This window comes from Geotrypetes seraphini, chromosome 3 (assembly GCF_902459505.1).
Source record: "Geotrypetes seraphini chromosome 3, aGeoSer1.1, whole genome shotgun sequence".
NCBI classification, from domain to species: Eukaryota; Metazoa; Chordata; class Amphibia; order Gymnophiona; family Dermophiidae; genus Geotrypetes; species Geotrypetes seraphini.
In genome coordinates, this window is record NC_047086.1 from 58,861,762 (window position 1) to 58,933,850 (window position 72,089).

The window sequence follows — 72,089 nt, forward strand, 5'->3', positions numbered from 1 at the left end:
TTCCCATTTCCAGGCAACTCTCCATCACTCTATTCTGCTCCTGGATCCATCTCCCTCCTTCTCCTTTTCTATCTCCTATGTATCTCTATGTCTCTCTCATCTATCTCCATGTCCAATACCTCTCTCTCTCCCTTCCTTGTGCCCTATGTAAAATCTCTCTATCCCCCTCCAAGCACCATTTCTCCCTTCCTCCTCTCCATTATGTGTAATTTCATACTCTCCACTCGCCATGCATGTCTCCCTCTCCTCCCACTGTGTCTTCATCTTTCCTGCCTCTCACCTCCCTTCCCCTCCCCCTGTGCCACCAACTTTCCTTCCTGAAGTTCCTTTCACCACTTTCCTCCCCCTATGCCACCAACATTCCTTTCTCTCCTCACCTGCACTCCAGGTTTGCTTCTTTGAGTCACAGTATCGGCAGTGACTCTCACATGCTGCCTGCCACTAACTCTCTGCCATGGAGAGACTTTCAGGTCAGCGGCAGGCAGATTATGGGAATTGCCTCTGATACCGCTACACGGTAAGATCAGGCTGCTCCTGGCCTGTCCACCAGGGCTTCCCTCTGCTGTGTCATCAGTGATGTGGAGAGGGAAGACCCCAGCGATCAGGCAAGCAGCAGCTTCTTCACCGCTGCTTTTAGATGGCCCAAAAGTTGAGATCTCACAGGGGGAGGAGAAGAGTCACAGACAGCCACCCTCTACTGCTGCTGCAGCACCCCTTAAATGTTGAAAGCCAGACAAATGAGGGCAAATAGGAAAGCTGCCCAGATGTCCCGATAGACCGCAAAAAGGAGGACATGTCCAGGGAAATCTGGACATATGGTAACCCTAGGTGTGCCTTCTTACCCCTCCCCCCCCACACACACACCTTCCTCTCTAATACAGTTGGGTTTCTTATCAGCCTCTCAATGCTGTTGAAGCTTCATGGAAAGAAAGTTAAATAGAGCAGCCAGAACACCTTTATTCCCCAAATCTTACTTGATTCCCCAGCCTGTATGGGGGTATCCTGGAGTTTTGTATGTCCTTCCTGAGATTGTTTTTGGGTATCCTGGGATTCCCTGACCATGTATGCTCTCCTTTGAAAGGGGCCTGTGTACCATCCATTAGATGGGTGAGTCCCATGGGGTCTATAGCAGGTGGGGTATCTCCAGACTTACAATTCACATCCCTCTTCAGCTGCCTCCATTTCTCTATGTCTTGATTAGTTTGGTAGACTACATTTAACTTGTAGCATATTTCCACCCATTCCTTTTGTTTGGTATTTTTTATAATGATTTCTACCACTTTGCTCGGCACCGAAGAACAGACCGGAAAGCCTCACTTTGGTGCCGGGCAAAATGGTAGAAATGATTATAAAAAATAAAATTGTGGAACACGTAGACAAACATAATTTAATGAGATGGAGTCAGCATGGGTTCAGCCGAGGGAGATCTTGCCTCACATATTTGCTTGACTTCTTTGAAGGTGTGAATAAACATGTGGATAAAAGTGAGCCAGTTGATATAGTGTATCTAGATTTTCAGAAAGCTTTTGATAAAGTTCCTCAAGAGAGGCTTCTGAGAAAATTAAAGAGTCATGGATAAGGAATTGTTGTGGATAAGGAATTGGTTATCGGATAGAAAACAGAGGGTAGAGTTAAATGGTCATTTTTCTCAATTGAGGAGAGTAAACAGTGGAGTGCCGCAGGGGTCTGTACTGGGACCGTTGCTATTTACCTTCTTTATTAATGATCTGGAAATTGGAGCAAAGAGTGAGGTGATTAAATTTGCAGATGACACTAAACTGTTCAAAGTTGTTAAAATGCATGCGGATTCCGAAAAATTACAGACGGACCTTAGGAAATTGGAAGACTGGGCGTCCAAATGGCAGATGAAATTTAATGTGGACAAATGCAAAGTGATGCACATTGGGAAGAATAACCTGAATCACAGTTATCAGATGCTAGGGTCCACCTTGGGGGTTAACGCCCAAGAAAAGGATCTGGGTATCATTGTAGACAATACGATGAAACCTTCCGCCCAATGTGCGGTGGCAGCCAAAAAAGCATACAGGATGCTGGAAATTATTAAAAAAGGGATGGTTAACAAGACTAAGAATGTCATAATGCTCCTGTATCGCTTCATGGTGCAACCTCATTTGGAGTATTGCATTCAATTCTGGTCTCCTTATCTCAAGAAAGATAAAGTGGTGCTAGAAAAGGTTCAAAGAAGAGCGACCAAGATGGTAAAGGAGATGGAACTCCTCTCATATGAGGAAAGACTAAAATGGTTAGGGCTCTTCAGCTTGGAAAAGAGCCAGCTGAGGGGAGATATGATTGAAATCTACAAAATCCTGAGTAGAGTAGAACGGATAGAAGTGGATCGATTTTTCGCTCCATCAAAAATTACAAAGACTAGGAGACACTCGATGAAGTTACAGGGAAATACTTTTAAAACCAATTGGAGGAAAAAAATTTTTCACTCAGAGAATAGTTAAGCTCTGGAACACATTGACAGAGAATGTGGTAAGAGTGGATAGTGTAGCTGGTTTTAAGAAAGGTTTGGACAAGTTCCTGGAGGAAAAGTCCATGGTCTGTTATTGAGAAAGACATGGGAAAAGCCATTGCTTGTCCTGTATTGGTAGCATGGCATATTGATACACCTTGGGTTTTGGCCAGGTACTAGTGACCTGGAATGGCCACCGTGAGAACGGGCTACTGGGCTTGATGGACCATTGGTCTGATCCAATAAGGCTATTCTTATGTTCTTATATTTTATCTCTGTTCACTGGGCATCTCTCTAATTGAGCACTTGACAATAAGGAGGAACTGCTCTGATTGTGAACACTGAGGGCCCTTTGGCCGCCGCCCCCCCCCTCATTTTATAATCATCCATTCCCAGTGATTGGCTAGTGACTATAACATATGTCATCCTTGAATGTCAGGGCATCAACACATATTTTGAAGAATGAAGGTGTTGACCTTTATATTTTTAATCCAAAAATAATAAAAATAAATCTTTAAACTATTTAAAACTGTTTTTGTCCATTTCCTTCATTGTAGCAGCAGCCATTACTGCAGTTGCTCCTCATGGAACATCCTAAACTCCCTGAGTATTTGTCCACAAATGTGGTGTAGAGCTCCCAGCCCCTGTTGCACATCTCTGCACATGCTTGTGATTTGCAGCAGGAGCTGGGCTAGGATGTCTCTTGAAGGGGGTCACCAGAAGTCATGCCAGTGATTTCTAGGGGGACTCAACTGTTGTGATCTCTTGCCTAGCTGCTAGGGATGGCTCTTCCTGTACCCCTTCTGCCCCTCCAGAGGTCCTCCTCCTCCTCAACTTCTGTCTGCTGCTTGGTGTGATTGTGTTGTAGGATGAGGAGTACCATCCAATGCCCAAGATCCAACACCTCCCAGGCCCTTTTGGCAGCAAGTTGGTCCAGGCAAGCTGAGAGTGACCTGTGTGTTTAAAAGATTTAAGTTTAGGTCAACATATCCTACATGACTTGCATAGTAACATAGTAAATTATGGCAGATAACGACCTGCATGGTCCATCAAGCCTTCCCAACAGTCACATTCATTATCAATGCAATGTTGAACCAACAATCTAGTAATTATTCATTTTACTTGCTAAATTTCCCTATAAAATGTCTTCCCCTTCCTCCGAGATTGGCAAGACCTATGTTCAGATGATATGAATGTGGTATAAAATGTGCATATTTGCTCCTGATCTATCTTGCCACATATGGACATGGACCATAGAAGTCCGTCCAGCATAAGCTACACAGTCCCATTGCTGAAGCCATGTCAAACCTAACTTCAGCCTGTCCCGATCCATCCTGCCACATACCGGACACAGACCATACCTGAGGTTGGGGGTTCAAATCCTTCACTGCTCCTTGTGACCCTGGGCAAGTCACTTAATCCCCTCATTGCCCCTGGTACGTTAGATAGAGTTTGAGCCCGCGGGACAGATAGGGAAATATGATAAAGTACCTAAATGTAAACCACTTAGGATATAAGTGGTATATAAATAAATAAATAAGTCTATCCAGCATTGGTTTCACTTCCCCACTGCTGGGACCTCGATATAAGTGCCACTTTCACACATCATAAACAGAGTGATAGTTGTTGACTTGTCGAGTTTTGTGTAGATACTATCCTCTTTCGCCTAAAAGGTGTGGGTTTGGGCGTTTGGGACTTGGGTAATTTTTTGGTCAGGAATGTGTTGTAGGGATAGACGTAGTGGCAGTCTGGGTGAGTAAATTGCTGAATGTGGAGGTAGGCAATTTTTTATTTTTTTTTAAACTCATTTTGGACGTTTTCTGTGAGAATGGACATTTCCCTGATGCCAACTTCAGCGTCTAGTGATTTAGGCCAAAGGGGACTTAGACATTTTTTTTTATTATTATGCTCCTCTAAATGTAAAATGCTGTTTAATAGACCTTTTAAAATAAGTTTCAAGGTGCCTACCAATACCTTAAAAAAGGCACTGGAATTGTGCCTACATAGCCACTTTATGGTACATAATGCCACTTTAGCTTTGGCTAATGCTGGAAGTGGCATTAGGTGCCATAAAGTGCCTATGTAGGCACGATTCACATTAAAGGTAGGTGCCAGAAACATAGGCCTTGAAAACCCTAGCTTACATTTCCGGCACCTATTTTTGCCGGAGCTACAATTCTCTAAATGGTTTCATCACGTGATTGACATGTGATCGGCACATTTAAGGTGGCCACTGACAACGGCGCCATTTAGAGAATCCAGGTCTTGGTTGCTATGTGCTTGTTTTAATATATCACTTATGTATAGTATTTTTTAAGTTGAGTTGATACAATATTTAGGGGTCGATTTATTAAGGCGCGCTAACCAATTTAGTGAACCCTAAATGCAAATGGCAAAACTGAATTAAAAAAAACCAAATAAATATACATAATAAATCACTAATGGTCCTTTTACTAAGGTGCTAAATGCTAATGCATCCATACACTATAAAGGACAAGCATTTAACGTACACTAAAATGGCTAGTGTGCCTTAGTAAAAGGAGCCCTTAGTGATGTGCAGGGGCATAATCGAAAGGAACGTCTAAGTCCGTTTCATCCAAAGTAAAAAATAGCATACGACACATTTTCAAAAAATACGTCCAAAATGTATTTTGTTTCAAAAATTGTCTAATTATACGTCTTGCCGATCTGATCATCCAAGCCGCTAAATCGTTTATCTTTATATCACATTTCCGTCCAACTTTTCACCCAAGTGAACTTCACAAAAAGGGTGCCATATTATCATCTCACCACAGCTCCCTTATAGGTCATGGTAAGCCCCCCAAACCACCTCCAGAATCCCCTAGACCCACTTATCTACCACCCCAATAGAACCTTATGGCTGCAGGAGCCACTTAAATGCCAGTACAAAAGGGTTTTGGGGGTGTATCGGGAAGTGCACATGTTTCAATATCAATGCAGTGATTACAGGGGCTTATAGGCATGGGTCCTCCTCTCCATGGGTCCCTAACCCACCCTCAAGATGGCTTAAGCCGCCTCCGTGCTGGACGACTAGGCTTTCCTATGCTAGGCGGCCAGGCGATGATGGTCTGGAGGCTGAATTTTAAAGTTATGATTAATATTTTTATGGGGGGGTGAGGGGGTCAGTGATCACTGGGGTAGTGTGTGGGGGGTCTGTTTTATGTGTTTGCAGTGCTTATCTGGTGACTTTAGGTGGGTTTTTGTGACTTAGACCATGTTTTAAATGGTCTAAGTCACAACGTCCAAGTTCCGTCGATCCTGGGCTGTATAACTTTCGGTTATACATGCTATACGACTAAGTCTAGGCTGGCCCACGTCCCGCCCAACTCCCGCCCTTGACACTCTTCCCGAAACGCCCCGTTTAGCTTTGGTCATTCAGCAGCACTATGAAGGCCTAGGTCGTTTAGAAATGCGTCCAAAACCCGTTTTTATTATCGGTACTTGGACATATTTGGGAAATGTTCGTCCAAGTGCTGACTTAGGCCGGTTTTTTGACGTTTTTCTCTTTCGATTATGAGCCCCTTATGTATATTTATTTGTTTTTATAACATTCAGTTTTCTTATATCAGTGTTTTTTTTATCTGAAACATGGTCCGTGTCAGGTCCATTTTGGTTCTACTCTGCTTATATTTCCATTAAAGTGTGCTCTTCAACTTTTTTGACTTGGTCTTTTTGCTTGTTTTGACTTTTGTGCAGAGTTTTTTCTCCTTTTGTAGTAAAGGTTTGAGATCTATAACAGGTTGCTTTTGTCATTTATTTGATGTACAGTTTTGACACAAGATGAAAGAGATGGATCATATCTTATTTATCTGTATAGCATGAGAGCCCCAAATTCATTGATGACATGACAAATATTACAAGGGAATGTAGGATTTTTAAAAAAGAATAAACCTCACAAATTAAATTTTTTTTTTTTTAAATGAAGAGGCATGAATCTTGATTTACAGAGCTATGTTCAAATCAAGAGGCTTTGTGTACTAACCTTCAGCATTTCCTTTGAGTTACTGACCTGTTTCTGGTCAAAGTGTACTAAGTATGAAATTAACTCTACTACCAACTCTCAAAAGAAACTTTACATGTAAGAGTTGTCTATTTATGATCCTAACAGGTATAGCCATTCAATTGATTATAAGTAATTGGAAAAACCATGATAGAATTAATTATACATTTTGGTGGGTGAATGTGTGTACTACATACAGATACAAATGAATTAACGCAGAATGTAGGAGTTTTAATGAGGTATTTAATAAAATTTGGAGCCCATTGACTAAATTTGTAAAAACATAATAATGTATTTTCATTATATCTCTTCTTTTCTTTGGTTTATTTATCTTTACACATCCAGGGGGGTGGGGGGTTGTAGGGAGGGGAATAAATATTGATAGTGATATTTGGGTAACTTTATTCTTTATTTGTATTGTATATTAGGATATATTATGATATTATTATATGCAGGAAAATGAAATTATTGAATGATATTTATGTTACCTGTATAGATAATAGTGGAATATGTGGAATATCTTTTGTTCTTTCATTTGTATGACACTGTTTTTGATTAAAAACCAATAAAGAATTAAAAAAAAGAAAGAAAGAAAGAAAGAAAGAAACTTTGCTATGGGAATCCATCCAAAAATATAACTACATCTCAACGAGGTATATTTATCTTTTATGAGAAAACCGATGTGCAAAGATGTCTTTGAGCACAGTTTTTACTTGATTCTGAATTAATGAGCTGCTTTTCTAGATACTGCATCATAGCAGCTCATTAATTCAGAATTCTAATAAAAATCTTTTATGTAACAGACTACACATGAAATTTTGCTTCCTGGGAATGTGATGAACTTGCACATTTTTATCATAAGCTGGACTCAGCACAGCAATTCAAGAAAAAAAATCATTTGAAACAATGCCATCTTTGTACATTTCACGTCATTTTCACGTGCTTCCCTATGTAAAGCCCTTGCTTATGAAGAAAATAATACAAAATATGAGCATCCACACATCCTTTCCCAATTTTCTTCAAAATAATCATTGTCCAAATAAAACTCAGACAACAAGCATACAGCGAACTAATCGACCACAGCTTTATTAACTTTTAACATAAACTATTGCATTCCATATCCACTCCCCATAACTGTACCATCAGAATCAGCCATATTTTCTCCAAACATTGAACAAGATATTATAAATCCAGTTAGTTGGTATTGAACTGACTGTCACTTAAAAGATTAGTGGTTGCAAAACCATGCTCTTGTCAGGCTGGCGAACTGAATGCTCTGCGCTGCTCCTGACACTCATAGAGTTCCTATGAGCGTGAGGAGGAGTGCAGGGCATTCAGCTCACAGGCCTGCACTAAAAATTGCTGTCACAGTTTTGTAAAAGGTGGGGGGGCGGGAGGGGGGGATTAAATGAATTAAAAAGAAATAAAAGCATGCCTAAATGGATCTCATTACAGTAGTGCACTATGTAACATAGTAAATGACGGCAGATAAAGACCTGAATGGTTCATCTTTTCTGTCCAGCAGTCACACACATAATTAATTCATGATTAAATTGTCTTTCTTAGACATTTCTAGGACATAGACAGTACACATCCACCCAGTACTATCCTTAGATTCCAACTGCTGGAGTTGCTGTCAAATCCCACTCCAACTTATCCAAACCATCTTGCCATTTGAGGACTACAGACCGTAAAAAATATGCCTGACACTGCCCTCACATTCCAAATTACTGGAGTTTCTATCAAAGCCCTCTCCAGTCCATCCTAAACCAAAGTGCCACATAAGGGACACAGTCTTCTAAGTACTGGCTTTACATCTTTACAGCTGAAGTTGTCATCTAAGCACACCATTCAACACATTACTTCTGGCAGCATACGAGCATAAGAGTTGCCATACTAGAACAAAGCAAAGGTCCATCAAGCCCAGTTTCCTGTTCCCTACAGTGGTCAACCCAGATCACAAGTACCTGGTAATACCCTAAGAAGAAAAACAGTTTTATACTACTTATCCTAGGAATAAGCAGTGGATTTCCCCTTCTCCATTTTAATAATGGCTTAAGGGACTTTTGTTTTAGGAAATTTTTCAAACATTTTTTTTAAACCCTGCTAAGCTTTCACCGCATTCTCTGGCAATGAATTCCAGCATTTAATTACTCATTGAGTGAATACATATTTTCTCTTGTTTGTTTTAAATTTACTGCTTAGTAGCTTCATTGCATGCTCCCTAATCCTTGTATTTTTGGAAAGAGTAAACAAGAGATTTACATTCAGTCATTCCACTCTACACAGCATTTTCAGAGAAGGAATAGCAGCCTAACAAGGGGACTTGTGTTCAGTTCCCACTTAGTAGCTTCATTGAATGCTCTGTGTGCAACTACCATTACACCATATATTTACATGTGTTTTCTACAGATGAGCCTGTCCTCATCTGATGAGATTTATGACATGTCCTTTCCAGTTTACATCCTTTTGTAGAGTACCAAGGGGAACATTTATGTGCAGGGCATATAACTTTCATTTATTGTGGCTATTTTTTCTAAGCCTGTCTCTAGAAATCAATATGTTTTGCTGCTAATGTTATGCTTTCATCTATATGGGGTAGGAGAAACCCACCAGAAAACTCTCGGAAATGAGATTTCTCATGTCTCAAATTTTCTTCCAAACTTTCATAGCACCCTGTTTCAGGTTGTCTTTTATAGACATTTTTTTATTAAAACAAATTATTTGTTCTTGATAGGGCTATAATCCAATGCCACGAGCCTTGTGTTCAAGGGATTTACCCCTTTAAGGAACACAGACCCCCCTCTTTTACTAATCGAATTAGCGCACGCTAAACACTAACGCGTCCATAGACATAAGAACATAAGAATTGCCGCTGCTGGGTCAGACCAGTAGTCCATCATGCCCAGCAGTCTGCTCCCACGGCGGCCGGTAGGTCAAAGACCAGTGCCCTGACTGAGTCTAGCCTTACCTGTGTATGTTCTGGTTCAGCAGGAACTTGTCTAACTTTGTCTTGAATTCCTGGAGGGTGTTTTCTCCTTTAACAGCCTCCAGAAAAGCGTTCCAGTTTTCCACCACTCTCTGGGTGAAGAAGAACTTCCTTACGTTTGTATGGAATCTATCCCCTTTTAACTTTAGAGAGTGCCCTCTCGTTCTCTCTACCTTGGAGAGGGTGAACAACCTGTCTTTATCTACTAAGTCTATTCCCTTCATTATCTTGAATGTTTCAATCATGTCCCCTCTCAGTCTCCTCTTTTCAAGGGAGAAGAGGTCCAGTTTCTCTAATTTCTCACTTATGGCAACTCCTCCAGCCCCTTAACCATATTAGTCGCTCTTCTCTGGACCCTTTCAAGTCGTATCCTTCTTTAAGTACGGTGACCAGTGATAGACGCAGTATTCTAGGTGGGGGCATACCATTGCCCAGTACAGCGGCATGATAACCTTTTCTGATCTGTTTGTGATCCCCTTCTTAATCATTCATAGCATTCTGTTCATCCTTTTTACCGCCGTGCACAATGCGCGGACGGCTTAGTTGACTTGTCTACCAGTACTTCCAAGTCTCTTTCCTGGGAGGTCTCTCCGAGTACTGCACCGGACATCCTGTATTTGTGTATAAGATTCTTGTTACCAACATACATCACCTTACACTTATCCATGTTAAACCTCATTTGCCATGTCGCAGTCCATTTCTCAAGTGTGTTTATGTCATGTTGCAGGTCTTCGCAATCCTTCTGTATCTTCACTACTCTGAATAACTTCGTATCGTCTGCAAATTTAATCACCTTGCTCGTCGTTCCAGTTTCCAGGTTGTTTATAAATGTTTATAAATATGTTTATAAATAGCTAAGTCCGATAACCATAGTGGCATTCTTTGACCAACTCTGATTCTAAATCTGACCATTTTTCATCTCCCTCTGCTGATACTCTAGCTTGTTTTTTTCAATGTTTATAAAAATGTTTAAAAGAACAGGCCTAAGACCAGAACCTTGAGGCACACCACTGGTAACATTCCTTTCTTCAGAGCGATCCCCATTGATCACTACCCTCTGTCGCCTTCCACTCAACCAGTTCTTGACCTAGCCCGTCACTTTGGGACCCATCCCAAGGGCACTTTATTTATTTATTTATTTATTAGATGTTTGTGTAGAACACTGTCAAAGGCTTTGCTAAAATCTAAATACACCACATCTAGTGTCAGACTTAATGGCCTGTAATACCCTACTTCTTCTTTACTTCCACTTTTGTGGAGGGGGATCACATCCACCCTTTGTAAGTCTTCCGGTACTACTCCTGACCAGTGGCGTACCAAAGGGGGAATGGGGGGGGGGAGGTCCACCCCGGGTGCAGCCTTAGGGGGGGTGCACAGCTGGCCAGGTCCCTTTACCTTCATGGTGCTTCCCCCCCCGCTCGCCTGCCCGACCGATCGACAATAGGTCCGGTCCGACAAACCTCCCTGTCCTTCTTACAGCAGCTGGAGTATTGAAGCTGCGTGTGGCTGCCATAAAGGTCATTTCTGACGCAACCGGAAGTTTCGTCAGTGACGACCTTTACGGCAGCCATATGCAACTACAACACTCGGCTGCTGTAGGAATGTAATTTAGACTCGCGGCCACAGGGCAGGGAGGTTTGTCGGACCAGGCCTGTTGTCGGTCGGGCGGGTGAGAAAGGGAGGAAAGGTGGAGTGAAGAGGAAAGACGCTTAAGGGAAATGGGTAACACAGAGGAGGGAGAAGTTTCAAGTTTCAAGTTTATTCAAAATTTGTTGAATCACTTATTTAAATTTACTAAGCGATTTACAAAAACAAGAAAAATAATACAAATACAAGGTTAGTTAAACTTTAATACAATGTTAAAAACATAAAATTGAAATTGAAATTATACAGACTAACGGACATATAAGGAAGGAAGGGTAAAATTACATATGTATAAAAAAAAAAAACCCCAAAAAGGTGTGAGGTAAAAAACATGAGGTGAGGGAAGGTAATGAGGAAAAATATAAGTTAAGGAAGGAGTAGGAAAATTGGTTTCATACGTTAAATGCGTCCTTAAAAAGGAAACTTTTTAAGCTACTTTTAAACTGCTTTAAATCTTTTTCAGTTCTAAGATACAGGGGCAGGTTATTCCACAATTGTGGGGCTATGACAGAAAAAATATCAGTAGGACGCTGAAAGCACATGGGGAAGACAGAGGGGGGAGAAGGACGCTGAAAGCACATGGGGAAGACGGGGGGAGAAGGACGCTGAAAGGAAATGGGGAAGAGAGAGTGGGGAGAAGATGCTGAAGGGAAATGGGGAAGAGAGAGTGAGGAGAAGACGCTGAAGGGAAATGGGGAAGAGAGAGTGGGGAGAAGATGCTGAAGGGAAATGGGGAAGAGAGGGTGGGGAGAAGACGCTGGCAGGGATGAAGACAGAGATTCCAGACTAGGGGGGGAGTTGAGGGAAGAAGATGGGTGCCAGACCAATTTGGAAGGGGGAGAAAGGGAGAGGCACAGTAACAGAGCAAATGGAAGACGCAGAGAGAAGAGAGACAGTGGATGGAAGGAATTGAATGAGAACATGAGGAAAGCAGAAACTAGACAACAAAGGTAGAAAAAAAATTATATTTCTTTTTCTTTTTTTTTTTTTCTTCAGGATAAAGTAGTATATTAGTTGTGTTGCTAAAAATTTATAAACAGAGAGAAGGGGGTGGGCCAAGATGGCGGCATCGACCAGACGCTGCTTCGGGAGCATTAATCGCAAAAAAAATGCCCCATAAGAGGAAAGGGAGCATCAAAGCGCCAGCTTCCTCGACGCCGATACTCCCAGCTCGTCAGCAGACAATTGAGCAGTTGTTACCTGGTATCTGCATTCAGCGATGCGATGTAATTCCGGTGGTGGGAGAGAGTAGAGAAGGCTCTAGCCCACTCGGAAATGAGATCTCACTTTCGCCTCCTTTCACCGAACCACCTCCCTGTCCGACTGACTCTTCTACTTTGGCAGTAGGAATGGAAAGTGTTGCCAAAGTTTCACATGGAGCTCTTAGGGGAGAAGCGCCCAGAGCAGATGAGCTTCTGCCGATGGTGACCAAAGTTGGGGAGTTTATTCCCTCCGGTGAGGTGACGCTAGCAGCAATTTGGGGACTGCTACAGAAGATGGACTCTGAGGCAACGAAGACTTCCACAAAGGTACAAATGTTGGCTAGTAAGATGGATGATCTAACTAAGGCACTGGTTTTTGTTACTAAAATCAATAAATATATTTGAAATAAAAAAAAATCAAATATTGAGACAAAAAATATTTTCAAGGAAGTAAAAACAGAAGTGAAATCCCTTGTGGACTTTAAAAATGCTGCAATTAAAGACTCAGTGACTTTACATCGTAAACTTGATAATATAGAAAACTTTAATCAAAGGCTGATTTTGAATTTCCCCAAAGTGCCCGGGATATTAGCCTATGATATGTTTAAGAAATACTTAGTGGAAATCTTAAAGTATTCCCCGGATAATATTCCTCCTTTGAATAAAGTTTATTATTTGAATTTTTCACCAAAAAAAACGGGATACAATGGGGTTGGAGAACAGACTCCACAATTGGATTTAAATAATATTTCAGCCATCTTAGAGGACTCTATTACAGATACGACTCAGAGAATGATACTTCTAGCTTCCTTTATTTTCCAACAGGTCATTGACTCTTTTATGAAACTTTACATTCGTGTCTCTAGAGAATTGTTCTACGGAAAAAAGATATGGGTGTTCCTGGATGTAACTAAGGTTACCCAGGAAAGGAGGAAACTTTTCCTAGCAATGTGACAGGATACTAGGGCTTTGGGGGGGTCCTTTTTGCTCGCATATCCCAGTAAATGTATTGTTAAATATGCTCAAGTTAAGTATGTCTTCTTTCAACCAGAGCAGTTAAGATCTTTTCTGGAGCTGAAGAAAATGGCTGCTGCTGTATAGGTGATTAATTGAATTTAGAATGCAGAATGTTATGTTATGGCCTTTCATGGTACCTTTTTGTAATATGATTGGTTAGCTTCTCATTTACTTGCTTAAACTCCCCCTCAACAGTTTTTTGTGGTCTAAGAAAGCATATCCGTATTGCCTCTTTATTTTTTATCATTGTAAAATGTGATAATGAACATTTGAACAATTATTCTTGCTGTATTTTCCTAAGCAAGATGTATTTTCTTGTAAAGGTATAAAACTAATAAATAATAAATTTTTTTAAAAAAATTTATAAACAAAGCCCTGCCAGCTGAACATCTCTTTCTCCAGTTCAGCAGCCAGAACTTTGATTTATAAGGAAGGAATAAGCTAAATATTGCAGTAATGAGGCTTGTATGGATGCTGCTGGGACGGTGACGGGGCGATCAATGGGATGGCAGTGAAGGGAATGGTGCAGTGATGGGGACAGAATTTTTCCCTGTGCCATTCTCTAGTGCTCATGTCAAAAGCTTCCCTCTGACTCAGCTTCCTGTTTCCGCTTTTGACTGAGCACCGTGTTGCCGATCTGAAGTTCTGTTGATGCCAGGGGTAGAAGGAGGCCCATTGCTGATCTTAAGTGTCATCGTGGGGGGGGAGGGGGTTGAAGATCTTGTTGCCAAAATCAGAAAGGTGAGGAAGGGAGAAAGATGGGTGGATTGAGAGATTGAAAGAAGGGGCAGATGGAAGTGGGGAGAAAGGGGAGAGAGAAGAGGGCAGATGATGGAAGTAGGGAGAAGGGGAAGATGATGGAAGTTGGGTGAGAGAAGAGGACAGATGATGGGGGAAAAGGATTGAGTTAGGGAAATACTGGAGGGGGCAAGGGAATGAGGTGGCGAGCTGTAGATAGACAGTAAAAATGAAACTGATGAGAGGGTAGTAAGAACATAATCTAGATGGATGCAGAAAATAAATTGAAAAGGAAAATGAGGGAAGAAAGGGATTGTAGAAGAGAAGTGTGGGAGAGGGAAGGAGAGGAGAGAGATGCCAGACCAATAGGGGTGAAAGGAGAGATGGAAGGTGAGGCATATAGTTTCTGGATTGGGCATAGAAGGAGAGAAGATGACATATAGAGAGGGGCAGAGAGACGGCAGACAGTGGATGGAAGGAAGAGAGTAAAAAGAAGATGAGGAAAGCAGAAACCAGAGTTTGTGATTATTCCATATTGGGCAAGGGTGTATCTCTGTTCTGTATATATGAAAAGAACATAGTTTTCAGTTGGCATTGACTGCAGGATCAATTGTCTATGCGGGATCTGGCTTGTTTAGTTTTAAAATGTATATGTTGGTGTTCTAGTGCTCAGTGCAGTGTTTAAGATGCTGCCTTTTCCTAGGTACACTCTTATTGTGTGATATGTGGATTGTTACTAAAAATCATATAGATGGGAAGGTTTCAAAAAATGATGGGCCTCGGGTGTCACATATGCTAGATACGCCACTGTGTACGATCGGTTTGCGACCCCTTAGCAACCAAATTCCCTCCAGTCCAATTCACTTATCCCTCTGCCGACCATCCTCGATCCGCGCATGCAAATGAGGGGAGGGACATTCAAAAATAGAGAAGGCAGTGATTCACAAACCAAAATTCTCGATCCAACTGGGCTGGCCGATCAACTCCTAAAGCAATTGCTGGGGACCAGTCGCACACCTCTCTACCGACCATCCTGCTCTATTGCCACCCTGCATTCTGCCCTGCTCTATGCTACCCCGATCTCGCTGCCTGTTCCAAGGGTCACAGAAGTCCTGGGGCAGGGGGAGAGCAGTGACTTCCAATTATGCTGCATCTAGCAGAAATCAGTATTAGCAGCCTTCCCTGCAGTGCAAGCCTGCGGGATTAAAACGGGGCGGCACGCTGCAGTACAGCCCCGCTTTAAACCCACGGGCTTACACTGCAGGGACGGAGGGAAGAGGCTGCCGCCGGCGGAGTTAGAAACAGGAGAGTCGGGCCCGAAAAAAAACCCCCTGTAAAAAAAAGACACAAAACGCATGTGCAGACCATCTGCAGGGAAAGCAGATGGTCTGCACATGTGCAGGGATCGCACACCAGCGATTTGGGCAGGCAGATGGGGGCGTTCCTCCGATCGCCCCCATCTACATATTTGTCTTTTGTGAATTCGTCGGATCTGCTCGGCTTGGGCCCGATTGGGCGGGTTAGTGAATTTGGCCCTTAGTTGTATAGTTGTGCTCTTCAGGTTGCCACAAGGAAGTTTTGGATTTCTAATGCAATTACATTGCTGATGCTTAGGACCATCGTTCTTTACGTGTTGCCTCCAGTGCCTTCTTGGGAAAACAAAGCTGTCATACCATTGTTGTTTAGGATTGTAACTGGTGCTCCATCTATGTTACCCTTGTGCTTCATTACTTTTCTGTTCTCTCTATGGATTATTTGTATCAATTACTTTTCTTGCACTAGAAAAAAGGGCTCAGCGTAGAGCATGCTGTGCCAAACCTGTGATTTCCAATGGGATAAGTAGACTATATGAATTGATCGCATGTTTTTTTTTTTTAAATAAAATAAGTGATGCTATTAATTATATTAAACAATGCAGGGCAAGATTCTGTGCAGAAGGTATGAATTTAGAATTGCTCTTTTCACTTCATGAAATGATAAGCTGAAATACTGATAAATGCTGCCTGTTGTACTCTAAGACGTTTCAATCCTAAGCGCACTGCTAATATTGTTTAATGAATCCAATTTACTTGCTGTTCATCCGTTCGTTAGTAAAATTCAAGTGTAAGGAATCTAGCTGCAGAAATGCTGTACATCTAAAGAGGCAAGCACTGCAAATTTAGTTCATTTATATTCAGCTATTAAAGTTTGTGAGTTATAAAGAGTTACTGGTTAATTTATTATAGAGTGACAGAGACTAGAAGAGGCAATGAACACAGTGAGTGATTCATCTGTGAGTTTACAATAAAAGGAACTACTTTCCATCTGCTGTTCTAAGCTGATACTGACTTAATGCATTATCAATACTGAATGCCTGAATATAAGGATCAGTCCACTGAAATGGAACATCTGTCGTGATCATTGGAGATGCTATTGATCATTGTAAACAGAGGATACATTATGCTTAGTGCTGAGCCATTCAAGATGAAAAACACTCTGGTACTCAATCACACATCACTGTGACTAGGCATATTAGCTTAATAGAAATATTAACTGCTCCATAGGGGCTTTTTCAACTCCTTTGTGCTGTTGTAGTCTAAATAATGTCATGAGTTACAGTAGAATACAGGTGACCTTGAAATGTCTTCTTAGGTAACATTTATATCTGGCATAGTCTGGTGTAAATTGAAGAACCTCTTTTTCACTTAATGATTCTTTGCTGTCTGTATTGCACTCTCTTAAAAATTAAGCCTAGGATGTGATTGACTCACTAATGAAATCGTCTTTCCCTTTCATTACTTAAGGGCCACTTGAGGACAATAAGACACAGAACTATGACTCACCTGATCCGCGCCTCCCCTTTCTCATACCTTAGCACATTCCACAGTATAAATAGTATAAGATAAATTATATTTTGGGGGAAGATATGACTGTCTTAGGATTTCTAGGCATCATGCTGTCTGACTGCACTAATTATTGCATTCCCTAGTTCCTCTAACAAGGATCTACCACATTCCAAAACTAATCAATTTAGCATATAAATGAGTACTCCTTGTCCAGTTCTTTTTACTGTTGAAGCCATTCAACTTGAATCTGATCTTCAATTTAATGAACAAAGAAATAGTCATTGAGAATCAAGGATATGCAGTTTCAGGAAAGAAAAAGAATATATGCATAAAACCCCATTTGATAGGGGGGCGCTAGAGAGCCTGAACAGCATGGAGGCTTGAGACATGAGCTCCCACCGATGGCACTAAAAAATGAACATTTACTCCCGATTCTTTTACTCCGTACTAAGTTTTTCCAGATTTAAGGATGCCTAACAACAAACTGGACAAGATAGAAGCTGCCTTCGTGGTGTCTTCCAGTGCTAAATGACCAAAGCCTGACCCGCCATCTCCAACTAAAGGAGATGTGGGCTCGACTGGTGCTGACAATATGGCCACGGTGGCTGAACAACTCCAGCATATACTGTATCTAACATGCTCACCAAAAGTAAAGATGACATAAAGGACATAAAAACAGAGATTATGAACTTGACAGCTAAAATGTCTGTGGTGGATCACAAGATGATTACATTGGAGCACAAATGTGCTGCTATTGACGAGATCACATCTAATCAACAAATTAATCTGAGAATCTCGGAGAGAGCGAGACCAGAAGGCCTTGAGCATGTGCAAATGCTCAAGGCCCAGTCCAGCCCAGCACAAAGCAAGAGGAAGGATCGCCGATGCACCGCCCAGCCCAGCACAGAAGAGGGAGGATCTTCGGGCACTGGCACCGTCATTTCCTATGCGTTGGTGCTGGTGCCCAATCGGGGTAAGGGATATCGTTTTGGTGCTCGGGGGAGCATATAAGATCGCGGGGGGGGGGGGGGGAGGGAACGACTCGAGCGGGGAAGGGAGGATGCCGGATCGCTGGGGGGGATGCCGAATCACGGGGGGTGGCACTTGTAAATCGAGTCAAACTCGCTTTCCGAGGTGTCGATTTTGCGAATGTTTTGCTCGTCTTGCAAAACACTCGCAAACCAGTGCACTCGTAAACCGAGGTTTGACTGTATATATTTATATGTACGAGTATATGAGGGGGTGCTGAAAAGTTCTCAGACCAATCAACCAACTTTCTAAATTCTGAGCGCCATTTTGCCACTGTAGCTGAAAAGAGTGTTCCCTTATTTTGTTAAGTGCCAATTGTGGAAACAAAATTCTGTGTTTTGACATTGTTTCAGATCATTCATTGAACTATATCCTCATCATTCTCTTCTTGGTTGGGCTGAGAACTTTTCAGCACCCCTCATATATATTACCAATTTCAGAAAACCGCTATTTACACTTGGAAATTCACACCATGGTTTGAGTGTGACTTTAAAAGTCCTTAAATCTTCACATATTGTACGGCATAGGTTTTTTTTTTTTTTTTAAATGCTTGTTTCAGCCTGGGCTTTGCAAACGGGATTACAGAAGTAATTTTCCCTCCTGAAGAAATTTGCAGGGCAGCCATGTGATCTTCATTTCACATGTTTGCCATGTTCTACAGAGTGGATGTTGCTGCCAGGTAGGACTCAGCCTTTGGGTCCTCCATCTTAAGTGCTGGCGCAGCAAGCCCACCCTAGCTATTTTAAGGGGGACTGCTTTTGTATGTCCCTGTTGTCTAGAATGTTTCAGCTATTGCACTGGAAAAAGAGATTATATACTTACCCTGGTAAGCTCTTTTCAAGTAGATAGGTGAGACATTCTAGACTCCATGTCTTGTCTTTCCTCTGCTTGCTTTCAGTTTTCAGTCTACTTATGCTTCTCCAAGCTGATTCTTGGTGACTGGCCAGCTGTTTGGGTTGTGAAGAATGTGTACATATGTTCAACTTGTTAGGGAGTAGTTTCTGAGCTCCTTTGAAGCCTGTGTTGGCGGTTAACGGTACTGTTTAGTTGTTTATGAGCAGAACAATAGTTTAGCCTGTGGTTACCAGTGCCTTTCTATGCTTGGTACTGACTGCTATAGGGCGCTAAGCTAATCTGTGAAGTACACTGGAAGCAGAGTGAAAAATCTGTAGTGGATTCCTTCTGTAGTCCATGCGAGTATGGGGGAATAACCCTGTTGTCTATAATATATCACCTATCTACTGGAAAAAAGCTTAAGGGTAAGTACATAATCTCTTTTTTTTAAAGACCCCCCCCCAAAAAAAAAATAAAAAAAAAAAATCTCTGATTCAAGCTGTTAGCTGGTACACACAGAAACATGTGCTGACAGGAAAACACTGCAGATGGAGCTAAAACAGTTCACAGGGAGATCTTCTTCCTCAACTTGCTGGAAAGCTGAACTTTGAATCTTCTGACTTCCCCAGCTGCCTGACTTCCACTGCCGATCACCTCCACCACCCTCGGACATACCGTGCACACCCAGCGGAGGAACACAATCTGGCTCTGATCTCAGGCGTGCCTCCATGGAACCACGCAGCCTGTGCTCAACCCACTAGCGGACAAATCTGGAGTGAGCTAGCTCCCAAGGGAACAGTCCCTGAGACCCAATCAGATGTGCAGGCTGTCCAGCGGGCTTACTGACAAGCAGGGAACCCTCCAGAAACAGACTTGTTCCCGGAGGTCTGCAATCTCCCGCAGTCGGAGCTGTCCCCGCAGGGAACCTCCGCAACATGAGGGTGAAAACTGTGAATGCAAGGACTGAAATTACACAAAATAAAACACGAGCAGAAAAGATAAGCCTGACTTATAGAAAGAAAGAATGGGAAGCTGAGGCACTGGCGCAGTGATGGGGCATCAGGGGGAGGGGTTTAAGTCTCTAAAGTTTGAGGCTTCCCACAAAGTCCTGGTGGGTAGACGGAAATAACTTACTGGTCCCAGAATAATAATAATAATAATAATCACTAATAATAAAATCCTTAGCGCGCATGCGCACTCCTACCTGCTTGTTCCGTGATCCGTAGCTCCGTGGCCGGCAGAATGTTAGAGTGCAGTGCGTGCGCGTGGACTTTCGGGGCAGTGGCCAAGCTACGGAAGTAGGGGAGGGAAGGCCTCAACCACTGATGCTTCCTGGTTGCAAGGCCTTCTCCTATGCCTCCACTCTCCCCTCTGGGTCAGAGCACTGTTGCAGCTCACAGGAGCCATTTTCTCTGTCCGCCCGGCAGCGAACCAACACCCCTTACCTCAGAATTTGAGTTTGTTGGGCAGGTCGAGGATGCTGCAATGGCGCTGGAGGCTGGTGGTGCTACCGCAGAGAGGGAGGTCGGGTTGGGGGCAGCCAAATGAAGGTGAGCGGGGTGCAGGTGGGGAACGGGGGGGAGGGGAAGAGACAGACAGACACACAGACAGTGGCCAACGAGAGAGAGAGAGAAAGACAGACAGACAGCGGCCAACGAGAGAGAGAGAAAGACAAACAGACACACAGACAGCAGCCAAGGAAAGAGAGAGAGAAAGAGACAGAAAGACAGCGGCCAAGGAGAGAGAGAGAGAGACAGAAAGACAGAAAAACACACAGACAGCGGCCAAGGAGAGAGAGAGAGAAAGACAGACAGCGGCCAACGGGAGAGAGAGAAAGAGACAGAAAGTCAGACAGACACACAGACAACAGCCAAGGAGAGCGTTTCTGTTTTCTGTGGTGTTGCATTGTATGCAGAGTCCAGCTTCTTGGTGGTTCAGTTTAACCTATGTCTACGTATTTCTATTTTATCCCCCCTTTTACAAAACCGTAGAATGTTGGGTTTGTTTGTTTTTTAATCTTTATTTAACATCAAAGAAAATACCTTTGATAAGGAAAATAACAATATCCAATTAGGAAATACTACATATAATATTAACATAAGCTGTACTATGATAATAGTCCACAATTAAGGAGAGAGAATCAAGCACTATTAAGGGTAGTTGAATTTCAAGGAAAAAGAAAACATATCAATATACTCATAAGTACAGAGCAAATCAGTTGTATATCTTACTAAACAGTCTGGAAGGTAATATCAGTAGACATCTGTGGGGCTATGGAAGCAGCTTTGCCCTCCAGGAAAAATTGTAATTGATCAGGTTCATTAAAAAACATATCTATTAGCTTGATAATTGATACAACATTTACAAGGGAAGTGCAGCTGAAAGGTAGCTCCTAAACTCAATACTGATTGACGTAACATTAGAAATTTTTTACAATGCAATTGCGTCCATTTAGAAACATCAGGAAAAACAGCTTTATTTTAGTGCCTTAAATTCAACATTCTCGGCTCTAAAGAACAGCTTCTTTGTCTTGTAAAAAAAACAAAGGTCACAAGAAGTGTAGCCCTTACAGAAATTTCAGATTATGAAGAGTCAAGGATATCTGTAATATTTAGTTCTGTTGATTGAATTTCCAAATCCCACTTTATTTCCTTGGTAATATTTAAATAGACAGAAATTAGAAACTGTTGAAAAAGTTCCTTAGGTGATTGTAACCTGGAAACCGGAAAGTAATCAGACCTCCTAAAAAAGGATACATAGAATGCGTTGTTTTTTTTTAGCACCGGCCGTGGTGGTAACAGGTCCAACACTCAGAATTCTATGAGCGTTGGAGCTGTTACCACCATGGCTAAAAAAACACACTACAGTTTTGTAAACGGTGGATGGATTAGTTTGTGATTACATATAGTATTCCAGGCGAAGGTGTCTTTCATGGTTAGTATGTTCGAAAGACATGGTTGACTGTGCAGGATTGATCTGTACTAGTCTGGCTTGTTTAGTTTTACAATGGGTATACTGATGTTGTACTGCTCACTGCAGTATGTAAGATGTTGCCTTTTCCTAGGTACACTCTTGTTGTGCAACGTGTGGATTGTTATTAAAAATCATGTTTTTCATACATATTGTGTGTGGGGGGGGGGAATCAAAAAATGATGTCACATGTGCTAGGTACTCCACTGGTAAATTGGTTTCAATTAGGAGCTTTAGCAAGCTAATAATTGAAAAATAAAAAATTAATTAAGTGATAGGAGCCTATCTCATGGCTTCTAACTCCAAAGTAGGCATATTTAAGGATGGAGAAGGACTTAGGCACTGCTATGTGTGATTCTCTAAAGGACTCAGGGCTCCTTATACTAAGGTATGTTAGGGCCTTAACGCGCGGAACAGCGCGCACTAAACTGCCGCGCGCTAAACCTTAACGCCAGCATTGAGCTGGCGCTATTCTAGAAGCGTACCGCGCGGTGTAGCACGTGGTAATTTCGTGTGTGCGCTAAAAACGCTAGCGCACCTTAGTAAAAGGAGCCCTTAGGCACCTGCAATGTAGGCCTTTAAAACCATGGCCTACATTACAGGTGCCTAAGTTTTAAATTGGGTGTTTATCTGTTAAGTTTTAAATTATGCAATGAATAAATAAATAAATAAATCCTATAATAGGCGCCTAAGCAGTGGCGTAGTAAAGGGGAGTGGACTGCCTTCTCTCTGTACCCTGCTCCTTCCCATGCCTCCCTCACCACCGCGCGCCTTCAATTCCCTACCACATACATCTAGCTCTTCACTGGCAAGCAGTAACTCCAACCTGCTGCTCACACCGGTCTCAGCGCTCCCCTCTGATGTTACTTCCAGGTCCCGCAACTAGGAAGTGATGTCAGAGGGAGAGCTGATGCTGGCGCGGGCAGCAAGTTAGAGATGCTGCTCGCACCGGGGAGCTAAACAGGTACGGGGAAGAGAAGGGGAGCACACGGGGGGAGGGGAGGGCAGAGAAGAGGTCGACGAGGGTGCCTCCTACCATCTCTATGCCACTGTGCCTAAGGGCTCCATTTACAAAGGTGCGCTAGCGTTTTTAGCGCACACACCAGATTAGCGCATGCCACCTGCTCAAGAGGAGGCGGTAGCAGCTAGCATGTGCAGCATTTTAGCGCATGCTATTCTGCGCGCTAAGGCCCTAACGCACCTTTGTAAAAGGAGCCCTAAATGTGATTGACAAGAGATAGGCACCTATCTTTTTGGTCACCATTTACAGAATTTTCCCCTAACTGCTTTCACTATAATCAGTATCAGTAAGTTAGAGAGTTTAATTACACATTGTGCAAATAAATAATTCCCCCAATTTGTTTTAAATTTACTGCTTAGTAAGCTGCAGAGCAGTCCTATACATTACAATTAGGAATGCACTGTCATTTGTAATAACTTGGGAAATGTTGAGCATATATCCAGTGTTTTATATGTCATTAATTAAAATGAGCAAAATAAAAACCAACAACATATGGGTCTTTTTACTAAGATGCAATACAAAGTGGTTTGCACTATTTTTAGCACATAGGTATCCCCATGTGCTGGGGCCACTTCTAGTGCAGCTGTAAGATGACCGCAATGTCTGTTTTCCCATTAATTGTCATGTGCTAATTTCCCAATTAGTGCATGTGAGCTCTGACCAGCACTTATTTTGTAGGTGGTAGGGTCTCTCATGCTAATCCCGCACTTATGCTCACCTATTCAAATTATAATTCCATCAACGTGAACACTCAGCTTTCATCTGCATAATTCAGGTAAAGTGCAAGTCCAAAAAATGTGAATGCCAAAAATCCGGACCACTCAAGAATCCAGACTCTTACAGGTGCATCTCTCTCTGGTTTCCTTCCACCATCCAGCATTTCTCTCTGTCTCCCTACCTCCCTCCTACTTGTTGTTGCTGCGCTCAGCTTCCTAAGTACGGCTGTTTTTACTGCATGTGTCAATCTTAGATCTACCAGTCCTACTCTTTCCCATGCAGGAAGTCCATGACATAGGGGTTTGGACTGACAAACCTAGCAGCAACTTGGATGTAGGATCATGGTCCCATACCAACGTCTTCACAGCTTAAGCTGAGGAAGCTGAGGATAACAGATAGAAGATGGGAAGTGGAAAGTGGAAAGAAGGCAGGGGAACAGAGAGAGTTGCTGGATATGGAAGGAGTCAGAGAGAGATGTTAGATGGGGAAAAAGACAAACAGGGAGAGAGAGAGAGATTGGATGGGAAGAGAGAGAGAGATGCTGGATAGGGAAAAGACTGACAGAAAGAGAGAGAGAGAGAAAATACTGGATAGGGGAGAATAAAATAGACACACTGGATGGGGATAAAAGAAGCAGAAAGAGAGACTGAATAGGGAAGAGAGATCATGAGAGAGACTGGATGGGGAAGAGACACAGGCAGACAGACATTGGATGGGGGAAGAGAGACAGATGCAGGGACGTAGCCATGGGCAGGCCTGAGCGATCCTGACCTGCCCAGTCTGGTTTCAGGCATGGCCACTCAGTTACCGCAGGTGACTGACCTAGAAGCTTTCCCTCTGATGTGTTTGCATCAGAGAGACGACCTTCAGGTCAATTGCTGGCAGCATGTAGAAACCACAGCCGGCATCCAGAAGAAATTTACACAGGCTGTGGGGGTGGGAAGGGAGGGAGAGTGTTGTATAGGCCTGGGGGGGGGGTTAGAAACAGAGTGAAGGAGACAGAGGCTGCTGTATGGACTTGGGGAAGGGAAGGAAAGAGAAAGGCTGCTGTATGGGCTGGTGGGTTGGGAAGGGAAGGGAAGGAATGGGAGAGAGATGTCCACCTGCTTTAATCTCAGGCCCGACCACTTTGGACTCAGGCTCACTCAAAATTGGCTGTATGGTTACACCACTGGACAGATGGGGTGAATTTTGAAAATATTGTCTGAAAATATGAAAAATTAAAAATTCTAGACTGGTCCAATCCCTGAGCAGTCCTCATTTTTGAACTTGTATTGCACAAGTTTTTCATACAGCCACTTTCAGGTACTGTATTATGCCTTTTATAAAATTGCTATCAATGGAATAAATGGTTTGTGCTCTTTTCTAACTTTCAAACTATGATAATTTTATAATGACCTAAAAGATCAGATAGCATGGAATTAAAAGACTTCAGATTTATAAATCTTACTTGTATAAATCTTTTAGGGGTACAATTATCAACAAGGGTGTAATCACCTGAGCGGGTTTTAGGGTTTAAGTCTGTGCACACACAGTCAGACATGATGCATTTACCTTGGCATTGTAAAAGGAGCTCGTAATATTATATACATAAAAATGTATTTATATATGTAAATTAGTAAAGAAAAAAAAAATTGAACAGGATGAAAAATAAATAAATGAAAAGTATCTAAATGGAAAAGAAGAGATATGATGGGAAAACAGTAAAAATTTTGACCCGATTAACGGGTCATTTTATTAAGAACATGGTAACATAGTAACATAGTAGATGACAGCAGATAAAGACCCGAATGGTCCATCCAGTCTGTCCAATCTGATTCAATTTAAATTTTTAAAAATTTAAATTTTTTCTTCTTAGTTATTTCTGGGCAAGAATCCAAAGCTTTTCCCGGTACTGTGCTTGGGTTCCAACTATCAAAGTCTCCATCAAATCTCACTCCAGCCCATCTACACCCTTCCAGCCATTGAAGCCCTCCACAGCCCATCCTCAACCAAAAGGCCATATACAGACACATACCATGCAAGTCTGCCCAGTACTGGCCTTAGTTCAATATTTGCTATTATTCCGCACTAAATGAAAAGGCATCCATTATATTCTATGGGCACCTTAGCATTCAGCGCGTGCTAATCTATAGCATGTGCTAAACCGGTTAGTGTTCCTTAATAAAAGGACCCCTAAAAGAATCAGGAAAATAAATCAGGAATTCAATGCAATTAATCCTGAAACAGTAGCAATTTGAAACAGCTATGAACATCTTTTGAAAGATAAAAATAAGGCTCCATTAAATCAAGCTGTGTTAGGGTTTTTTTTATCGCCGGCCACTGTGGTAAAAGTTCTGACGCTCCTAGGTGGCTTGATAAAAAGGGGCCTAAATAATCAAGGGAGCAAAGGTTTATTGTATTTTTTAAAATCTTTATAGATAGAGACAACTTTTCTGATCTATATGAAACTTCAAAACAAGCCCAACTTCTAAAAAAAAAAAAAAAAAAAAATTGTTCCTGAGAGCAGAATTAGTTGCAAAGCTCATAAAAGAAATGACAGTATATTTAAAATTATGTAAGTCTGAAAGAGAATTCAGATGGTGATTGAGCAAAGAAACTGCTGTGCAATGATATATTACAAGACAATTGTGTGCCTTTCTAATTTGTTACTAGCTAACTGAAGATAATAAATATGGCACTGCTTTCAAGAAAAAAAATGCTGCTCAGCACAAATGCCTCTTTTTCCCCCCACAGTCTGTTACTTCGCAATGAAATTTTACAGGTCGATCTCTCCTGAGGTAATATGATAAAAGAACATGCTGATACTGAAGGTCTTCGTTTCCCTGTAACTGCTAAAAAGTCCTTTCTGTGCTGCCAACCAGCTAAGTCTCCCTACAGTGGGTTTCTATAGTACTGTTCCCAGAAAGTTCTTCTCTGGTTTAAGCTGAACCCTATGCTGGTAGGCCTCACCTTCTCTGGAGCCTTGTCTCCATAACAGCTGAACCTTTTTTAACACCTGCCTCTGCTTCCTATCACTATATTCTGTTAAAATTGTAGCCTGCGAGAACTGAGAACAATTTCAGAATTTATGGATTGGACTTCACTTTGCTGATTGAAGAGCATGAAATCCAATTTTTGACTCCTGAAAGTGTTTGTCATTTTACAGTTTGGGGTTTTAAAAGTGTTTGGGTTTTATAGTTTTAACAGTTTGTTTTTACAAACTGTAAAAATAGTAGGGAAAAGAGGGACTGGGACTGTAAAAATAGTAGGGAAAAGGGTTCCTGATAATCCTACTGCCACTTGAATGACTGCAGGGGGGCTGATTCCAAGGCAGAAGAAGGAACAGCATCATTGATCACCTTGACGGAACACGGGCTGTTGAGGACCAGTCAGCACGATTTTAGCAAAGGCAGATTGTGTTTGACGAACTTGCTACAGTTCTTTGAGGGAGTAAACAGACAGATAGACAAGGGCGATCCGGTCGACATTATATATCTGGATTTTCAGAAGGCATTCAACAAGGTTCCGCATGAACGAATACTTCGGAAAATTACAAGCCATGGAATCGAGGGTGAAATACTCACGTGGATTAAAAACTGGCAGAAGCATAAGAAACAGAGAGTGGTGGTAAATGGACAATACTTGGACTGGAAGAACGTCACCAGTGGGGTGCTGCAGGGCTCAGTGCTTGAACCCGTGCTCTTCAACATCTTTATAAATGATTTGGACATAGGTACGACTAGCAAGGTGATTAAATTTGCGGATTATACAAAGTTATTCAGAATAGTAAAGATGCAGGGGGATTGCAAAGATCTGCAACGTGACATAATCAGGCTCGAGGAATGGGCATCGACATGGCAGATGAGGTTCAATGTGGATAAATGTAAAGTGATGCATATCGGTCACAAAAATCTCATGCACGAATACAGGTTGTGTGGGGCGGTACTTGGAGAGACCTCCCAGGAAAGGGACTTGGGAGTTCTGATCGACAAGTCGATGAAGCTGTCCATGCAATGTACGGCGGTGGCAAAAAGGGCAAACAGAATGCTAGGAATGATAAAGAAGGGGATCACGAACAGATCAGAGATGGTTATCATGCTGCTGTACTAGGCCATGGCCTATCAAAAAACCCGTGCCCCCCCACACCAGCATGCGGAAACCAACAAATGACAGGAGGGATGTGCACTCCCTCCTGCCACCTGATGCTCCCTCCCCCCACTGCACTGAAAAATATGGCAAGAGGGATGCCCATTCTCTCCTGTCATAGGCGCCTCCTCCTCCCTGCCTGCCCACCGGCCAAACACTCCCACTCTGAACACCCCCGTGCCAAAATGGCAATGGGGAAGCCCACTCCCTCCTGCCACTGCAATGCCCAGTACCCTCCCCTCATACCTTTGTCGTTGGGAGCAGAAAGAATTGCAAACACCTCCTGCTTCTCTACCTGGCCTGCTACACCACTGGGCCTTAGGCCCCTCCCTGGTGTATCATGTGATGCACAGGGAGGGACCTAAGGAAGCTCCTAATTGGATTAGACACCTCAGGCCCCTCCCAAGGGAGTAGTATGAGGTGTATGAGCCAATCAGGGCCTTAGACACCTCCGCATGCATCACATGATGCACCAAGGAGGAGCCTAAGGTCCAGTGGCATAGCAGCAGGCCGAGTGAAGGAGCAGGAACAGGAGGTATTTGGGGTTCTTCCTTTTCCCAATGACAAAGGTATGAGGGGAGGGAAGTGGGCATTACAGTGGCAGGGGGGGATTGGGCATCCCTCTTGCTAGTTCAGTGTGGGAGGGTTCGGCGCGGGGGGTGTTTGACCAGCGTATGGGGGAGAAGGAGGAGGAGCCGATGGTGCTGATGACAGTAAGGAGTGGGCATTTCTCCTGCCATATTTTTTCAGTGCGGTAGGGGAATCATCGGGTGGAAGGAGGGAGTGTGCATCCCTCTTGCCGTTTTTTGGGGTTTGGGGGGGGTGGATCGGGGGTGCTAGCGCAGGGGGAGGGATTTTTTAATGGGACAAATGGTGCATGTTTAATTTGCGCAGAACATCTGTCCCATTAAAAAAAAAAATAAGCAGAAGCCCTGACAGCAGTGATAGGAGGCTGCTTCTCCTGTACTATAGAAACATAGAAACATAGAAAGATGACGGCAGAAAAGGGCTATAGCCCATCAAGTCTGCCCACTCTACTGACCCACCCCATTAAGTCTGAGTACTAATGACCTAGTTCCTTAACTTGACCCTCGTAAGGATCCTACTAGGGCATCCCATTTATTCTTAAAGTCAATAACGCTGGTGGCCTTGATCACCTGCTCTGGAAGCTTGTTCCAGCGATCTACAACCCTTTCTGTGAAGAAATACTTCCTTATGTCACTATCGAATTTCCCTCCTCTGAGTTTGAATGGATGCCCCCTTGTGACCGAGGGTCCCCTGAGAAAGAAGATGTCTTCTTCCACCTCGACACGTCCCGTGATGTATTTAAATGTCTCAATCATGTCCCCCCTCTCCCTGCGCTCCTCTACTGTCAGGGCTCTGCACCGACTCAATCACTGAGCGACTGAGTCAGTGAGTTTGCATGGAAATGATTTGCTCCATGCAAATCGTTTGCATGCAATAGTGAATCAATCACTGTTTAAAAATCGGCCCAATAATCGGCCAACAGCAACTGAGTTGCTATCTTTAGTGAATCTGGGCCTGCCACTGTAGTAGCAACTCCAATGCTCATAGAATTCCTATGAGCGTCAGAGTTGTTTCCGCCACAGCCGGCGCTAAAAACCAAGCTATGGTTTTATAAAGGGAGGATAATGTTGAAATGTTTTCTTTTCTCTTCAATTAATTGAAAACTTCATTAGCAGCAGGGATATTTTGCATATTTAGTCAGTCTTTAAAAGTGAAAAGCAAGCAGTATGTAATAATCATCCCTGTATGATTACTTTCATTGCACATGCTATAATAGTCATTTCATCCTCTATAACAAAACCCTAAGCGCGCATGCGCACTTAGGGTTTTGTGATAGCTTCCTCCATGCTGTTTCCCTCTGTGCCAAATTCCATTTTGGAACACAGAGGCAGGGAACATGCCGGCGACTATCCCCTCCTGCCCTCACTCACCAACTGCTGCCGATGACACTGCTCCTCTTCAAAGCAGCCTGCTAAGGATCGCGGCCGGCTGTAGGGAACCTTGCAGGCTGCTTTGCACCTCGGTAGCACATTCCCTCTGAAGTACGCGATCACATCAGAGGGAACGTGCTACCAAGGTGCAGAGCAGCCTGCAAGGTTCGCTACAGCCAGCTGCGATCCTCAGCAGGCTGCTTTGAAGAGGAGCATCAGTGGTTCAAAGACACCAGGAAACTGGCTGCAGGGGGAGCAGGGAAGAGGGACAGGGGGAGCAGGTAAGGAGTGCTGCTGGACAGGGGGAGCAGGGAAGAGGGACAGGGGAGCAGGTAAAGAATGATGCTGGACAGGGGGAGCAGGGAAGAGGTGCTGCTGGATAGGGGGAGCAGGGAAGAGGGACAGGGGGGAGCAGGCAAGGGGTGTTGGTGGACAGTTGAGGAAAGAGAGAGACAGAAAGAAAGAAAGACAGACAGACACAGTCAGACAGAAAGCGGCCAAGGAGAGAGAGAGAAAGAAAGAAAGAAAGACAGACATGCACATCTATTCTAACACCCATTAATGTAATGGGCTTAAAGACTAGTTTGAAATAAATAATTAAAAAGATGTTTGAAATGTAGGCATCCTATGAATTAACTGAGGTAAATTTACGGCCCCTTTTATCAAGCTGAGCTAAAGGTTTTTAGTGCAAGCCTGCGTGGTAAATGCTCCGATGCTCACAGAATTCCTAAGAGTGTCAGAGCACTTACTTCGCCGGCCCGTTCTAAAAATCTCTAGCGCAGCTTGATAAAGGGGGGGGAGGGGTTTAATTAACTATGGAATATAACATTAGCTTGAATAATAACGAACCAATTAGGAATTCCAAAAGCAGCAATTTGTTTTACTATTACTGTCTGAAAAACACTATTCAGTTGATCTTAGAAGACATGCATTCATGAGTTTTCAACTGTAACTTCATGGAAGTATAAAAAGACCTTTGGTATTAACAATATAATGCAATTATAAATCTGTATCGTACACTGTAGCACTGAAAATATGTTATTATCATGTCTTGTAAAGAAAAGTTGGATAAAAATGGTATTGTTCGTTTAAATACAGAGAGTGTAAGGATAGAAAAAAATGAGCAAACTTGAAATAACAATAAAAAGGACTGCCAACAATTGAGCAACTATAGAAAATGAAATAAAACACAATTTTAACAGTGTTCTCTACTTGGTATAGCCTCCCTGGAGATTGTCAAATTACTAGGATATTCCACAAATACTATAATGTGAAGTGCTTTGGAATTTGGATTTGAGATTTTGCTCATGCCTTTCCTAGAAATTAAAGGCAGCCTATATTCACATACAGGAGGTATTTTATTTTTCCTGTTTCTAAATGGTTTACAATCTAAGGTTTGTGCCCAAAGCAATAGAGTTAAGTGATCTATCCAAAATCACAACATTGAAAGATAGGATTGTGATATACTTGATAATATGTCATTACTGAGGAATATAGGAAGTGTTTTTCTCCGATTTGCATTAATTTTATGACTCATTTCACATACTCATATATAGTACAGTATATGTGAATGGAGTGAGTTCTTCCTTTGGTGCAATGGTTAGAGCTATAGCCTCAGCACCCTGAGGTTGTGGGCTCCAATCCCATGCTGATCTTTGTGACCCTGAGCAAGTGACTACCCCCTCTTTTACTAAGGTGCGCTAATGGATTAGCACGTGCTAATCAAATTAGCGAGAACTAAATGCTAATGCGTCCATAGATTAACATGCACGCGTTAGTGTTTAGCGCACGCTAATCGGTTAGCGCACCTTAGTAAAAGAGGGCCTTAATCTCCCATTGTCCCAGGTACATTAGATAGAGTATGAGACTACCAGGACAGATAGGGAAAAGTGCTTGAGTACCTGTATGTAAACCATTTAGGCTATAATTGATATATATATATATATATATATATATATATAAATAAAATAATAATAACATGAAGATGTCTTTTGGTTTAGTCCATTATTAGTCTTCTTACCAAAGAACTTCCTTCATTGCCAGCCCCTCCAAAAATTATTTCCTAATTCTAACAAGGTTTCTTCTTCTTAAGTGCCATTGACTTGTGCTTGAGTCCCAACAACTTGATGAATTACAGATCTAAAAAGAAATTGTTTTTTTGTTAGTCCGGTAAGGTCCTCCAGCATCATCCCCAAAGTTGTTTTCAATGTGTCCAGCCATCTGATTGCAAGTTGCCCTCTTTGCCTGGTTCTTTTGCTCTTTCCAACCATGAAGTCCTTCTCCAATGATCTTTCTCTTCTCACAGTATGACCAAAATAAGACAGTCATAACCATCTTTTGGGCTTCTAGCGACATAGCTGGTTTGATCTCTTCCACAATCAATTTGTTACTACTTCTTGTGGCCCATGAAACACATAAAATTCTTCTCTACCACCAAAGCTCAAATGAGTCAAACTTTCTGTCTTGTTTCATAGTGTCCAGTTTTCACATCCATAATTGACCACTGAGAAAATAAGTCTGATCTTCATTTAGAGTGTTATTTCCTTGCCTTTGAATATTTTGTCAAGAGTCTTCATTGAAGAGTGATTAAGTGCTATTCTGTGGTATATTTATTCTCTTCTAATTGCATCTTTGTTTACAAAAGAGCCCAGGAGATTGAATTTCTTTACAACTTCTATTCTATCGCCTTCAAGCTCAAAATCTACATCATTTTCCGTGTTTATGTTCTTCATCTTGATTATGTTCAGTTCTAATCCCATGTTATGACTTTTGACTTTGAATTTCTCAGTAGATACATCATATCTTATTTGTTGCTGGTAATGAATGTTGTATCATCCACATAGCGCAGGCTGTTTATATTTCAGCCATCAACATTGAAACCGATGTTCTCTTCTTCCAAATTTGATTTTCTGAAGATGGCTTCACCACAAAGATTGTACAGATAAGGTGACAAGATGCATTCTTGCCTGACACCACGTTTTATTGGAAACCAATCAGTGTTGACATATTCTGTTCTAACTGCAGCTTCTTGATTTTCATACAGGTTCTTTATCAGCTTAGTTATGTGTTTGGGTATTCCCATTTGGGCTATAGTTTTCTATAGCGTGATCCACACAGTCAAAAGATTTGTTGTAGTTGATGAAGTAAAGGTATAAGGGCTTTTGGTATTCTTTGCTCTTCTCCAATATCCATCTAATGGTGGCAATAATGTCTCTTATTCCTTGACTTGAACTTTGGGTTGTTCTTGCTCATTATATGATTGTAGCCTTTGTTGCATTATTTTCAGCAATATTTTGCTGGTGTGTAGAATTCATGCAATTGTTCTGTAGTTGTTACAATCCTTAGCATCACCTTTCTTTGGTATATATATGAGCAGCAATCTCCAATCAGTTGACCATGTTTTCTCCTTCCAAATCTGTTGGCCATGATAGCACCTTCTGAGCCTTTGATTAATTCAATTGAAATACCATCAATACCAGGTGACTTGTTTTTCAATACAGCTTTAATTGCTGCTATGACTTCTTTTAAAATATCTGGTTCTTCTTTGGTATCAGTTTCCATTTCAATTTCCCCAATGTTATCCTTATTGCCTTTTGTATATAAATTTTCTGTATATTTTTCCATCTATTTTTAATGCTTTCTAGATCATTCAATATCATTCCATTGTTATCTTTATGCAACCCCAATCGAGGCTGGAATTTCTGCTGCAATCTTTTAACCTCCTGATATGCTAATCTGTTACATGTTCTGTTTTAATTTCCTTTAAAAAAAGATTTTCTATGATTATTCCTAATTCATCCCCTTTCCAAGTTTATTAAAATCTTACTATTGTGCCCCATTGGCAATCTTTCTGGGTGGCTTATAATCTAAAATTCCAAACAAGTCACATATACATAGGGACACTCTAGGGCAGGGGTGCCCACACTTTTTGGGCTTGCGAGCTACTTTTAAAATGACCAAGTCAAAATTATCTACCAACAATAAAATTTTAAAAAACACAAAGCACACTGTACGCAGAGAAAATGTTAATTATCATTTATATTCTGGGTTTTTTTTCAAAGAGATCAAGGCAGATGACTTTATGCAATGTCACTTCAGTAACAACCATACAAAAATAGACAAATATACACCCTCCCTTTTTACTAAACCGCAATAACGGTTTTTAGCGCAGGGAGCTCCGCTGAATGCCCTGAGCTGCTCTCAATGCTCATAGGCTCCCTGCGCTAAAAAACGCTATTGTGGTTTAGTAAAAGGGGGCCATAGTGCAAAATATAGACTGCAGATTTAAATTCTCAAAATGGCCACATTTTGATCACTAAATTGAAAATAAAATCATTTTTTCTACCTTTGTTGTCTGGACATTATTCAAATCTTGTTGGTCTCAGGCTCTGGTTGTCTTCTGATAACTCACTTGCCAGGGTCTCCTGCCCAATTGTTGTTTTCTTCTTTCACCATGCTAACCATCCATCTTCCATCTCTGTCCAACCCTTCTGTTTCCCTTCCCTCCCCCCAAGTCTGGCATTTGTCACTTGGCAGCCGTTACCACTGCTTTATAAAAGGTTTTTTTTTGTTAGAAACAGTTTCAGGATTTACATAACATGTCAGGAAAGCATATCCCTTCTTGACTTTATTAAATTAAGTCGGGGCCAATCTTTATCAGTAGAGCTTAGGATTCGGTGTCACATTCCATTTTTATCAGCATATATTTTAAAAGGGATGGTAGTGGTTAATCTGAGTATGATAAACCCACCACCATCACCACCGATATAAAAACAAACAAACAAAAAAAAAAACCCTGTATTTTCTATGGACTGACTCTCAATATTTACAACCTCAGAATACAACTCTAGTCCTCCAAAGTAAGAACCAAGGGCTAGATTCATTAAACGGACCTACTGATCCGATCCGGGTTCCGGGGGGCTGATTCACGACGCGTCCTCATGCAAATGAGAGTGATCAGAATCACGCCCCCAACCGACTTTAGGGATTGCTGAATAGCGATCCCGACGCATGCGCAGACCATCTGTAGATGGTCTACGCATACGTACAGAGCACGAACCTTTTTTAAAAAAAAAACCCAACTTTTTTTTACTTCTCTTTTAATTCGCAAGCTCGTGGTTTTAACCTGATTTAAACCTGCAGGTTAAAACCACAGGCTCGCAGTATGGGGAAGGGCAGGAGAGTCAGGGTGGCGAGAGGAGGAGATTCGGGGCGGCAGGAGAGATTTGGGGTGAGAGCGGGGTGGCGAGTCGGGGAGGAAGGAGAGATTTGGGGAGAGAGCAGGGCAGCAAGAGAAGGCGATTTGGGTCAAGAGCAGGGCGGCGAGAGGAGAGTCGGCGCAGGAGAGCAGGAGAATTCAGGCAGAGAGCAGGAGATGCAGTCGGAAAGCAGTGAGCGACTAGTCCCTAGCAGTCGCTTCTTTTGTTGATTGGCCAGCCCAGTCGGTGTTCCAGATTTGTTTAGTGAATCGCTGCCTGCCTACATTTGAATGCCGTTCCCCTCATTTGCATGCGCGGGTCGGAGGATGACGATGACAGAGGTTAGTGAATCGGGTCGGAGGAAAATTGGGTCGCAAAGGGGTCACTAAGTGGTCGGGACTTGATCGGTGGCCTTAATGAATCTAGCCCCAAGTCAGATTCTGAATCACAGCCAAGACAATCCTCTAATCTGTCAATAATGATATTAGTTAGACAGAGATGCCAAAATGTCTCTGCTGGCCAGGAAGGAGCTTGACAGATTCATACTATGGTTGATAAAGAACAAGCCTGACAGATATTTACTTACCACGTCAGAAAAAGTGCCTCATACCATCAGTTAGACAGAAGTGCTTCAGTATCTCCAGCAGTCTGAAATGAATGTGCTCAGGTAGTGACTGATTAGACATTTTACTTTAGCTCAGACACTTCATATGTACTGCAAACAACTGGCACAACGATCACATGTTGCTGGTAAACAAAGTGAACATGACAAATCTATTTGTTATCCCTTAATATATTGATGCGTAGGTAAATTTTTCCCAGTTTCTTGCAGAATTCAACAACATATTTTGGATGCCCTTAAAAATAATCCAAAAATTTCAGTAGATAAACCATATATTCCAGAAAGATACCTTCTTATTGTCCTTCCTGATCCTTGATATTACTAACAAAAACAAAAACAAAAAAAAAGAGAAAATGGTATGCATATTATGACCGGGCGAAGGACCAGCAGGCGCTCAGGCCTAGGGTCCCAGCACAGGTAAACTGACCGAACGTTAGTCTGGAGATTAATGGAGACTTTAGCACAACCAGAAAAATACAAAAAAATAAGTCCAACTCTCTGCTTTGCAATGGAAGAGAGTTTATTGTGCTGAAAGCCAGATTTTAGTTCAAATAGTTCATTCAATAGAGCAGTGTTTTTCAACCTTTTTTGGGCAAAGGCACACTTGTTTCATGAAAAAAATCACGAAGCACACCACCATTAGAAAATGTTAAAAAATTTAACTCTGTGCCTATATTGACTATATATAAAATAATTCTCTTGAATAGGAATCAAATAAACACAAAGAAAGTATTTTATAATTACTTTATTATGAAATATTAAGTAAACAGAATAGTGAAAAATTATAAAATACTTTATTCAGTGCGAAACCTGGGCCTGTTTGGCTGAACCCAAAGCTGATATTCTGGCTGGAATCGAAGAAAGACACACACGTAGCTCTTCGTCAACAGCCGTTCCCTTCACCGCCCCGTCACCATCACCGCCATCCCTTTCACCGCCCCGTCACCGCCACTGCCATCCCATTCACTGCCCCGTCCCCACTGCATCCATATAAGCCTTAGTACTGTAATATTTAGCTTATTCCTTTCTTATAAATCAAAGTTCCTGCTGCTGAACTAGAGAAAGAGATGTTCAGCTGCCAGGCCTTTGTTTATAAATTTTTATCAACACAACTAATATACTATTTTATCCTAAAGCAAAAAATAAATAAATAAATATAATTTTTTTTTCTACCTTTGTTGTCTGGTTTCTGCTTTCCACATCTTCTCATTCAATTCCTTCCATCCACTGTGTGTCTTCTCTCTACGTCTTCCATTTGCTGTTACTGTGCCTCTCCCTTCACCCCCCCCAATTGGTCTAGCACCCATCTTCTTCCCTCCGCTCCCCCATAGTCTGGCATCTGTCTTCTTCCCACTCTGTCTTCCACATTTCCCTTCGGGGTCTGTTCCTCTCCACCCTCCTTCAATGTCTGTCCTATTCCTTTCCACCACCACCCTTCCCTCCCTCCTTTACCATCTGTTCCTTTCTACTACCCTTTAGCTCCTCTTACGTGGCTTATCTATCTACCTTCCTCCCTCTTATTTTCATGGCACGTTACAATGTAATTTTGCAAGCCACTGGAGCCTGCGAGCTCGGTCCCTGTCCCATCCCCACAAACCATCTCGCTTCTGTGCTCCTATTTTCTCCATTTCTAATATCTCCCCTATGTATCTGTCATTGCCCCCCCCCCCTGTGTCCATATACCATCCCCATGGCATGTCCCCTTTATGTCTCTGTCCCTATGCCCCATGCACATAATTTCCCCTCTTTCTGTTACCTCCCTGTGTCCAGATTTCCCCTATCTTCCTCTTCCATACCAGTGTGTCTCTTCTTTTCAACCCCATCTAGCTTTTTTCCCTCTTTCTTCCCCCCCCCCCCCCCTGCTTCTAGCATCTGGCTCACCTGCCTGTCCTTCCCTTTCTTTCCTGCTGTGGGTTTTTCTTTCCGTCTTCATCCCCTTGGCCCAGAATCCTTTTCCCTTTCACTCCAGTCGGGAGTCCCTTCCAATTTGAGCCGGGAACAGGAGCGATCGCACGGTCCCCGCAGCCACCACTCGCCTGCCCAATCGATCCTACTGTTTAGCCAGCTCTCTCCCTTCGCCTCACCTTAGTTTGTAGGTTTTGTTTTTCGGCGACATGCACGCTTTCCCAAAGAGCCGCGCACGCGCGGCTGCTCAGTGTTCAATCTTCTACTCTGCTGCAGCTTCCTGTTTCTGGTTGCGTCAGAGCAGAAGATCGAAACTGAACAGCAGCGGGGACCGGGGGAGTCTCATGGGAGCGCGTGCGGGACCCGGCCTGAGGCCTAATCAGTGTCTGCACCGTACGGCACACCAGGCAACATCTCGCGGCACACTAGTGTGCCGCGGAACAGCGGTTGAAAAACACTGCAATAGAGCTTCGCTTTAAGTGCTTTGACTTTTCTTGATGCCTTAAACCCCCCTCCTCCATTTCTTGTATACCATGCTTCTGAATTATTTCCATTCAGCAAAAATATGCCCTTCTTATTAACCAAAAGGTTTCCAAGCACTCAGTTGTTCATAACATTCCAAAATCATCCCTCAGGGCTCTAATAAGGCACAGGATTTACATGGTCCTCCTGTCCTTTGGCCTTCACTTCTCCCTGACCCCCTATTTCTATAGAGGGCTTGTAATCCTAGGCAAAAACCCAGAGTTGGCCCAAACACAGGACCTTGCAAACTCCTGCCAGTGATGAGTATTACTTTTCTAAAGCCTTCACCACTTTATCACTGCCAACAACTGGTTAACATCTGAATTGCTTCCTTTGAGCTTTTGAGACACTGCTCAAAGGAGCGGGGTTCTTCCTCCCATAATTGTTCTGATGTCTTGAACCCACCCAACCCCTTTCAGATTATACAATACATTTGTTATTAGCTTACTACACCAGAATGTCCTTAGCTGCCCGTCCTGGGAACATCTTCTTCCAAACTCAACTCTTTCCACCAGACTGTGTCTGGGAGGGAATGCATGGATGGGAGAACATCGCAGGGGAGGAGACATAGGCATCCTGGGACTGTCGGCCAAGTCTCTTCCCTGAAGAAGCCCTTTCTGGATACGTCAATCGCTCCTCCTAAACTTACTTGCTCCACTTCATCACTGATGCTGACCCATTCTGCTTCTATTCCTTTCTCTCCTCTCCTCTACCTTCCAAAGTATTTAGATCAATGCTGTCTTTTTAAAATGTTTATTTTATTTTTATTTTTCCTCTAACTCTACTTTTCACTTCTCTATTACCCTCCAGGTACTTTAGTTAGATTGTGAGCCTTCGGGACAGTAAGGGAATTTTCCAAGTACCTTTCTTATTTCTAATCTTAATGTATATTTTCTGTAAACCGCTTAGAACCTAACGGATGTAGCGGTATATAAGAAATGAATTACATTACATTACATTACTGCAGTAAGGGACTTATCAGCTGTTGTATTGAAGAGTCCTCCATTCTTTATCTCTGGCACTGGCCCCACATGGCTTGGATGGAAGCTGTTTCTCCTTTGAGTTCCTGCTTTGCTCTGGCCCCCTTTGCACCGCACTGCAGGGTTAATTAAGGCAAGAGCCAGGTGGCTGCTGGCTTCTAATTGGTGCTGCTTTCAACAGTGTGTCAGCTTGGCTGCCTTTAGCTCTTTGCCTAACGCTTACTCTAGGTTTTAATTCAGAACTGCCCTGTTTTATTTTGCTGGACTGAATTAAAACGGTAGCTTCTCAGAAAAAGATAAATAGGGCTTACCGTCTTTTCCAACAATTGTCTAGGTTTAGGGACAGGCTTAATACAGCCACTGTTTGACATCTCTGGCTTTAAATTTAATCTAATCTTCGGTTTATAAACCGGGTCATCTCCCAGTGGAGCTCGACTCGGTTCACATATGATTAAGACTAGAGTACATAGCAAAAATCATAGGAGAAAGAAGAGCTATAATTAAAAACTAGAGTACATAGTAAAAGAGGATGAGAGAAATAAATATATTATCGTTGCATTGAGACTGTAGTTAGACCATTTAAAAACTGTGAGAACAACAAAGTTTTCAAGGATTTACGAAATAATTGCAGCTGGCCTAAAAGCCTAAAGGAGTCAGGAAGTTAATTCCAGATCTCTACAAACTTGAAAACAAAAGATTGACTGAGCTTCCCAGCAGATATAATTCCCTTAAAGGAAGGGAAGGCTAACTTATATCTTTGTATATTTCTCAAATGGCAACGTGTAAGGGTATTCCAACATAAGGGGAGAAACGGATCAAATATTCCCGTAGAGAAGCTTGAAGATTATGCATGCGCATTTAAACTGGATCCTAAAGCGAACTGGCAGCCAGTGAAGCTTTTCCAACAAAGGGGAAACATGATCATACTTTTGTTCCCAAAAATGGTCTCACAGGGGCTTCCCTGTGACAATATATACATTTAGGGGGGGATTCTTCAAGGGTCGTTAACTGATTTAGGCCCTCTTTTACTAAGCCGCATTAGAGGTTTCTATCATGATCCAGGATGCTAAATGCTCCGATGCTGCTCTGACGCTCACAGGAATTCTATGAGCTTCGGAGCGTTTAGCATTCTGGGCCACGGTAGAAACCTCTTCAGTGGCTTAGTAAAAGAGGAGCATAGTTAGTGTGACCATATGGCTCCAGAAAAAAGGGGACGGATTGAGACATCCGGGTTTTTGGCTCCAGAAAAAAGGGGACGGATTGAGACATCCGGGTTTTTGGCTCCAGAAAAAAGGGGACGGATTGAGACATCTAGGTTTTACTTCCATTGAAAGCAACCAAGATGTCTCAATCTGTTCTCCTTACTTCCGTTGCTTTCAATGGAAGTAAAACCCGGATGTCTCAATCCGTCCCCTTTTTTCTGGAGCCATATGGTCACACTAAGCATAGTGCACACTAAATGCTAAGATGCCCATTATATTCCTATGGGTGTCTTAGCTTTCAGCATGGTTAGAGCCCCTGATTAATTCTCCCCTTTATATCAAAAGGAATGTGTTTAGTATCTAAAGAAAAAAAAAAAATCAAATAATCCAGGTAATCTTCAAAATTCTTTTTTTTTTTTTCACAAATTAAATTTAAAAACAAACAAAAAACATTTTACCCTCTCTTTTACTAAGTCCGATAGTGCAGGCCAACATAGTAAATGTTCTGACGCCCATAGGGATTGAATGGGTATTGGAGCATTTGCCCTTTTTAAAAGGGGGCCTTAATCTTTTAGGGGCCCTTTTACCAAGCAGTGCTAAAAAGTGTCCTGTTCTAGCCTGAATGCATGTCTTTCCTGTACGCTGAGGCCATTTTTACCATCTCTGGTAAAAGACAGAATTTTCTATTTTTACAATAATGGCCATATGCTAATTTCTTCATTAGTGCATGGTCATTAGCCTTACCACCTTTTTTTGCAGGCAGTAAGGGCCAGATTCTAATTACCAATTTAGGCAACTAACAATTGTTAAAATGACAGCTTCAATTATGAGCTTTAAAAACAGTTTTTGGGGTGGAGACAAACATAGGTGTAACTAGGCATGATTCTCCAAAGAAATTAAGCACCTGCAATGTAGGCCAGTAAAAAAAACCCTGGCCTACATTACTGGCACCTAAAATTTTTATTAGGCACGATTCTGTAAATGGCGCCTAAGTGTGATTGACATGTGGCAGGCACCATTTTTCTAGGTGCACGCCAAACAAATCTCCAGTGCTAAAACTGAATTTTATTTTTTTAGTGCATGGGTAGTGTGCACTGATCCTAAAATTATTGCAGGACACTTGAGTGTGCCCCAAGATAGTCCTTTTTAATCTGCAGTAAGCATGTGTTAGTGCTTTTTGCACCCTAATAAACCACCCCTTAATATTTATCTATCTATTAAAACTTTATGTGCTCAGAAAATCATTCTTCAAAACAAATTAAATTGTGAGGCACCCTTAACTCAATCATCACTCAAGCTTCATGCTGCTCCTTAAATATCAAGGTCAATATTACTATGGTATCCTTTTATAAAGCTATGCTAAAAAAAAGTGGCCTATGCTATTTTTAGAACACACTGAGGCCACTTTTTTGTATGGCTCTAAAATTACCTCATTTTGGCTTTCCCTATCAATAGCAGTGCAATAATTTTGAAATTAGCATATGGCCATTAGTATATGAAACCTTGCCACCACCTATTTTGTAGGCAGTAAAGGCTCTCGCACTAATTGGTTAGCACATACCAATGCTCACACACTAACCTATTAGCACAGGGAATGCCAACTCTCTGCCCCCAAACTCAACCTTTGTGCTAAAAAGTAAAATCAGACTCATTCGTCAAGACCTTTTAGGTGAAGGAGGGGCCAGTCCTTCACCTAAAAGCAGGATTCTGTAACCGGCATCTGTCATAAACAAAGCCGGTTACAGAATCCTAGAACTGCTCCCCCGATCGCGGCAGGAGAGATGCCTAATCTCTCGTGCTACGATCTTTACTAACCTCCCCACAGGAGACATACAAAATACCCACACACACATAACACCCGCACAAAGGGCACAACAGATCAGCCAACCAACCATAGATCTATAACCTCAATACCGCTATACATCAAGCTAATGGTAGGCCTTGTGGCAAAACTTCTCACTGACTACCTAGAAAAACATAACATACTCCACCCCTCACAATCAGGCTTCAGGGCTGACTACAGCAGAGAGATACTACTAGGTTCTCTACTAGACACAGCCAGACAACATCTAAATAAAAGCAAAAAAATACTAGACATCCTACCACAAACAATGGAAGCAATAGGAATCACAGGTAGAGTTTACATATGGTTTCAAACCAGGAGATATAGAGTTAAAACAAACAAAGAAAAATCAGATTCCTGGACCAACCACTGCAGAGTTGCCCAAGGCTCTCCTCTATCTCCAACACTCTTCAATCTCTACATAGCCACACTCGGTACTTGCCTGGACAAACTAGGCATAACTTCATACAGCTACATAGATGACATCACCATTCTTCTTTCTTTTGACCAACATACCTCCAACACAACAAATATACAGTACTACACATAATACTAGAAACAGTGACAAAATGGATGAAAGACCACAAACTAAAGCTGAACCAAGATCAAGCTAAATTCCTACTCCTCGAAAAAAACAAAACCCCCAACTATAACAAATCTTGAAATAAACTCCATCACATACCCCTTGCAAACCCAATCTAAAACTGCTGGGTTTAGTAATAGACAAAGGCTACACCACGCAACTCCAAATCAGCAAAACAGTCATGCGCAACTTAAGGCAAATCTGAAAATACTTCAACAAAAAACAATTCAGACTCCTGGTCCAGTCTCCAGTTCTAGGACTCCTAGACCTTTGTAACATCCTATATCTGTCATGCCCTGCCAACATGATAAAACAATTACAAACTGTGCAAAAAATAGCCCTCATACTGATATATGAAAAAATATGACCATATTACCACTGCCTTCCAAGATTCACACTGGCTCCCTGTACAAGCCCGCATACTCTACAAATTCTACTGCACACTATTTAAAGCTCTGAATGGCGATGGACCAACCTATCTAAACAATCACCTAACCAGGAACAACACTTTCAGACCAAGGAGAGAATACAGGCACCCTTCACATTTATCCCCCAATCAAAGGCATACAACGTACGAAAATGTATGATGGCCTACTAGCCATTCACGCAGCAAAATTAGACCACCACATCTTCAACCTGCTGATAACGTCCAACTACAAAACTTTCAGGAGACAATTAAAAATCAAGTTATTTAGGAAATTTGTCAAGTCAAACTAATGTTTTCTCTGGGTTTCTGCAGCTGGCATTGGCATCTTTGAGATGCAGTAAGACCCAGAAACCTTCAACAAGCAAGTCAAACTAATCTTCTCAATATAACCCCAGATCCTAATGCTTCTTCTAATTATCTATCTTGTAATTTTCTAATTATCTATCTTGTAATCTCTCTGGGTATGCCCAGACCAATTCTTTTGTAATCAGCCTAGAACCAAAAGGTATTATCAGAATAGAAGACACTAATGTAATATATGTGTCTTAGCCCTATCAACTTTATGAGTTAAAGATCCAAAAAGAAGGGTTGTCAAGTACAAGTCCAAAGAGGTCCTCCAGTGTCATCCCCATAGTAGTTGTCAATGTGTTCAGCCACCTAGTTGCAAGTTGTCCTCTGCATCTAGTTCCTTCAATCTCCCAAAAAATGATGCCCTTCTCCAGTGATCTCTCTCTTCTAACAATGTGACCCAAATAAGAGAGTCATAACTTCTTCATGTGTGCTTCAAATAACATATCTGATCTGAACTCTTCCAAAATTCATTTGTCAGTTCTACTGGCAGTCCATAGTACACCTAAAATCCTTCTCCAGCAACAGAGTTCAAATGAATCAATCTTCTTTCTATAATGTCATCTTTTGCATCTGTTATTGACCTCTGAGAAAATGAGAGAATGGACCAGTCTGACCTTCACTGCCTTTAAATACCTTATCAACAATCTTAATTATAGAGCAACCAGTTGCTATTCTGCAGAATATTTTTTCCTTGCTAATTGCTTCGTTACTTACTTCTACTGGCAGTCCACCTAAAATCCTTCAACAGCATCAGAGTTCAACTGAATCAATCTTCTTTCTATCTTTGTTTCTATAATGTCAGCTTTTGCATATGTTATTGACCACTGAAAAAATGAGTGAATGGACAAGTCTGACCTTCACTGCCTTTAAATACCCTATCAAGAATCTTCATTATAGAGCAACGCTATAGCGTTTTTTTGCTACTTAAGCTTGTCTGCGGTGTTCTTTGCTCACATGTTTAAAGATAATAGACTGTTTTCAGTCCAATTCTTTATATGTGAGTTTGCAAACAATTGGACCCCTGAGGAAGGCGTGTTCACCAAAACACGGACTGTGTAGTGTCCGGTTGGATTTTTACCACTGTATTTTTTATCATTGTATTTTTTTCATTGAATTTTCATGTTTTTATATGTCAGTATATAATAAATTATCTCCAGAACATCTGTATCCACAGTTTTTTGTTTTTGTTTTCATCGGAGGACACTTGATGTTTAAAATCAGTTTCAGATGAACATAGGCGTTTCAGCCTTAACATCTGTCCAACCGGAATACTTAACCGAAGGAGTTTCAGATGATACCTGCTATAATGTAATATTGAATTGGTATCAGTGGCCTTACGGAAAATGGTGCTTTCAAATTTGCCAGCATTACAGAACAACTGTATATCAAGAAAACTGACAGTAGTAGAGTTACTAGTGGCAGTAAACTGGATATTCAAATCATATTGATTAAGATACCTGAGAAAGTCATCCAGTTCAGATTGAGAACCTGTCCAGATAACAAAAATGTCATCTATATACCTCATTCAAGTGATGACTTTGGAAAAGAAAATAGAAGAGTAAACATATTGTTCTTCAAAGTTAGCCATAAAAAGACAAGCTAACGAAGGGGCCACAGTTGCCCCCCATGGCCACACTCTTCTTATGAATGAAGAATAGTTCCCCATACTTAAAATAATTCTTCTTAATCACAAAGTCAGCCGTGGAAAGCAAAAGGTTAAGACGATTGCCTAATAACTGAGAAGAAGATAAGACACATTGAAGACTAAGACTAAGACTAAGACTGGAGAATACTAGTGTAGAGTGAGGCAATATCCAGGGTGACTACAGGTATCTCAATCTGATTAAGCTGCAATAAAAAATCCATAGAATCACGTACAAAAGATTTAATCTCTTCAACGTGTGGCTGAAGGAAAAAGTCAAGAAACTGGGATAAGACACAATAGGGTGACCAGGAGGTTTAATCAGGGATTTGTGAACCTTTGGGATAAAATAAATTATAGGGATCACAGGATGCTGGCAAAAAAGGTATTTAAACTCTTTGCTGGATAGAATGCCATCACTGTTAGCCTGATATAGTAATGTATAAACTTGTTTCTGAAATTCAGGAGTGGGGTCACATGAAAGCTGGGAATAAACCTCAATATCAGCTAGTTGACAATAGACTTCCTCCTGATATTGAATAGAGTCTAATATCAGTACCCCACCCCCCTTGTCTGCTCGAGTCACTTCTATAGAAGTATCTTGGGAGAGAGATTTAATAGCCATATTTTGGGCACGAGTGAGATTATAAGGTTGTTTCATCTTTTTGTGTTCTAATCCTTGAGATCTAATTTTTAAAACACAGAAATAACATCATCAGACTGAACTGGAGGCATCCAGGTAGATGGTAAGTGATGAAAATCCATGAACATTTTGTTCTCAGTGCTAGAATCATTATCACAACCAAAATACAATTTCAGTTTGAAGGTCCTAAAAAATCTATGGAGGTGAGAATAAGTGTCGTATAGATCAACTGGAGTTAAAGGTAAAAATGATGTGCCTAGTTGAAGAACAGATTCTTCCACAGACGTCAAAATTCTAGAAGACAAATTAAACATAGGCATTATGGGTTCTTCACTGCTTTGAGGCCCCGAGTTTTGCTGGTCATTGTAGTTAAATTGTTGTCTATTCCCGCAGGAGGCAGTAAGCGTAAAAAATAATTGGGTAAATTAATGTCAGATGTTTGTGCAACAGATGCAACATTCTTAGACATATTCACTGAACTGTCAATAGATGAATCACTCGATGTATTAACAAATGCAATTCTTTTTTTGGAATTCGGATGATTACGTCTTGATTTTTTATTACGATCCATCCAGGAATAGACATATCCATGAGTGTAGTCAGCCTCATCACATCGAAATTTGGCAATTTTCTACTTGCGAATATTCTGTTGGTATGACTCAATTTGTTTAGTGTGAGCCAAATAATGCTGCTCAAATTCTATTGGTTCCTCAGATGATTTTAAGTTCTCTAAACTTTTGACTAAATCAGTATCCATATTCAAATGATCAATGGTTAGAAGCATCAAATTCAAGGAACACTGGGATAATACAGCATCTCTCATCATAATCAGCGTTGTCCAAAAAATGTGGTTCCCATGTCTAAAATAAAGCACCTGTGGTTAAAGACACTGTTTCTATGTTCCAAAAGTCATGGGTTAAAATCCAAAGTATGGTTAGATACTCCAGCACATATTCCTATATTTTAGTGGCATTCTGCCATCTAGGTGCATACGGATGTCACAATGATGTCAAGATTATGTATCAGACACGTCCATTTGCACTGAAGCACAGCCATTGTGAGTAGTGTATCTATTTTTCTTTTCTTAACCTTTTGGAAATGAGGTTTATGCAATATACATGTTTTCATATGCTTTGCTTAAGCATATTTTGAACTTAACATCAACCTAGAATTCTCTTTAGCCCCCAAAATAGAAGCTTTAGTATGTTATATATATATATTTTCATGTGCTTTGCTTGAGTAATGTACTGTATTATTAAACATATTTTTCTATCATTATCAAATAGGAGTCCTCTTTTGCCCCAAAATAGAAGTTTAGTATGCTATATATATATATATTTTCATTTGCTTTGCTTAAGTAATGCATTATTAAACATTAAAAAATAGAAGCCCTGTTCACCTATATGCGGATGCCTCAAACACACCTAAGTGATGCCTAGGTCATGTCCACCTAAATGAAGCCTATCTAGCATCTAACTCACATTCAATAGTAGACCTGCTTTTGCAAGCACTCCTCTTACTAAAAAAAATAGAGGATTTAGTATGCAATATAATATATATATTTTTTTTCATATACTTTGAGGAACATAGAGGCCAAAAGAGGAATTGTACAAGACATTTCCTTGGCATTCAATTTAGCAAACATACCCCCTATCTTTTTTTTTTTTTTTTCCTTTACTGTTTTTCTATGATTATTGTAGTTCCTTCCCTCTTTCCTCTCGTGTATGTCTGTCTTGTGCATCTTTTGTACTTGTCTTTATTGATATAATTAATTTTTAATATACCTATATTTTCCCATTTTCTGTTTTGTTATTATTAGCCACTTTGTAATTTGAAAAGGCGGGATAACAAATTATTATTAAACTTGAAACTTGTTGAAGGTAAATGTTTGATATTTATCCTAGATAAATGACTGTTTGTAAATCAAGAGGATATAAGTTTGGCTTTGGAATTGACATGTGGTTTACTATCTGAGTGTGGGTGATGCAATGGTTAGAGCTATAGCCTTAGCACCCTGACATTGATAATTCAAATCCCACTCTTCTCCCTGTGACAGAAGGAAAAAAGAAAAGGATTAAAAGATAATTAAATTCACAGCATAAAATTTTAATTAAAAACAGCATAAAATTGCCATTCTAATGACATCATAATAATAAGACGCGATAAAGTTATAGACATTGTGAAGACGTCTATGTGATTCCTAAAAGCCAATTCTGTAAAGGACATCCATTCTAGCCCCTTCTCCACCATCCAAAACAAATACACATTGAACATGTTTTATTTTACCCATGCGGACTGTATTATTTTTAACGATTCCACAGTGAGATAAAAGACCTAATAATATTAAATATTTTAGTGTCATTATTCTCATTTTTTACAATTTAACAATTTTTCATATTATTCTTAATAAAAAAAACTCATAATATGAGCAGTGCCAAGCATGATTCTCTACAGTACATCTATGCATTATAGAATCACACTTAGCATTTTCCCGCTGGATGTCTAAATGACACCTAATTTTCAGATGTCCTTTACAGAATTTGGCCCCAAGTGCTTGGGTTAAAGAAACACTCTCACAGTTTACATAGGCAATCTGCTTCAGGCTGTCCAATTTTTATGATTTTAAATAGAAACATAGAAACTTGATGGCAGATAAAGGCCAAATGGCCCATCCAGTCTGCCTATCCACAGCATACACCATCTCCTCTTCTTCCTAAGAGATCCCACATGCCTGTCCAATGCTTTCTTAAATTCAGAAAACAAAAGGAATTGACCCCAAAATATCCACAAAGAAGAAAATCCAGAGAAAACAAAAAAAAACTCTGTGGAGTGACGATGTTCCTAAATGGACTTTATTTGAAAGTATCAAAGTTCCAAAGGTACACTGAAATCATCCACATAAAATAATTCCATCCACATAAAAGTAAATCATCCACATAAGAGCCTTAAAGGACCTAGTCCGCTAGGGATACAGGACCCAACACGGTCCGCGTTTCGAAAATAAGTCTTCTTCAGGGGTCCCTGGGGGGTCCTATAAAGGTGAGTACGTGGGAAACAATTGTGTGGTGAGCTGGAAGTGAGACACTGTTGGGTCCTGTATCCCTAGCAGACTAGGTCCTTTAAGGCTCTTATGTGGATAATTTACTTTTATGTGGATGGAATTATTTTATGTGGATGATTTCAGTGTATCTTTGGAACTTTGATACTTTCAAATAAAGTCCTTTTAGGAACATCGTCACTCCATAGAGTTTTTTTTTTTTTTTTCTTAAATTCAGACCCAGTCTTCGTCTCTACCACCTCTACTAGAAGACTATTACATGCATCTATCACCTATATTTCCTTAGATTACTCCTGAGCCTCTCACCTCTCAAATTCATTCTATGTCTTCTGACTATGGATTGTCCTTTCAATTGAAAGAGACTTTCATTTGTCATATAGCTATTTAAATGTCTCTTTCATATTTTCCCTCTCCCCCCTTTCCTCCATTATATTTATGTATCATATAAAATATTGGGTAACATGCATATTAGCATTTAAGTAAGTATGAACACATATATGCATACATATATTGATAATGTAATCATTTGTGCACATTCTTGGCACCTAAATGTTGACTTCCATTTTTTTAATTATCCCCTAATTGTTCGCTTTATTTTCTTCTGAAAAAAGAAAATCAAAGTACCTAATATAATTCCTGTATTGGTGATTGAAGATTTTCTCAGTTAAAAATGTAATCTTTAATTTTCTTTGGTTACTATTATTGAAGATGAAATAATGCACCACTGGAAGATCAGTGAAGGTTCAGAAGACTTTATTCTCATGAGCCAAAACAGACAATCATGATAATTAGAGCATGTTAATTATACTCCACCAGGAACAAGAAATGCAAATGATATACAGCAGGAAATTAACAGCAGCCACTGTTCAATATTTTATGAGTTTTCTATTAAGAATAATATGAGAAATTGTTAAATTGTAGAAAATGAGAATAATGACACTAAAATATTTAATATTATTAGGTCTTTTATCTCACTGTGGAGAAAATCGTTAAAAATAATACAGTCCACATGGGTAAAATAAAGCATGTTGAATGTGTATTTGTGTTGGGTGGTAGAGAAGGGGAGAGAATGGAATATTTGAATATTCTGTTGATTTTAGAAGGTTGAATAAAACTGTTGGATACTGCACCTCAACTCAAAACTGCATGGCAACCTTTTATGTAGTAAACAAACAATCCAACATTTCTTCTTAACAATAGTTACATGAGTGACAGCGAAGACACAACGTTAATAAAGTCAAAGTTGCTTAGATGCAAATACAATGCAACTCTTTGAGCCTGTGCAATAAAATTTAACATATTGAATGTTTAGAAACACAATTTTAGAATAATGTTTACATCTTGTTTTTTTACAATTTTTTTTATATGTAGTGTCATAAGAATGATTGGTAATGCATTTTCCACCCCCACCCCCACCCCCTTTTTTACTAAGTCATGTTAGAGGTTTCTACTGTGGCCCGGGGAGCTAAATGTTCCGATGCTACTCTGACACTCATAGAATTCCTGTGAGCATTGGAGCAGCATCAGAGAATTTAGCACCCCAGGCCCCGGGGGGGGGGAGGGGGGGTTGGGGGGGTAGTGCATTATCTTTGGGCAGAGGGAGTGAAATCTGTGGGAATTCACCTTTGGATATTGACTCAGAATGGTCATAGCACCATGAATCAATTAAAGCTTTAGGAGTAAAAAAATGTAATGTACTGTGGTATAACCAAAGCAGTTAACATATTATATACAGGTATTTTCTCTGTTCCCAATGGGTTGATAATTGGTTGTTTTTTTTTCTTTTGTACCTGGGTCAATGGAGGCTTATGTGACATGCCCAGGGACAGGTGAGACACAATGGGGGTTAATCCTGTTCCTTTGGTTCTTATGTACTGCACCAACCATTAGGCTACTTTTCCATTCCACTATGACACATACTGATAGGGATCAGTGAGCTCAAATGGACAGGACAGAGGCATTTTCAATCAAACAATCATTGGATAAGCTACTCTGGTCATGAAACACACAGGAAAAATAGTGTGGCATACATCCTCAATAATAAGCTTTCAAAGACGGCACTAAAGTACAAAGTTATCAGTGATAGAGTCAAGCCAATCTATCTGCAGGGAAAGTCAATCAGTCACCTTGATCCAAGTATATGCTCCAACAAAAGACGCAGAAGATGAGGATGTAGAATAGTTCTATGAACAACTTCAAAATGAAATAGATCAAACACCAAAACAAGATCTACTGATCATTATGGGGGACTTCAGTGCAAAAGTAGGAAGTACATCTGAAGATGCAGTGGTTGGAAAGCACAGCATAGGAGAAAGAAATGAAGCTGGTGATAACTTACTACAGTTTTGCAAAACAAAAAACTGTCAATCATGAATTTGCATTTCCAACACCACAAATGTCGCCAGTACACATGGACCTCTCCAAATGGCATGTATCAAAATCAAATTGATTACATCTGCATAGGATAGAGATAGAAATCTGCAGTTTTGACTGCAAGGACTAAACCAGGAGCTGATTGTGGAAGCAACCATGAGCTTTTGACATGCAAGATCAAGATGAAGCTTCACAAGAAGATTATCATTAGAGACCTCCCAAAATACGACATTGAAAACATTTCATTAGACTATTGGATAAAACTAAACAGGTTTGTCTTGCTTGATACAGGATATAGAGAGTCCAAAGAGTTATGGAAGGACATCAAATCTGTTATTAGTGATGAAGCTAAAAAAACCCCAAAATACTCCAGTAGAAAAAGAAAGCCAATAAATCACCTTAGTTCTCAGAAGAAACCAGAAAAGCAGCAGAAGAAAGAAGACAAACAAAACTATCTGGTGATAGAGAAAAAGTATCTTAAATGAACCAAGTGTTTCAACGTCAAGTTTGGCAAGACAAAGAATGATATCTCAAGGATATTTGTCAGAAAATTGAATCAGAACATATAAATGGAAAAACCAGATTAGATTTTCAGGAGATTAAGAGATTGCAGCAGAAATTCTAACCTTGACTGGGGATGCTTAAAAGATGTCAATGGAATAATATTGAATGATCCAGAAAACATTAAAAAGAGATGGAAAGAATATATAGAAAATTTATACAAACAAGGCAATGGGAAATTGAACTGGAAACTGAAGCCGGACAACCAGATATTTTAAAAGAAGAAATCATTGCAGCGATTAAAGCTTTATCAAAAAACAAGTCACCTGGTATTGACGGTATTCCAATTGAATCAATAAAAGGCTCATAAAGTACTATCATGACCCTCACTCAATACATGGCCAACTGACTGGAGAAGATCACTGTTCATACCTATACTGAAGAAAGGTGACACCAAGGACAGTAACAACTACAGAACAATTGCATTAATTCCAATCATATGTTGAGCAAAAACTACCTGATGTTCAGGCTGGTTTTAGAAAAGGTCGAGGAACAAGAGACATTATTTCCAATGTTAGATGGATATTGGCGAAGAGCAAAGAATACAAAAATAAAAACCTATACCTTGCTTCATCACCTACAGCAAAGTTTTTGACTGTGGATCACAATAAACTATGGAGAACTCTAGTGCAAATGGGAATACCCAAACATATAACTCAGCTGATAGAGAACCTAATTGAAAATCAAGAAGCTGCAGTAAGAACTGGATACGGAAACACTGATTGGTTTTCAATAAAAAGTGGTGTCAGGCAAGGATGCATCTTGTCACCTTATCTGTTCAACCTGTACGGTGAAACCATCTTCAGAAAAACAAATTTGGAAGAAGAAAGTGTTGTTTTCAAACTTGGTGGCCAAAATATAAACAACCTGCGCTATGCAGATGATACAACACTTATCACGAGCAGCAAAGAAGACATGCAGTATCTACTGACAAAGGTCAAAGCCAAAAGTCATAACAAGGGATTAGAACTTAACATAAACAAGATGAAGATTATGAACATGGAAAATGAAGACTTTGAGCTTGAAGGTGAGAGAACAGAGGTTATAAAGGATTTCAATCTCCTGGGCTCTTTTGTAAATAAACAACTAGTAGGGAGGAAATACTGTGCAGAATAGCACTAGGTCACTCTTCAATGAAGGCTCTCAACAAAGTATTCAAAGGCAAGGAGGTAACACTCTAAATGAAGATCAGACTTGTCCATGCACTCATTTTCTCAGTGGTCAGTTATGGATGAGAAAGCTGGACAGAAACAAGACAGAAACAAGACAGAAAAAACATTGACTCATTTGACCTTTGCTGCTGGAGAAGGATTTTAGGTGTGCAGTGGATTGCCAGAAGAACTAACAAATTAATTCTGGAAGAGATCAAACCGGCTATGTCACTTGAACTTGAACTAAACCAAAAGATTTTAGACTTATCTATATTTAACTTTAGAAGACAAGACAAAGGCCAAGCTCTGATCTGATCAATGCACATTTTAACCTGAGATATGAATAATGCAGATCTTGAGCATCGTTTATAATATAAAAATATCACCTGCGTGGTTTCACATGGATTCTGTATTCATTTAACACAAATGTTGTTTCCATCTCTTACACATCATTACATTGTTATATTATTACTAGTTTTTTAGCCCGTTATATTAACAGGTGCTAGAACAGATGTGTAGACTTAGGCATTTCTTTCTTTCTCTCTCCCTGGCCCCCTGTGTGTCTTTCTTTCTTTCTATCTCTCTCCCTGCCCCCTGCCTGTCTGTTTTTCTTTCTGTCTCTCCCCACTGTCGAGCAGCACCCCTTCCCTGCTCCCCCGTCCAGCAGTAGCCCTTCTCCCTTACTTTTAACTCCCCCCTGTCCAGCAGCACTGGGCCATGGGCCAACCTAGCAAATGCCCCACAGCCACACAGCTCCGTGGGAGTGACAGAATGGGGCCAGGTGTCAGCAATGGAGGAGGAGGCCAAGAAGCAGTAACATTGAATCCGACACTGCCATCTTTCCTCTCGGGGCAGTAACGTTGCTAGGGAAATCACTGCACGCATCGCAAACTGGCATATGTTCCTACTGCGCATGGGGGGCACAGAGTCACTGATCACGGCCGCACAAAGATTTAAGTGCGCATGCAAGCTAAGGATTTTATTATAGCAGATTCATAGGAGCCCTGTGGAAGACTCTATTGTCAAAACACGGACCGTGTAGGTTTCAATGCTCCCAGCGGACTAGATCCTTAAGGTTGGTTTATGTGGATTGCTACATTGATTTTGATTGGCATGTGTCATTGTTGTTGTTAGGTGCCATTGACTTGTGCTCAAGTAATAAGAACATAAGAACATAAGAACTGCCATCTCCGGATCAGACCCATGGTCCATCGAGTCTGGCGATCTGCACATGCGGAGGCCCAATCAGGTATACACCTGATGTCGTTTTAGTCACCCATATCCCTCTATGCCTCTCGTAAGGAGATGTGCATCTAATTTGCCTTTGAATCCTAGCACAGTGGATTCCTTAATAACCTCCTTTGGGAGAGCATTCCAGGCGTCTACCACTCGCTGCGTGAAGCAGAACTTCCTGACATTTGTCCTGACATTTGTCCATTTTCGGAAAGATTTCTTCTTGTCACCTATCGCCTTCTTCACTTCATTTGTTATCCATACCGGGTCCTTTGTTCGATTTTTTTTGCATCCTTTCCTAAACCTGGGGATGTACAGGTTTTGTGCTTCTTGCACCGTGTCTTTGAATAGGGACCAAGCTTTCTCTACGGTCTCCATTCGTATTGAGCCTTTTTTTTTTTAGTTTCTTTCTCACCATTGCTCTCATAGCATCGTAGTTCCGTTTCTTGAAATTGAACGCCGTTGCTGTGGTTCTCATCACTTTGGATGTTCCTACCTCTAATTTGTACCGGATCATGTCGTGGTCGCTGTTTCCCAGTGGTCCTCCTACCACCACTTCCTTTTCCCGATTGCGGCAGCGGCAGCAGCCTATTCCGCAGCGGTGGTGGCATGGGGGAGGCAGGAAGGAAAAAAGAAAGAAAGGAGGTGTGTGTGGGGGGGGGACAGGGAGCCAGAAAAAAAAGCAAAAGATGGGGCACGGAGGAAGGAAGAAAGAAGGGGGGGGGGGGACAGGGAACCAGAAACAAAGCAAAAAAATAGGGCACTGAATCAGAGAAAGACAGACATAGAGAAAGAAAGAAAAAGTTGGGGGAGGGAATGAGGTCTGGAGGAGAGGAAGCATATAGGAGGCTGAAAGAAGGGAATAAATATTGGATGCACAGTCAGAAGAATAAAGTGCAACCAAATGAAATTACCAAACAAAGGTAGGAAAATGATTTTATTTTCAATTTAGTGATCAAAATGTGTCTGAATTTATATATGCTGTCTATATTTTGCACTATGGCCCTCTTTTACTAAATCGCAATAGTGTTTTTTAGTGCAGGGAGCCTATGAGCATCGAGAGCAGCGCTGGGCATTTAGCGCAGTTCCCTGCGCTAAAAACTGCTATTGTGGTTTAATAAAAAGGATGGGTATATTTGTCTATTTTTGTATGGTTGTTACTGAGGTGACAATGCATAGAGTCATCTGCCTTGACCTCTTTGAAAAAACCCAGAATAGGAATGATCCAAGTTTCCAAGTTTATTAAGTATTTTGATTTATCGCCTATTCAAAATTCAAGGCGATGTACAAATAAATAATTAACATTTTCTCAGCGTATAGTGTGCTTTGTGTTTTTTAATTTTATTTTTGGTAGATCATTTTGACTTGGTCATTTTAAAGTAGCTTGCAAGCCCAAAAAGTTTGGGCATCTCTGAGCTAGAGCGTTGAAACTGTGTATTTCTATTTTATCCCCCCTTTTACAAAACTGTGGAGCGTTTTTTAGCGCCAGCCGTGATGGTAGCAGCTCTGATGCTCAGAATTCTATGAGGGTCAGGGCTGTTACCACCGTGGCTAAAATCCACACTACAGTTTTGTAAAAGGGGGAGGGGTTCGTTTGTGATGACATATTCCATACTAGGCGAAGGTGTTTTCTGTGTTCTGTGTGTTTGAAAGACATGGTTTTCTGTTAGGATTGACAATGTAGGATTGATCTGTGCTGGTCTGGCTTGTTTAGTTTTACAATGGGTGTATTGATGTACTGCTCACTGCAATATGTAAGATGCTGCCTTTTCCTAGGTACTCATGTGTGATGTGTGGTTTGTTACTAAAAATCATGTTTTTCTTACAGATGGGGGGGGTGCCAAAAAAATTATGGGTCCCGGGTGTTACATATGCTAGGTATGCCACTGTATGTAAACATACCAGAAAGCTGGCGTAGCAAAAACTTTAAGTAAATTGTTATTCTTCTAAGTTTTGAGTATTTAACCCTCCCACAATTTCATGGGTACTCGTTTCAAGTTTCAAGTTTATTGAGATTTTGATTTAAACGCAATATCAAATATTTTCAATGCGTATAACAAAAATAAATTTGGGGAAATAAATAAAACCATTTGAACAATAAACATACAAACATATCCATAGATGATTAAAAATACATAAGGAGTACAAGGATAAACTACATTTGTTTAAAAATGCGTCCTCCGTGCCTGCTCATAAATTTGTGGAGTATGTAACTTGTCGCTCATGCATATTTTTTTTTGCACACACCTCATCAATCCTTAGAGGAAACATTGGTCCTAGGCCACCATAGCACAAATTCCTGTATTATGCTTCTGCTGTGCACAACAATAAGCAATAAACACTGCTGTCATACTTTTTTTTGTCCCTTGCCGATTTCCTGATAGCACCCCCCAACCCCCCCGGACTAAAGGGGGGGGGAAGGGGTGCATGGGGGGGCCCAATAGGATTGCTCAGTAAGGGGCCCAGAAATTTCTGATGGCGGCCCTGCTGCTGAGACCAACGTCCTAAACAGAATCAGGCCCCTAAGGTCTATGGCCCAGAAATAACAAAGAAAAAATACATTTTAATTTAATCATGAAATTGTGATTACAGGGCAGACTGGATGGACCATTCAGTCTTTATCTGACATCATTTACTATGTTACAATATAGAATCTCCAGCTTTGTATCTTTTAAAAAGGAGCTTAAAACTATTCTATTCTTGCATGCCTATAGGGTCTCCTGCTAACCATCTTGGACTGATTCCTGCACTGTATATTTCACTGGTTCTCCATTGACTATTGTCTCAAATTAATACTGTGTGTATCTATTGTATTCCGCCTAGAACTTTGGATAGTGCAGAATAGAAATATAATAAACAAACAAAGAAATACATGTGAACTTGAGAAGTTCCAATGGCATCTTTTCTTATATTTCTATACTATAAAAACTTGACAAATAGTATATTCAACTGATATGAAATTGGATGATCACTTGCTGCATGTAATCATTAACATTTATTAGATGAATGTTGAGAGAGGTACTGTACCCAAGAATTCTGGATATAAATTTCTGGCTTTCAGTTTCAAGCATAATACTTATGTCAAACTATTCTGCCTTCTGGCTTAGTTTTATTGAATTTTTATTATGTACTAAATAGCAATTCTTTTGAACATGTGTGTGTTTATATACTTATATTCTTGTATAAATGTATAAAACTAAAGTTACTTGAACATTAAGGCCCTGATTCTGCAATTGCATCTAAGGTTAGGTGTCCTTTGCAGAATCATGCTCAGCAATGTTTACACGTGGCATTCTACTTTGCAGGTGCACCTTGATGATCTCACAATGAGGTCAGCATTGTGCAGTTGCACACCTCCATTTGCAATGAAGTAGAAGCCATGCTAAGGTCTTTATCTGTTTTGTCCTGTTTTTAAGTTTTTGCAAATGAAGTTATGTATGCAATCTATATCTTTTTTATCTGCTTTCTTTGCTTTCAAGAATGAGCTGATTGAAGCACTGTTTAGTTAGAAAAAAAGGGTAGCTTTTTAGCAAGAAACCTAAAGCTATGTTTTAAGGTCGAGTGATACTTATTGAGAGTTGGCACAAGAATGACTGAACGTAACACTATCATTCCATACTGCAACGTTCTTCTGAGAGGTAAGACAGAGCTAATAATATCCTATACTTCAGACTCATTCATTGTTTTGCCACTTGGTTTTTGTTTCCTACTTTATTATTTAAATTTCATTTAAATTTCCCAAGAATTCTATGGTTTCAACGGTTCTCCCTTCTGCTTCTATTTCCTACCTCCCCTCTTTTTCAACCTTTCAAAGTCCTTTAGACCATTGTAGTCTTATTAGAATGTTTATTTTCTTATTTTTTCTCATCTATCTCTATTTTATTTTTTCATTACTCTACTAATTGTCATTTTTCTAGGTACTTTAGTTAGATTGTGAGCCTTCGGGACAGTAAGGGAATATCTAAATACCTATTTTACTTATAATTTTAATGCACCCTATTATCTATTTTTTCTGTAAACCGCTTAGAATCCTAACGGAGTTTAGCGGTATATAAGAAATAAATTACATTACATTACATTACTAGTGCTGCCCGATTCAGGAAAAAAATTTCAATTTGATTTGATTCAGCCTATTGAATTGGTTTTTCGATTCGATTCGATTTTCCTGCCCAATTGGGTGCTTTTTCAAACATCCTGGTGGGTTTATTTTATAGCTTCTTCACCGCCTTTGGCTTCTTCTAACCACACTGGCGCTTTGGTGTAAACAAAATAAAGAAACAAAAATGACTTTTCCTCTCTCTGTTAAATCCTAGCTCACGTTTGTGGTCTAACACCAGATCTGGCAGGATACACTTTTCAAATCTAACATATTGTAATCACAAAACAGAAAATAATTTTTTTTTTTCTACCTTTTGTTGTCTGGTCAATATTCAAATCTTGTTGGTCCCAGGCTCTGGTTGTCTTCTGATAACTTGCTTGCCAGGGTCTCCTTTCTTCTTTCTCCGTGCTAACCATTCATCTGCCATCTCTGTCCTCCCCTTCAGTTTCCCTTCCCTCCCCCGGAGGTCTGGCATCTTTCCTTTTTTTCATCTCCATCCCAAGATCCACCTTTTCTCAACTACCCTTTCATCTAGCATCTCTCCCTTCTTCCCCACCACCCCAGGTTCTACCAGCTCTCCCTTTCTCTTCCCAACTACCCTCCTATCCAGTATCTCTACCCCCCCCCCCCGCACCATCCCTTGTGTACAACTTTTCTCCCTTTCTGTTCCTTCCCTCCCTAAATCCCATTGTTCACCATCTCTCTCCCTCTCCTGTTTTTAGATCCATTATTTCTTCTCACTCCCCCCATGTCCACTCTCCCTCCCCATCTCCCCTCTCCCCCAAGTTCATCTTTCCCTCTCCCAAGTCCATCCCCCTTCTCCATGATCACCCCCAGTCCATCACTCCCTCCATCTTCCCCCCTCCATCTTCTCCCCATCTCTCCTTCTCCAGTCTACCAACTCCAAGTCCATCTCCCATGTCCCCTCTCCCCCAGCTCTGACTCCCAACACAGAAGCCCAGTATTTGGCTGGCAGAGGGCAACACTCGTGCATTGTGGCACCTACCAAAAGCTCTGGGTACTTTGCACAGCAGACAAACACTTTTCCCGTGAGCTGCAGAAGATTCGGCCTTGCAAAAGCCGAGTGAGAAGCTTCTCTGCAGCACTTCCAATGTGCTCGCACCGCTCCTTGGGAGCCCCCATGCATTACATCACCCAGCGCTCGCAGGTGCGTGGGGCTCGCAGGTGTCCATGTGGCCGATGAAAGGCCAGCTGCTGGCAGGACCCAGGAGAGCAGGCATGTGCCACTGAGCAGCAGCAGCAAGAGCAGTGAATGCAGGTGACGGATTGGGGGCATTTGCCGGATTCCTGGGGAAGCATAAGCATTCATGCGAGAAGATGAAGCACGGGCATCTGCTACCAGCCAACCAATTAAAAATCACCTTGTTGCCGCCGTTCTGCTGCACACAGAGGTCCACTCGGCTTTCCCTCTGCCACCAGAGTCCTTGCTTCTGATGTAACTTCTGGTTTCGCAAAACCGGAATTTACATTAGATGGATGGATTCCGGTGGCAGAGGGAAAGCCTGAACGGGTCTCTAGCAAGGGGGCTGGCAAATAGATGAGTTTGATTTAAAAAAACCAACAAATTGATTGGAATCGATTCACCCGAAGTGAATTGGTGAATTGATTCAAATCGCGAATCGGGCGGCACTAGTTTGGACGCCTAAGTCACGCTCAGCATTAGGCGTGATCTAGGTGCCCTTTATAGAATAAGAGCCTAAGAATGCACATTTGATTTTAATAAGGGCATATTCTTTCATTTAGGGGTCCTTTTATTAAGGCGTGCTAACCGATTTAGCGCATACTGAAGATTAGCGCATGCTAAATGCTAAAGCGCCCATAGAATATAATGGATGCCTTAGCATTTAGTGCACGCTAATCTTTAGTGTGTGCTAAATCGGTTAGCGTACCTTAATAGAAGGACCCCTTATTTACGTATATCTAATTCTTACAATCTCTGTTCAGTCACATGAGACTCGAACAAATTCTTATGCTTCATTGATGGACGTATATTTGTAGATATTATGTTAATGACATTGCATTTGTCATGCAGTAAAACAAATTTTCAGATAAGCATATGACATCTTTGACTTTGTCTAGCAGAGATTTACTATGAATGATTGCTTTCCCACTTCTGAATTTCACACGAAAGGCCTTGTTGAGCTGCCTGATCAATAGAGGTGATTTATTTACTGTGCCTCAATAAATGTTATTTACATACAAGAATTAACAAAATATCATTCACACTGACTCTGTGAGTAAATGTAGTTCAATAATTAAGCCATTGCTTCCTTGATGTCTGCTTTAAGATAGCAGTATTCCTTCAATAAAGAAGCTATTGGAAATACTATTTAATCAAGAACAAATCATTATGAAAGAAAAGCGCTGCTTTCCCATCTTTCCTCCAAAGTATACATACTGAGATCTTTAAGTCTGTCCTTGTACCATAAGGGATATTGGGATGGTAGACAGTTAGGTCTAGTAGGTTTTTGGGAGTTTTGAAGGGGCTCACCATAAATTATAAGGGGGTTATGGTGAGATGTGTTTCTGGCACTCTTTATGTGAAGTCTACAGCAGTACTTTCTAAGGTGTCCCACTGCTCTGTTGGCATGTCCCTGTGGCTAATCCATCAGAATTATTGCCACTCCCATGTCCAAATGGTCTGAATTTGGACATTTTCAACTTGAAAATTTCTGTGGTCAAAAATAAAGTATAAAGTTAAGTGTCCTAAGTGTTGGATGTCTTGTTGACCTAGACATCCATCTAGGGGATTTAAAAAAAATAAATAAATTAGCTGATATGTGAAGATCCCTAGGAATTATGACCACCATAGGCATCTATTTGTAGAATTGAGTACAGCATTTGGATGTCTAAGTTCCAATTATTGCTTGTTAAACCCATTAATTGGTCTTATTCACTTTATTTGGATATCTAAGTCACGGGTCATCTACATTGTGGATGTCTAAAGTTAGACGTCCTTTACAGAATTTGCCCCTTAGTGTAGATCTGAAAGACTGGGTATCAAAATGGCAGATAAATTTAATGAGGGCAAAGGCAAAATGATGCACATTGGGAAGAATAATCCAAATCATAGTTACCAGATACTAGGGTCCACTTTATGGGTCAGCACCCATGAAAAAGATCTAGGCGTCATCATAGACAATACGCTGAAACCTTCTACCCAATGTGGAAAGGGTGGTAGATGGTGGAATAGTCTCCCAGTAATTGTAGTGGACACAAAGACTATGTCTGAATTCAATAAAGCATGGGTGGGCAGACTGGATGGGTCATTTGGCCTTTATCTGCCCTCTTATTTCTATGTGTCTATGTTTCTTTGTGCAGCAGTGGCCAAAAAAGCAACTAGGATGCTAGGAATTATTATGAAAGGAAAGGTAAATAAGAACAAGTATATTATAATGTCTCCGTATTGCTCCATGGTGCAACTTCACCTTGTTCAAAAAGTAGTTAAGCTTAAGAACGCATTGCCGGGTTTGGACAAGTTACCGGAGGAAAAGTCCATGGTCTGCTATTGAGACAGACATGGAGAAAGCCAATGCTTGCCCTGGGATCAGGAGCATGGAATGTTGCAACTACAGTATTTGAGTTTCTGCCAGGTAATTGTGATCTGGATTGGCCACTGTGGAAACATGATACTAGGCTAGATGGATCATTGGTCTGACCCAGTATGGCTATTCTTATGTTTTTATAAAACTATATAGCCTATTACTGTGTTACTCAGACCTGCTATCAGTTAGGCATTAAGGGGGAAATTCTGTAAATAGCATCTAAAAAGATAGGTACTTATAATGTAGGTGTCTATTTCTTGGCAATCATACCTAGACACCTATTACAGAATTACGCCTAACTTAAAACTTAGTCATCTATAATCTAGGCTAGGGTTTTAAAGGCCTACATTATAGGCGCCTAAGCCCTTTAGAGAATAATACCCAGTGGCACCTAAGTCCTCCTCTACCCCTACTTTGGAGTCAGGCGCCACTAAGTGCCATTCAATAAATGCCTATCTTTTGTAGAATCACATCTAAGAAGATAGGGGGTCTATCACCAATTAATTTTTAATTTTTTTCAATCATGAGCTTGTTAAAGCTCATAATTGAAGCGGTTATTAGCGCAGGGAGCCACACATTGCTCCCGACACTCATAGAGTCCAACACTGGTTGCCGTACATGAAAAAGGACTCAAAAGGGTCCAAAGAAGAGCAATAAAAATGGTTAAGGGACTGGAGGAGTTGCCGTACAATAATAATAATAACAATTTATATACCGCAGGACCGTGAAGTTCTATGCGGTTTACAATGATTAGAGGTGTTACAGATTGAATGGAAAAAACATAGTTCAGAGTTAGTGAATAACAGTTCTAAAGATCATTTGTTGAGGACTAAGATTGTATAGGTCAGTTACCTAAGTACTTCAGGAACAGATGTGTTTTTAGGCGTTTCCTGAATTCCCTATAAGTAGTAGGCACAAGCAGATCTTGCAGATCTTTAGCCCATAATGCTGCTTGATGTGAGAAAAGATGTTGGTGATGACTTTTAAATGTACATCCTCTTACCGGTGGAGAAACAAAGTTCGGATGTGAGCTTCTCTTATTTCTGTTGGTTGTGAAAGAGAAAAGGTCTGTTATATATTTAGGGGCTAAGCCGTAAAGTACCTTGAAGCAAAAACAACCAAACTTGAATTTCACACGTGCTTCCAAGTTTGGTTGTTTTTGCTTCAAAGTACTTTACGGCTTAGCCCCTAAATATATAACAGACCTTTTCTCTTTCACAACCAACAGACATAGGAGTCTCACTACACAGAAATATACCATGTAGTGGACTAGGCAAATATATCAACCTGGGTTTACAACTACAAATATTATAGAATTGTCCTCTCAGTGTGTGAGAGCTTTCCATTTGTTCCTCCTCAATACTGACTCCTCCTCATTTTCATAAAATTTGATAATACAGTATAAAACTATATAAGGGCTTGAAATACATACATAACTAAGGGTCCATTTTTAATAAAGCTTAGTACATGCAAACGGACCTTAGAGCGTGCTAAATGCAGCATATCCTTTTTTAGTAGAATCTTCTAACAAAAGAAAAGAAATTGTGAGGGTATATAATAGACAAATGTATAAAATAAGACATGCTGCATTTAGCAGGTGTTAATTTCTGTTAGCGTATGGTAAACTTTAGTAAAAGGGCCTCTTAGTTATGTGCCGTGTAGCACCGTGCATACTAATGTCTGTTAGCACATGTTACGCTTTAGTAAAAGGCCCACTTAGTTTGTGTTTACCACCTACTGTACAAGAAAACATACATCTCACTTTGAATAAAAGGACCCAAATAAATTATATTAAAGGTGTTTGGTTATCTTAGCTAGCATCCTTCTCTTTACAGTGTGTGTATAGCAAATACTAAAATTATTTATGACTTGTAAAGTTATTTGAAATATAGCAACACATGACAAAAACTATTTAAATTCAGAATCAAATCTTTTTTTTTTTTTTTTTTATAATTTATAATTCTTTATTCATTTTCACAAATTACATTAAGTGTTAATATTTTCATTCACAGTAACAATAAATACATCACTTATAAACAATCTCTCTTGGGGGAGAATCAAATCTTTTATATAGTTTTAGGATGTACAATACATTCCATCCACACTTTCATGTTGTTGCATAAGGTCTGATCGAGTTTTACATGATGGATTCTTAAAGAAGCTGCCACTGGGGGGAAAAAATCTAGTATAAAGGAAAAAGCAAATAAATCAATATTTATGTAGAACCCTATGCTTTAGTTGCTTGAGAACATTTGTTTAACAAAAAATTCCCTTTCTACATGTGCATATTTATTTTGTTCAGCCAACAATATACTCATATCAGTAATGAAATCTTACATGGTATCTGTTCTTGTAGCCTAGTGCTATGACAGTCCATTTTGGGTGATTTAAAGAAAAAAAAAAACAAAAACCTTTAGTTAAACAAAGCAAGCAGGGATGTGAAAATGATAAAGAGCAGAAAAAAAATAAAGAGTTCTTTAGAAAACAAGGATATGAGAAGAAAAAGAGATTTGATATGTTAAAAGAACAAAATATTCAGATAGAGAGAATTCATATGGAATTCAAAAAGCAGTAATTAAAAAAGGAATTAGTTTTCATAAAATATACTTTGTTTTCTGTTAAACTTGATATTAACTTTATTGTTGAGATGTATATTTAGGTTTAAGTCATATCATGTTAGTAGTCCATCCAGGTGAGTTAAATTCAGATACACTTGATATTTCCCTGTCCCCAAAGAACTTCAAATTGAAATTTGTATCTGTGGCAATAGAGAAAGTTAAGTGACTTGCTCAAAGTTATAAAGAACAAGACTGGGATTTGAACTCTAGCTTTCTATCCACATCTTTAAGGAAAAGTAAGAGGAAAAGAAGGCTGCATTGGTTCTCAAAAATAGTAGCTGAGAAGGTAAGGAAAAAGAGTTTAGCTTTCATAAACTATAAAAGATCGCAGAAAGACAAAGACACGTAAAAATATCTGGAAATGAAAAGAGACTTGTTGAGAAATCAGGAAAGCAAAGATGCTCATGGACTAGGGGAGTGTATGGCTACAGTCTGTGGCCACCAGGCCCTCGTCCTGAGTGGCTCAAAGGAAAACTGCTGTGGCGTGCTGCTCAATATGGAGACAGTCCCCACAGGCAAATCCCCAACAAAATAGACAAAAAGAAAATCAAGCAATTAGGCAAAACATCATGTGGTGCATTCAATCCTGATCAGAATATTGTTCAGGATTCTTTATTTCTTCATGATGCAAAAATAGAATGGCAAACAAGAAACAAACAATAAACAAAAAACTTGAGGCATAAATCCTGTACAGCAGATCAGGATATACCAAAGTTCTGGTGCCTCAGCAAATGCAGCATAGCTTTCTGCAGCTAGGCCTCACCTGGGCCTAGGCCTTATTCTGACCCTAGAACTGGGCCTTTCTCAAGAGAGTTAAGTCCAACTATCACACGGCATTAATCCTCACTGCTTTACTTCACAAAACATAAAGGCAAAAGGAAAAGTTCAGGAGGCCCTCAGCTCTGCTCCTGCGCTGGGGCAGGAGAACTGCCAAGTTTGTCTTCAAGCTTCACACAATATTCAAATATTCCCACCCGAGATCTTGACAAACTTCTCCCACATAGTACAGTTCTCAGTTCCTGAGCTTTACTGCACTCAAACTTAAACAATGCAGTTCAAAAAAAAACCCCAACCTTTTTCCAGCAAACAAACTGAGAAAGCATCAGCCATAATCCTTTATGAAATCACTGCTAAAGAGCCCTGCCCCCACCTGGGGCCTTGTATTGGGCCTCAGCTTCCTGGGATGGTGCTAAATCCTCCACTTTCTTAGGCTCCAGATTATTAAGCTGCTCTGGTCTGGCTGGCTATTGATCACTGTAGAGAAAACCATTCCCCTTCCTTGTCCTCTCTAACTGTGGAGGGAATGCTGCTGGCTTTTCAGTGTGAGAGCCCCGCCCTGCTCTCAGTGTACCTGCACTGCTCTGAGGCTCTCTTGGGCTCCCCCTGTGGATGTTTGGGTAAATACAAGGTTTTCTCACAGGGGCAGATTGCCTAAACCTAATATTCACAGGTTTGGAGCTCAACCTTGCAGAACTGGGCTGAGTCTCCATCTCCTCGGCTTCTGAGTGGTCAGAAAGAAACTCCTCTTCAGTGACATTCTCCCTAGCGTAATCAGGGAACATGGGCTGCTGGGCTCTATGGGGTTTGGGAACAACTTTCTTAGCCCTATTCCTACCTCTTCTGGAGTTTTGCCCTGTGAACATGTCAGGCACGGAGCCTGACTGGTCACAAGTCTCAGCATCCTGGGGTTGTGGGTTCAAACCCACACTGCTCCTTGTGACCCTGGGCAAGCCACTTAGTCCCCCCATTGCCCTAGGAACATTAGATAGATTGTGAGCCCATCAAGACAGACAGGGAAAAATGCTTGAGTACCTGAATAAATTCATGTAAACCATTATAAGCTCCCTATTCCGGTTGTTCCAGGCGTCTCAGGCCCCACCTGTGGCTGGGGCTTAAGGTGACTGGGCCAACCAGGCCCTAAGGCCCGCCATTCTGAGGATGGTGGGCCTGCCATATGGACGGGCTTGGGACCCGTTCATCCAGCTAACATTGTTAAGGTACCAGGGGGTATCGGGGGTGTCGCTGGGTAGGGTGGGGGGGTCTGCGGGGTTCAGGGGGCCGAGCGGGGGTTCGAGGGGAGGCAATCGTGGGGGGTACGATGAGGGCAGGAGAGCCTGGGATCCCTCCTGCCCATATCTTAGAGGGGGTGGGGGTAGGGAATTTCACCGGGGCAGGAGGGCTTGGGCTCCCTCCTGCATCGATCATGTCGGAAAGGTCATGGTTTTGCCAGGGCAAGAGGGCTTGGGCTCCTTCCTGCCCCGATCGTGTCGGGTGAGTCGCGGCTCACCAGGGCAGGACGGCTTGTGCTCCTTCCTGCCCTGATCGTGTCAGGAGGGTCACGGCTCGTCAGGGCAAGAGGGCTTGGGCTCCCTCCTGGCCGATCCAATTGGGCGGTGGAGTACGGCAGGAGAGATTGGCTATCTCTCCTGCTGTGATCGTTGCTGGGGGAAGGTGGATTCTGTAACCAGTGTTCTTTTTGACAGACACCGGTTACAGAATCCAGCTTTTAGGCAAAGGACTGGCCCCTTCTTTGCCTAAAAGGTCTGGTTCTGGGCCTTTGGGACTTAGGCTTTTTTTTTTTTGATAATGTGTTGCAAGTGTAGACGTAGTGGTGGTATGGCCGTTTAAACTGCTGAACGTAGAGGAAGGACATTCTCAAAAAAACCCTCATTTAGGACATTTTTTTTGAGAATGGACATTTTTCCTGCTGCTACTTTCAACGTTTAGGGCCTTAGGCCAAAAGGGGACTTAGACGTTTTTTTTTAATTATGCCCCTCTTAGTGTTTTTATGATGTTGATGATTTGGCTGTTTTCAACTTGTCCTCTTCTCCTGGTTAGGCGACTGAGATTGGATTTTTCAGTCTTTGACTGAGGGTTGAGGGGATTGTCTGTGGGGAAGGAGGGTGGGGATTCGGCATGTATGAGGATTATGAGTGTGCTTTCAGTTTTAATGATGAGTTGGATGATCACAGAAGCAGCCAAAAGTCTACTATTTGGATGAATGGTCCTTATTTTAGCACACTACTTTGATATGCACTAATGTGATATTCTTTTCATTAATACCTCTTTTATATAATGAGTGTTTGCAAAGTATCTCTAAATGTTAAAGTTGTAAGCCATACTATTAAACAGATAAAATCTTATTGTACTGTAAACATTTGCATACAAATATTGCATTTTTACAGAAAACACAGAGTAGCTCTGAATAATAATAATTTTTAAAAAGCTAAAGAGATTGTGTGAGTGATGGCTTTTGCTCATCTGCTGCTGGTAAAAAAAAGGTGGTGTTTTGTTATCTAAATATTTGCCATATACATGAATTTCCCATGGATCTGATTACAAAGGTAGATGGGTTCTGGTAAACTATAGATTCTCAATCATATACATTTCTTAATATTTATGGACCTAATCTTGATGACCCTACATTTTATTTATAAATGGCCTCCTTACTTGCACAACAATCATCTATTTACTTTATTGTGGGTGGGGATTTTAATTTAGTATATGATGTTATGTTAGATAAAAACTCCATTGCTCCTATTAAATCCCATAGTGCAATGCAATCCCTTCTCACACAATTTAATCTTAAAGACATTTAGCACTTGCATCATCTTACTATCTTGGATTATACATTTCATTCTATACCTCATCACTCTTTTTCTATAACTATTTCTTTATGTCCAATACACTAATTCCCTATGTGCAAACCCATACATATTCAGCCCAATCATATATCAGATCATGCAGGTATTACACTTACTATGACTTTTGGGCCTCACAAGCCTTTCTAAAAAAACTGGAGGTTTAATTCAGCTCTTATTGATGATCCTGATTTCCTAGCATAGATGTCTAAATGGACAGAATAATTTTTCTACTATAATGAAACCCTGGATATCATATACCCTGTTATATGGGATGCTTACAAAGCATACCTGCATCTAATATAATAAAACGCTAGCCGCGCATGCGCACTCCATCTGCATGTTCTGTTTTCCGTGTGCTGTAGGGCACCGGTAGGAGTGCACATGCACGCAAAGCTCTCTCTCTCTCCCTCCCCCCCCGAGGTAGATGTCAGCCCCGGCAGCTGTCGGCGGCCCAAGGAGGATGTCGGCCACAGCGGCTGTCGGCGGTTGTAGGCCGCAGCGGCTGCTGGCGGTGGCGGCGGCTGGTGGCGGCTGCAGGCCGCGGCGGCTGAGCCCGGACGGCATGGCTTTTCAAACCCCCACCACCACCACCGCCTCTGTACCTTTTAAAACCCTCCCCCCCAGCTTTGTGGTTAAGGCCTGGCTTCTTCGGGCAGCAGAAGCGTTTAAAATTCTCTGGCGGGTCCTGCCTACTTCATGTTTTCATGAAGTAGACAGGACCCACCAGAGAGGAAGACCTTAGGCCGACAGCAATTCTAACAGCAATTAATTATAAATCTATTCTCTGCATCCCTAGCCATTCAATGTTTTCCCTCAGTATCTCTTTCCCTAGCTTACCACATGTTCAGTATCTCTTCTCTGTGTCTTTATCTTACTCTGTCCAGCATTCCCCTCTGTGCCACTATTCCTCCCTTTGTGTCCAGTATTGCCTCTCTGTGTCCCTATTTCTATGCTCCCTCCATACCCAGCGTCTCTGCTGTTTTCCTGAACCTTCCCAAGTTCATTTTCTCTTCTATCTCTTCCTTTCCTCATGCAACCATCACCCCTAAACCCCACCCCCACCCCCTCCGTAGTCTAGCATCTCTTTTATTTTCTTCTCTCCCTTCATGATCCAGAGTCTCTCTCTCTCCCCTTGGTCTAGGATTTCTCTCTTCCTCCCTTCTTACTTCAAGGAATCTCTATGTCCCCCTCCTTGGTCCAAGGTATATGTATATCTCTGTCCTTGGTCTAGCATCTGTCTGTTTTTCCCTCCCTCCCTCCTTCCTTGGTCCAGGATGTCTCTCTTTCTCCCCCCCTCCCTTTGCTTCCATGGTCCAGGATGTCTCTTTCTTTCCCCCCTTACCCTCTTAGTCAAAGGGAAGTGGGGTGGGAGGGAAATGCTGCAGCACAGGGAAATGGAGGGGCAGAAAAAGAAACGGAGGCGTACTGCTGGGCAGGGGGAGCAGGAAAAAGGGGTTGATGGACAGGGGAAGAGGTGATGATGGACAGGAGGGGCTGAAAAATGAAGGCAGGCCTACTGCTGGACAGGGGGAGCAGGAAGGAGGTGATGATGGACAGGGGGGAGGTAAAACAAAGGGAGAAGGGCTGCTGCTGGATAAGGTGAGCAGTGATGGGGTGGTGGAGGACACAGGGGAGGTAAAAGGAAGGGAGAATGGACAGGGGGAGCAGGCAAAGGGTGGTGGTGGACAGCCAAGGAAAAAAAAAAAAAAGAAAGAAATACAGAAAGCGGTTAAGGAGAGAGAGAAAAAAAATAAAGACAGACACATACACATATATTCTAGCACCCGTTAATGTAACGGGCTATAAGACTAGTGGAGAAATAATAAGCTTTACAGCTAAAAAAAAAAAATCCATAGCACAGAGACAGATTCATCTGGACCTAGAACATAAATATTAAAATCTTAGAACCTTCCTTTATTGTATGTCCTAATGCCGTCATCATGACACAATTGAGAAAATTAAAGTTCAATTTAATTTGATTCTCTCAGAATGAGCAGATATTATTTTTCATAAAGCTAGCACTAGCACAGTTTATCTAGAAAGTCATAACAGAGCAGGATAAATGCTGGTTAGAGCTGTGTGCCCAGAGCTTAAAGGGGCATATCTGGAAGAGTGGTCAGAGCAGTATTTGGGCAGGATGTGGTCTGCCTTCATCTACACATCAAATTTTTGACAAGACCTCCTAGGCATAACGTGTATATATATATATATATATATATATAATTTTTATTTTTTTTAATTATTATTATTGGTCTTTATTTTATTTTATTTCATTTCAATTCTATTTGATTTGATTGCTAGGAATTTTATTCATTTTTGGTTTAATATTTTGTTCTTTCCTCCTTTCTATTCTATCCTTATTTACAATTGTTTCTTTTTCTTAGGCATTTTAGCTTAGATTGTGAGCCCATCTGGGACAGAGAGGGAAGTTTTTCTTAATGTGCCTTACGTTGAAGTTATTTATATCATTTGAAATCCGCTCAGAACTGTGGATGTAGCAGAATATAAATATTTTAATAAACAATAAACAATACGAGAGTGTTTGCCCATATGCAAAAAATAGCAAACAAGACTAAAACCCTATTAGGCTCATAATCAAAACTTAAAAACATCTAAAAACCCGACCAAGTCGGCACTTGGTCATCCTAAAAGACAGGTCATCCAAGTGCCGATAATCGAAACGGCTTTTTGGAAGTATCCAGGGACTTTTTAGGCCTCTAACTTCCTCTGTTCACCCAGAGCTGAAAGAGGAATTTCTGGATGAGTGGTTAGGATGAGATGTGGGCGGGATGTGAGCTGACCTTGACTTAGTCGTTCTGCAGGAATAATCAAATTTTTGACGAGACTTCCTAGCCAAAACTTATACATTGTGAGTTAGACGATGTAAAAGCAGGTATAAGGGACAAAGTAAAGACCTACACACACTCCCCCTGTGTTCACTGACCCTGTTGCACCCACACAAATTTCAGAAAAAACATACACATCTGCCTCCGGAACATCAGCACCTGCTCTAGGAAAGCCTAGTAGAGCTACACAGAGGTAGCGTAAGTAGTCTGGGGGGTGGGCCATAAGCCACTCTAACCACTACATTAATGGGGGAAAATATGAGCCCACCAAACTTCCCAAAAAACCTTACTGTACTTCCATATAGGTGCCACCTGCAGCCATAAGGGCTTTTGGGGTTGTAGACAGGTGGGTATAATGGGCTTTTGGGGTATTTGAGGGGGCTCACCATAATCTATAAGGAAGTTCTGGTGAGATGTTTATGTAGCACTCTTTTTGTGAAGTTCATAGCAGTGCCCTATAAGGTTCCCTTCTGCCCTGTTGCCATGTCTAGGTGGCCAGTTCATCACAATTCTGGCCCATCCCACATTCAAAAGGTTTTGTTCTAGGCGTTTGGGACTTGGACAAATCTGTGGTTGAGAATGTGGTATAATGATAGATATAGTGGCAGTCTGGATGATCAAACTCCTGGATGTACAGACAGGTGATTTAAAAAACAAAATTTAAACATACTTTGAGAATGGATATTTTGCTGCTGCTTACTTTGAGCGACTAGCATCTTACGTCCAAATCGTAGTTATGGTCCTCTATGTGTATTATGGCATTGGATACTGAAAAAAGTCTTTGATTTTGTAGAATGGAAATATCTATTTGAAACTTTACGATGGTTCAATTTAGGAGATACCTTTATTAATATAGCTCTTAGGAAGAGTTTACATTGATGAATGTACAATTTATTCCTTTATTCTCTTCTGTGGCACACAAAAGGGATGTCCACTTTCTCCAATACACTTTAATGTAGTGATTGAACCCTTATTAATTAATTTATAGCCTTCTTTAAAATTTCCTGGTATTCCTTTGCAATCTCAATAAATTAAAGTCTCAGCCTTTGCTGCTGAAGTGTTAAAAGCATGACCACAGAGGACAATTGCAAATAAGGATGGAGGAGTGGTAGATCTTGAATGATTTTCAGAGGATGTGTTCATAGCTAAATTAAAGGTGGACATCCAAAAGTACTGAAGGAACTTAGGAGAAGTTCTGGTGGCTCTACTGGCTGCCAGGAGCAGTCTCCGACCCAGCAGGAGCGGAAGGGAGGTCGCGGGAGACCAAGTCAGCTTGTATCCTCAGCTCCAGAATTCTCCCTCACTGCTATCGCCGAGCAGACTTCCGGAAGCAAGGCGGCTCACCCGGCTGCCAGCTCTCTCCTACAGAGGCGCCCATGGCATGAGTCGTGTTGCGTGCCTCCGACTCTCCTTGAGCGGCTACAACGTGGCCTGCCATGGCCCGCCGAGA